This window comes from Triticum urartu, chromosome 3A (genome assembly GCF_056163025.1).
Source record: "Triticum urartu cultivar PI428250 chromosome 3A, HENAU_Tu73, whole genome shotgun sequence".
NCBI lineage: Eukaryota > Viridiplantae > Streptophyta > Magnoliopsida > Poales > Poaceae > Triticum > Triticum urartu.
Window position 1 is genome coordinate 81837789 of NC_141875.1, and position 72089 is coordinate 81909877.

Here is a 72089-nt window from a genome sequence, read left to right on the forward strand (position 1 = left end):
AAAATACCGAAAAAATTAGGTGTACCTACTAAACCAATGGTTGAAGAACCACTCAAAATCTATCACACTCCTGAAGCTTTTTACTTGGATCATCTTTGATTCCTATGTGCTTGGGCTGAAACCCCAACTAGCTTAGTTGAGGGAAAATCTTTAGATGAGCATGCTTGTTATGTGCGACACCGCATATCTAAAAAAGGGAAACTTTTACTAGATCAAATTCATCGTTTGTAGTGCTATGCTTGGAATTTATGTGAAATGTATGATTGTACTTGTTGTTCTAAATACCCTAAGAAACACCTTCCTTACCAATGTGGGTTTAGTGATAATGGAATCGTATCTTTGTATACTAAGGGTGTTTATAATTACTATGTTGTTCAATAAATTGAAGAACTTGTTGATTTTAGGGGTACTTGTGAAATTGCATCTTTTATTGAAGAGTGTGATACTACTCTCTACAAATCTAAAAATTTGGCCATACTTCAATATTGCTATGATAATTATGCTTCTAGTCCTTATATTAAACCATATATTGAGGACTCCTCCGTTGTCCAAGAAGAGACTAATATTTTGCAGGAGTCTATGGAAGAAGAAATTAATTACATTGTGAGCTCTTTGGATGAAAAAGATGAGGAGGAGAGCGAAGAACAAAAGGAGGAAGAGCGGATTGATCACCCATTCCCACCTTCTAATTAGAGTAACTCTCCAACTCATACATTGTTTAATTTCCCTTCATTCTTACCGAAGGATGATTGCTATGATGATTGTTACGATCCCGTTGATTCTTTTGAAATATCCCTTTTTGATGATGCTTGCTATGCTTGTGGCCAAGATCCCAATATGAATTATGCTTATGGAGATGAACTTGCTATAGTTACTTATGTTAAACATGAAATTGTTGCTATTGCACCCACGCATGATAGTCCTATTATCTTTTTTGAATTCTCCCGACTACACTATATCGGAGAAGTTTGCACTTAGTAAGGATTATATTGATGGGTTCCGTTTCACTACTACACATGATGATTTTGATAGATATAATATGCATGTGCTTGCTGCTCCTACTTGCAATTATTATGAGAGAGGAACTACATCTTCGCCTCTCCATGTTTCCAACACAATAAAATTGCAAGAAACTGTTTATACTATGCATTGGCCTTTACTATGTGTGCATGAATTGTTCTTTTATGACATGCGGATGCATAGGAATAGAGTTAGACTTCATCATTGCTTGATATATGTTGCTTTGTGCTCACTACTAAATCACAAATCATTGTTAATTAAAATTGGCTTTGATATACCTTGGGATCCGGGTGGATCCATTACTTGAGCACTATATGCCTAGCTTAATGGCCTTAAAGAAAGCGCTGCCAGGGAGACAACCCGGAAGTTTTAGAGAGTCATTTATTTCTGTTGTGTGCTTTTATAAAGTTTAAAAATAAAAATAATGTGCCAAGATTCGCCTTTAGGATGTTTACATTGCTTGTTTGTTTGTGCGGTGCAAGACAGAAACTTTGGCTGTAGTGCACGATTTTACATTTTTTACTGGAACGTCAAACGGATCTGAAACTTTCTGCACTGTATTTCTATCCAAATTGTTTATTTTTCTTATATGTTTCAGAATTTTTGGAGTACCAGAAGTATGGTGAATGTTCATATTAGTACAGAATGTCCTGTTTAAGACAGATTCTGTTTTTGATGGATAGTTTGCTTGTTTTGATGAAACTATCAATTTCTATCAGTGGATTAAGCCATGGAAAAGTTATATTACAGTATCTACAATGCAAAAACAAAATATGAATTGGTTTTCAACAGTACTTAGAGTAGTGATTTGCTTTATTATACTAACGGATCTTACCGAGTTTTCTGTTGAGTTTTGTGTGGATGAAGTGTTCGAAGATCGAGGAGGTCTCGATGTGAGTAGAAGGAGGAGAGGCAAGAGCTTAAGCTTGGGGATGCACAAGGCACCCCAAGTAAATATGCAAGGAGACTCAAACGTCTAAGCTTGGGGATGCCCCGGAAGGCATCCCGTCTTTCTTCAACAAGTATCGGTATGTTTTCGGATTCGTTTCGTTTATGCGATATGTGTAAATCTTGGAGCGTCTTTTGCATTTAGTTTTCACTTTTCTTTTATGCACCATGCTTGTATGACATAGTCCATGGTTGATTTATATAATTCTCTTTGCACTTCACTTATATCTTTTGAGTATGGCTTTATAGAATTCTTCATGTGCTTCACTTATATCATTTGAAGTTTGGATTGCGTGTTTCTCTTCACATAGAAAATCGCCATTTGTAGAATGCGCTTTTGCTTCACTTATATTTGTTAGAGCGTGGGCATATCTTTTGTAGAAAAAATTAAACTCTCTTGCTTCACTTATATCTATTTAGAGAGTTGACAGGAATTGGTCATTCACATGGTTAGTCATAAAATCCTACATAAAACTTGTAGATCACTGAATATGACATGTTTGATTCCTTGCAATAGTTTTGCGATATAAAGATGGTGATATTAGAGTCATGCTAGTGGGTAGTTGTGGATTGTATAAATACTTGTGTTTAAGTTTGTGATTCCCGTAGCATCCACGTATGGTGAACCGTTATGTGATGAAGTCGGAGCATGATTTATTTATTGATTCTCTTCTTTATGAGTGGCGGTCGAGGACGAGCGATGGTCTTTTCCTACCAATCTACCCCTAGGATCATGCGCGTAGTACTTTGTTTCGATAGGTAATAGACTTTTGCAATAAGTATGTGAGTTCTTTATGACTAAAGTTGATTCCATGGATTATACGCACTCTCACCCTTCCATCATTGCTAGCCTCTTTGGTACCGTGCATTGCCCTTTCTCACCTCGAGAGTTGGTGCAAACTTTGCCGGTGCATCCAAACCCTGTGATATGATACACTCTATCAAACATAAGCCTCCTTATATCTTCCTCAAAACAACCACCATACCTACCTATCATGGCATTTCCATATCCATTCCGAGATATATTGCCATGCAGCTTCCATCATCATCATATACATGACTTGAGCATTCATTGTCATATTGCTTTGCATGATCGTAAGATAGCTAGCATGATATTTTCATGGCTTGTCCGTTTTTCGATATCTTTGCTATACTAGATCATTGCACATCCTGGTACACCGTCGGAGGCATTCGTATAGAGTCATATCTTTGTTCTGTTATCGAGTTGCAATATTGAGTTGTAAGTATGTAAAAGTGTGATGATCATCATTATTAGAACATTGTCCCATGTGAGGTTATCAAAATAAAAGAGGCCAAAGAAGCCCAAATAAAAAAGAGAGGCCAAAGAAGCCCACCAAAAACAAAAAAAGAGAAAAATAAAAATAAAAAAATGAGAGAAAAGAGAGAAGGGACAATGTTACTATCCTTTTACCACACTTGTGCTTCAGAGTAGCACCATGTTCTTCATATAGAGAGTCTCTTGAGTTATCACTTTCATATACTAGTGGGAATTTTCATTATAGAACTTGGCTTGTATATTCCGATGATGGGCTTCCTCAAATGCCCGAGGTCTTCATTAGAAAGCAAGTTGGATGCACACACACTTAGTTTTCAGTTTGTGCTTTCATACACTTATAGCTCTAGTGCATCCGTTGCATGGCAATCCCTACTCCTCGCATTGACATTAATTGATGGGCATCTCCATAGCCCGTTGATTAGCGGCGTCGATGTGAGACTTTCTTCCTTTTTGTCTTCTCCACACAACCTCCATCATCATATTCTATTCCACCTATAGTGCTATATCCATGGCTCATGCTCATGTATTGTGTGAAAGTTGAAAAGGTTTGAGAACATCAAAAGTATGAAACAATTGCTTGGCTTGTCATCGGGGTTGTGCATGATTTGAATATTTTGTGTGGTGAAGATGGAGCATAACCAGACCATATGATTTTGTAGGGATAACTTTCTTTGGCCATGTTATTTTGGAAAGACATGATTACTTTATTAGTATGCTTGGAGTATTGTTGTCTTAATGTCAAATGATATACTATTGCTTTGAATCACTTGTGTCTTAATATTCATGCCATGATTAGATTACATGATCAAGATTATGCTAGGTAGCATCCCACATCAAAAATTATCTTTTTATCATTTACCTACTCGAGGACGAGCAGGAATTAAGCTTGGGGATGCTGATACGTCTCCTTCGTATCTATAATTTTTGATTGTTCCATGCCAATATTTTACAACTTTCATATACTTTTGGCAACTTTTTATACTATTTTGGGACTAACATATTGATCAAGTGCCCAATGCCAGTTCCTGTTTGTTGCATGTTTTTTGTTTCACAAAAAATCCATATCAAACGGAGTCCAAAAGGGATAAAAACTGACGGAGCTTTTTCGGGAATGTGATTTTTGGGAAGAAGAATCAACGCGAGACGATGCCTGAGGGGGCCACGAGGCAGGGGGGCGCGCCCCAGGGGGTCAAGTGCACCCTGGGCCCTCATGGACACCCTGTAAGGCGGTTAGTGCCCTTCTTTCGCCGCAATAAAGCTAATATCCGGATAAAAATCGTGTCCAAATTTCAGCCCAATCGGAGTTACGGATCTCCGGGAATATAAGAAACAGTGAAAGGGCAGAATCTAGGAACGCAGAAACAGAGAGAGATAGAGAGGCAGATCCAATCTCGGAGGGGCTCTCGCCCCTTTGCCGCCATGGAGGCCATGGACCAGAGGGGAAACCCTTCTCCCATCTAGGGGAAGGTCAAGGAATAAGAATGAGAAGAAGAAGAGGAAGTGGGGATCTCTCCCCCTCTCTCCCGGTGGCGCCGGAACACCGCCGGGGCCATCATGGCGACAACGATCTACACCAACAACTTCACCACCGTCATCACCAACTCTTCCCCCCCTCTATGCAGCGGTGTAACCCCTCTTTTACCCGATGTAATATCTACTTAAACATGGTGCTCAACGCTATATATTATTTCCCAATGATGTACGGCTATCCTATGATGTTTGAGTAGACCCGTTTTGTCCTATGGGTTAATTGATGATCGTGATTGGTTTGAGTTGCACGTTCTATTATTGGTGCTGTCCTATGGTGCTCTCCGTGTCAGGCAAGCGTGTGGGATCCCCACTATAGAGTTTGCGATGTGTTCATGATTTGCTTATGGTGGGTGGCGTGAGTGACAGAAGCACAGACCCGAGTAAGTAGGTTGTTTGCGTATGGGAGTAAACATGACTTGATGCCTTATAATGCTATGGTTGGGTTTTACCTTAATGATCTTTAGTAGTTGCGAATGCTTGCTAGAGTTCCAATCATAAGTGCATATGATCCAAGAAGAGAAAGTATGTTAGCTTATGCCTCTCCCTCAAATAAAATTGCAATAATGATTACCGGTCTAGTTATCGATTGCCTAGGGCAAATAACTTTCTCGTGATAAAAAGCTCTCTACTGAAACTAATTTAGTCGTGTCTTTATCTAAACAGCCCCTAGCTTTTATTTAAATGCTCTTTATTATCTTGAAAACCTAGCCTACAACACCTACAAAGTACTTCTAATTTTATACTTGTTCTAGGTAAAGCAAACATTAAGCGTGCGTAGAGTTGTATCGGTGGTCGATAGAACTTGAGGGAATGTTTGTTCTACCTTTAGCTCCTCGTTGGGTTCGACACTCTTACTTATCGAAAGAGGCTACAATTGATCCCCTATACTTATGGGTTATCACGGCCTCCACGCATCTGGAGGCAGAGGCGTCCAAAAAGGGGAAGGCCTCCACCGCGGACAACCCCGCGTGGGGACAACAGCTCCGAGTGGCGCCCCAGGGATAAGCCCCTGGCCGAATCGTAAGTACTCAAAGACGCACACAAATATCCAGCTTCTTTTACTTCATAATTTTAACATGTTGAATCATGCACTTGTAGTCCGGCTTGTTCCGACCTCGAGCGATCCTCATCTTCGGGAAAATTGCTAGATCCGAAGGTGATGGACAGCGGGTCCCTTCCGGCGGCCTCCTCTCCCAAGACTATGGAGGGCACTGAAGTGCTATCCCGAAGGACCCTCCTGGCTCAGGGGGTGGCACAGGAGGCCGTCACGGTGGCGCCAGAGGATGATACCTCGGCCACCGGACACATGGGGGAGCAGATCGCCATGGAGACTGGTGATGGGGGCCATATCCAATTCGGCCCCAGGACGAATATGATCCCGGAGACTTATACGACTCCGGAATCCGGCAAGCAGCCTCCTTCGAAAGAAGGAGGTGCACCAATTCCACCGGTGACCTCTGTCCATCCAGAGGCACTGTTTAATCTACTGGAAGCACTGCAAAGCGCTTCCATTGTTGAGGAACACCGTATCCTTATGGGTACGGTGATTGAGACGGTTCAATCCATTAATAGCGGACTGAAGGAAGCCTGCACCAGCCTCCTAACAGGCTTTGAGGTAAGCGACGCAATTGTATAAAAAGAATGTCATAGTATAGACAGTAGCCTCTGAGACTCTGTCTGGTGTTCGGAAAGAGAAGCCGGACAAAGGTTCAAGTAATTTTCGCAGGAGACTAACCAAATATGTCTTATGTGAATAAGCAAACATTGTTGCTGGCTGCAACCTCTCATGCTGCTGAGGTCTCCAGAGTAAAGCAGAGTCTGGAGCGGGCCGAGGAAGAACTCGATCGTGTAAAAAAGTAGCTAGAAGACAAGCAAGGTATGCCTTTTGTATATCTGGAAAGGATGAATGATTTTTGCTGACCGTAATGCCATGATATTTGCTAGGAGAGATGACCGAGGTGGAGGTCCTCAAGAAGGCACTGGCCAAGGCCAAAAAGAAAGTGACAGAGGAGCAATCCGCCCGTGAAAGACACGAGGCCAGAGTTGGTGAGGTCCAGCAGGAGCTCCAGGACGCCGTGAAGAAATGCGAATCCTTGGAGCGCAATATTGTGGGTCAAGAGATCGAACTCTCAAAGGCTCGCCAAAGAGCACACGATGCCCGGATTGAAGCCCGGGGCACCCTCCAGGAAATCCAGGAGGCCAGAAAAATCGCAGCGGGTAAGGCCTTTATTATGCAGAGCAAGTATGTGAAGAAAAGGTTTCTCTTACTTTCCCGGATTTAGAGTTCTCCAAGGGAGTTTGTGGATTTACCGCGTAGTGCTGTCGACGTTACGGAGTTCTTCCGAGCCGAAGAGGGGAGCTCGACGGAGAAACTGTTCTGGTCGCAATACCTTGCGCCGGAATAAAACTGCTGGTCAAACTGCATAGGGTGGCTGACCTAGCCATGAAGGATTTAATAATCCGGCTATGGCCTGCCGAAGTCATACCCAACAGCTACTTCGGGCTCGTGAAGCGGCTGGTCAATGCCTGCCCCCGGCTTGATGTCATCAAGTGGCCAGTCTGCATCGAGGGTGCGCGGATGGCCTTCGACCATGTCAAGGTACAGTGGGCGAAGATGGACACCGTCAAGCTCGCGACCGGGGGACCGTCCGTTGGCAAGGAGCACCGCATGCCGGAGCGATATTTTGATGATGTACTCAAGGGGTCCCGCATTGTAGAGGGCCAGTGTTCAAAAGACATTATCTTCGAATGAATACATTCATGTTATCTTGTCTTGTATGATGAAACAAAGCCGTTATGTAATAAAATGCTTATTTATTATTTATTTTCTTCCTCCTGTGCGGCCGTTTTTATTGAATCTGAGAGTTGGCCAGTCGCCGGCTTCAGCCCCCACATAGGTAGTACGGGGGTGTTCGGGATGGAATCTAAACACTCTTGATCAAAGAATTTGGTCCTTAAAGGAGGTCTTTAGCGCGATGAACCAGGCAATCGGACTATGTGGCTTTATCACCCTCACTTAGCCATAGGAGTTTGACAATAAAAATGTAGGCGCAGCCCCTAGTTGGCATTTAATCTGGACTAGGGTGCTGTAAACACCTGATCGGATGAAGACCGATTCATCGCATAATGCGGAAAAAATCGCAAAAGATTTTTAACCTCCAAATTGCTGACCGGCTCACGCCGCATCATGAAAGTCAGTTTTCGGCTTTCTCTGCTGAGGTGCTAATCCGATAAACCAATCGCAATAGTTCTCCCTTTACTACCCTAGCCGATAGAGCGGAACGTAAGGTAGTAAGCACAGGAGCCGGGCAACCCAACTATTGACCAAGGACATGTTTCAGAGCCAATGCATATTTGCTACATTCGGGGGCCAAACTATACTATGAAAGTGTTCGGACTTGTTGCCGTAGTATGGAGCGCAATAAAGCCCCTGGCGAATTACGGCGTACCAAAGTGTACGGATGCATTCGATAAGAATAGCGAAATAAAATGAAGTAAAAAGCCAGTGCCACATGAGTTAGGCCACAAACTATTGTCATTACAATTTTAATTAATACGTCAAAGCGTATTTGTACAAATAGTGCGATAAGCAACATGGCTATTTAACATGCCAAGACCAAGGGGGAGATGTGTACGCATCCTGAGAATAGGTAGAATGATCGTTAAGAAGAACATCTAGAGATTCCCCCACACGTCTGTGCTACTTGCCACCTTGGTATATCCGTCCTTCGAGAGGACTGATTATCAGGCCGTCGAAAGGGGCCTGTGGAAAAGAAACTTGAAAAGGATAAAAAGAAATGTAAAATTATGTGTGTCCAGGGAAAGTCGAGCCGTATTGTGGACCACAGTCTGGTTATGCCTCCGTGTCTGCCCATGGTATTTTTAGTGCGTCGTTATGTACGCGCAGTACGTATGCCGCCACTTGGTCGGGACTGAGACGGAGGTCGAATTGCTAGTCTAACTCCTGACGAGCTGGACTGTCATGCTGCGGAGTAGTCCGGACTCGTTTGGCAGTGTCCAGGAGCTTGTCCGCTGAATTAAAGTTCTGCCTTGAAAGGCCGCTCTGTACTTCTACTGCCAGGGCCGCGGTGTGTTCCTCGGTACAGAGGGAGCGCTCTGTGTTTCCATTGACTATTATGACACCGCGTGGTCCGGGCATCTTGAGCTTGAGATAAGCATAGTGCGGCACCACATTGAATCGAGCAAACGTGGTTCATCCGAGCAGTGTGTGATAGCCAATGCGGAAAGGGATGATATCGAAGATTAACTCTTCGCTTCGGAAGTTTTCCGGAGATCCGAAGACGACCTCCAATGTGATTGAGCCCGTGTAACGGGCCTCTACACCTCGTAGTTTTGGTGGGCTTGATCCTTGATGGATCAATGCCCATTTTCCGCATTGTATCCTGATAGAGCTGGTTGAGGCTGCTGCCACCGTCCATGAGGACTTAGGTGAGGTGGGATCCATCAATTATTGGGTCGAGAACTAGTGCGGCTGAACCGCCATGACGGGTACTGGTCGGATGGTCCCTGCAATCAAAGGTGATCGGGCAGGACGACCATGGGTTGAATTTTGGGGCGACTGGCTCTATCGCAAAGACGTCCCTGAGCGCACGTTTGCGCTCCCTCTTGGGGATACGGGTAACGTATATCATGTTCACCGTTTTGACCTGAGGGGTAAACTTCTTCTGTCCCCCTGTGTTCGATGGACGGGGCTCCTCGTCGTCATTCTTGCTTGGCGTTCCCTTCTCCTTGTGTTCGGCATTTAACTTGCCGGCCTGTTTAAAGACCCAATAGCTCCGGTGGGTATGATTGACTTGTTTATCAGGGGTGCCATGGATCTGACATGGACGATCGAGTATGCGGTCCAAGCTGGAGGAGCCCTGATTAGTCCTTTTATATGGCTTCTTCCGCTGACCGGACTTGGAGCCACTGAATCCGGCGTTAACCACCGTGTCATCAGTATTGTCACCATTGTTTCGACGCTTATGTCTGTTGTGTTGGGTCTTGTCGTTGCTATTCTTGGTTTCGGCGGTGCCAGGTTCGCCTGCATTATTGTTGCTACGGGCTAGCCAACTATCTTCACCCGCACAAAAGCGGGTCATAAGTGCCGTGAGGGCCGCCATGGACTTCGACTTTTCTTGGTCGAGGTGTCGGGCGAGCCATTCATCATGGATGCTATGCTTAAAGGCCGCTAGGGCTTCGGCATCTGGGCAGTCGACGATCTGGTTCTCTTTAGTTAAGAACCTGGTCCAGAATTTCCTGGCAGACTCTCCGGGCTGTTGAACTATATGACTTAAGTCATCGGCATCCGGAGGTCTGACGTATGTGCCTTGGAAGTTGTCGCGGAAGGCGTCTTCTAGTTCTTCGCAGCTGCCAATAGAGTTTCCAGGCAGGCTGTTTTGCCAGTGGCTGGCCGGTCCCTTGAGTTTTAGTGGGAGGTATTTGATGGCATGAAGATCATCACCGCTGGCCATACGAATATGGAGAATAAAGTATTCAATCCACACCGCGGGATCTGTTGTTCCATCATATGATTTGATATTCATGGGTTTGAACCCTTCCGGGAATTTATGTTCCATTACTTCATCAGTGAAGTAGAGGGGGTGTGCCGCACCTCTATATCGGGCTAGATCACGACGTAGTTCGGATGGAGTCCGTCTGCGGTTTTCGGCCTGGATGTGATTGTGCTTATCATGTTCGGCTTGATAGCTGTCGTCGTGCGTCGGGGCACGCCCCCGTGATCCATAGATCGATCTGGCCGGACCTGCTTTATTCTTCAGGTCCTGCTGCAGGTCATATGTATATTGTCGAGCTGTTTTATCTCTGCCTTTACGGCGAAGTGGGACGGGCTGGTGTTCGGCTTGAGTTGCCGCTTTGTCCCGGCCACGTGGCGGTCGGTCAGCCGCATTACGTGCTGCTGGTACGGGCTCGCGTGCCTCGTCGTCGACTTGAGGTAGTAGTTTACGCTTCGGGTAGCTTTTGGTTGGGTGCACGAGGCCGTATTCCTCGGCTGCCAGGACATTAGTCCATCTATCGTTGAGTAGATCTTGATCAGCTTGAAGCTGCTGCTGTTTCTTTTTCAGGCTCCTTGTAGTGGCTATTAGCCATTGCTTAAAGCGCTCCTGCTCGAGAGGTTCCTCAGGCACGATAAAGTCTTCGTCGCCGAGGCTCACCTCATCCTCGGAGGGTGGAAGGTAATTACTGTCCTCCGAGTCTTCGTTTGCAGCCTGTTCATCAGGGCTAACTTGCCCGTCCTCCTGATCGTCTTGTTTAGAGTTTTTCTCGACGGGGTTTTCTTGGTCTTCGGCATCATCCGAAGTATTGTTGTCTCTCGTGCCGGTATTGCTGTCTTTGTGGCAGCGTGATTTAGAGCGGCGCCGTCGGCTCTTTGGTTGTATCTCAGGGGGTCTATCCTCAACTGGGTCTTCTTTTTCATCGCCGTTAGGTTGTTTGGGTATATCCACCATGTACACGTCATACGAAGAGGTGGCCGTCCAGCATCCGGCAAACGGCGGGTTTTGGGCCTCCTCTTCTCCGGCATCGTTGTCCATTCCATTGATGTTTTCGGAGTCGTGATCGAGCATGTCTGTTAGGTCCTCGACAGTGGCTATAAAGTGGGTGGTGGGTGGGACGTAAAATCCCCCACTCTCAGCCCGTAGTTCGGGTTGGGCGTAGTTCGGAGTTGCTCCTCTGTAAAGGCGAGGTTTGTCGAGGGGGAAAAGAATCCATGGAGTATGGCGGGGAGGGAATTCCTCAGCCGAGCTCGCACGATGTTGACTCCGAGAGTTCGGAGCCAGTGTCCAGGGAAGAGTCCGGCTTTGTGATGGTTTCTGGTGACACTGCTTCCTCCGGCCCTCTAGTACTGGGCCCAATGGCCACAGATAGTCTGGCAGGTTTAGAAATCCCGTCTTCGGTCCTGGCGAGAAGCTCCGGCTCTAAGGCCAGAGCGGAGGTTGGGGTCGTGAATCCTTGGAAGATCAAGTCTCTTCGGATATCGGCGACATTATCCAAGTTTCCAAAACTAATCTGGTGACCTGGGCCGTAGCTGTTGATCTGCTCTAGATGGCCAAGCGAGTTGGCCCACAGTGCGAAGCTGCCGAATATGAAGTTCCGGCTGGAGAGAAAAACCTCCCCAAGGGAAGCATCATTGCAGATGATGGATGGAGCCAACGAACCTTCTGATGGCAACACAGTGGAACTCCCAATGAAAGCACCAATGTCGGTGTCAAAACAGGCGGATCTCGGGTAGGGGGTCCCGAACTTTGGGTCTAAGGTTGATGGTAGCAGGAGACAGGGGACACGAAGTTTTACCCAGGTTCAGGCCCTCTTGATGGAGGTAATACCCTACGTCCTTCTTGATTGATATTGATAAGTATGAGGATTACAAGAGTTGATCTACCACGAGATCATAATGGCTAAAACCCAAGAAGTCTAGCCTGTACGATTATGATTGCCTCTACAGACTAAACCCTCCGGCTTATATAGACAACGGAGGATGCTAGGGTTGTACAAAGTGGGTTATAGAGAAAGGAATCTTCATATCCGAATGCCATGCTTGCCATCCATGCCAAGGAGAGTCCCATCCGGACACATGAGAGAGTCTTCTGTCTTGTATCTTCATGGCCCATCAGTCCGGCCCATGTCCAACAGGTCGGACGCCCGAGGACCCCTTAATCCAGGACTCCCTCAATAGCCCCTGAACCGAGGCTTCAATGACGATGTGTCCGGCGCGCAGATTGTCTTCGGCATTGGAAGACAGGTTCCTCCTCCGAATACTCCAAAACAACCTTCAAACACAGAAAACGTGTCCGGCTCTGCAAAACGAGTTCCACACACACGCAGAGAGTATAATATTTTATGAGTCCAATCCACTGACAACTTTTGTAGCGTGACATAACGTCACAACCCGGTCATTATTTTGAACCTTTTTTTCAGCTTCCCGCTCCATGTTTCAAGATGTGGTTTCATTGGCACGTCTTGTCAAAATAGAGATTGTGTCCCCTTATTGTGGGATTCTCATCAATACGGGAATGGGTAATCCAACCACGCCGTCTGCACGACCCTTGGGGAATAGGCGAGTTTTAAGGCGAGCGGGGAGGCGCTTGATATTCACAGCCTTCATAAAGGGATAAGGATTCACCTCTTTCACCCATGCCTTCCTTCTCTCTGCCCATCCATTCTCGAGCTCCAGCGCCCAAGCTTCCATCCTTTCCACCTCAAAAAAGAACTCCAGCCATGTCCAGATCCGGAGCGTAGGGCAAGTGGATGGTTTCCTCCGTCAAGGAGAAGGACATCAAAAAGCACTAGGAGGCTGGGTACTTAGCCAAGGAAATCGCCCACCAGCTTCCAACCAAGGGACAGATTGTCCCCACCCCGGAGCCCCATGAGAGGGTTGTATTCATCCCCCACTTTTTCCACGGGTTGGGATTTCCTCTCCACCCATTCGTCCGCGGACTCATGTTCTACTACGGGCTCGATTTCCACGGCCTGGCCCCCAACTCCTTCCTCAATATCTCGGCATTTGTTGTCGTGTGCGAGGCCTTCCTCCGTATCCCAACCCACTTGGGACTGTGGTTGAAGATCTTCAACGTGAAGCCGAAGGTGGTGGATGGCCAACATGCAGAGTGCGGAGGTGCCATGGTGAGCACGATGCACAACGTCACATGGCCCAAGGGTACCTTCGTGGAAACCGTCAAAGGGTGGAAACAACAGTGGTTCTACGTCATAGAACCTCGTGAGGCCACCTGGGCCACGGCTCCTGAATTCCAGTCTGGCGCCCCGATGCTCCTGAATTCCAGTCCAGTCCTTGGCGGACGCTGCGTCGACCAGTGCCGCGTCACGAGCCACTGTGGCTTCACCGGCCTCCTTCTTTCCCTTCGGGATGACAACCTCAGCCTCGCCCCAGGCCGTCCTGATGGACAAGTTGGCCTGGAGCAACCCCGAGATCAGCCCGAGACGCCCCGTCACCATGCACCGGTAGGCACCTTGAAGATTAGTCCAGAGCTGGTCCAGCGCGGCATAGGCCTCCTCCATAGCGCCGGGCATGGAAGAGGAGCCATGGTCCACCAGCGCGAGGGCTTGGGGAGGAGGTGGCACCAGCGCCTGGACTGGCGCCGCTACAACTGCAAGGGCGGCAGGGGGCTCCGGAGCCCTCAAACCCCCCGCGGGTGCGTCAGGGATGGGCGCCCCTAGATTCTGCTTGGCCGCGAAAGCGGCCTCCTCCTAGGCTTTGCCACCGAGCTTCGAGGGGCGCATTATGTCACGAGTGAACGCGAGGCAACCTCTTCCACCTGCGCCGGGGTCACCGCGGTCATGGAAGGCCGCGGGTCGTCAAAGGCCCTGGCCTCCTCCTTCCTCCTCTTCACCACCGACTTTAGCCTGGCCACCGGGAGGAAATTATCATGAGCACGACATCAGGGATGTAAAGAAAAAAAACAAGGTAAGATACTCGTCATCGGTGACATATGCCCTCTTTTTGGCCAGGAGCGCGGCGCCCCCGGGCTTCTTGGGCACGGGCTTTGTCACGCCCTCAAGATCAACTGGGCCCATGATGGCTAGCTCTAGAACAGCGGTGGTGGGCGACAAGGCTGGGGCGTCGCCCCGGGGAAGCGACACTGCATCGCCCTTCCTCGGGGTCGCTCGTCTCAACCTCCGCAAGGGGATTCCCCCAGACCTCGTGGCGGGCCCGAGGGAGCGCGGGGAACCCTCGACCAAGTACTCCCCGACGTCGTCATCGTCAGAGAGATCACGGAGGAGCTCGCTCTGCAATGGAGGAGAAGTCTCCACCACTTCTTCCACGGTAGCCTCCAAATCCTCCTCCCCATCCTCCTCGTAGCCCTTGCCGGAGGACATCGGCACTGGTGAGTTGGGGGCCTTGGGCAGCATGAGCCCCAGCTCGTTGAAGATAGGCATGGCGGCAGCCACCTCCGCCCCGTTGTCGCGGCGGTACAATGGAAGGTAGGCTGCCGGGAGGCCGTCTGGATCATTCTCAAGCAAGGTACGGACGGCTTTGCCTAGCCCCTCGCTCGTCAGGCTCCCCCGGTGCATCCGGAGGTTGTCCTCTGTGCCCTTGAGATCCCATATGGGGCGCGAATGTGTTTGGAGGGGGGGCCAAGCGTTGCGTCAGGAACTCCTTGACGATCATGGCCCCCGTCAGTGCCCCGAAGTCCACGTCCGCCTGCATCAGCCTCAGGATGGGCACCGCCCGAGGATCTGTGAGCTTCTGTTGGGCCCATTGGTCCAGCTTCTCCGGCATCCTAGTCGGCAGCTCCAGCCGAGCGTGGAGGCCCCTGGCGTCCATGTAAATCCATTTGCACCGGAAGTCCTCCACCTTCTTCCCAGCCCTCATGAGCCTGTTGCCGCCATGGGGCGCGACAAAGGAGATGCATCCGGAGCGCTGGGTTAGGTCATGCATCCAGAGGGAGAAGAAGTGGCGGAGTAGCGCAACGGAGGGCGTCATGCCCACAAACGCCTCGCAGTAGAAGGCGAAGATTGATAGAAGGAGGATGAAGTTGGGCTAGAGGTGTAGAGCATGGATATGATAATGGTCGAGGACGGTGAGGAAGAACCTGGAGAAGGGCGGGACGAGCCCCATCAAGACACTGTGGAGAAAGAAGGGATAGAAGGTCCCCACCAGGGTCTCCCGCTTGGTGGAACTGGCCCGAAGCTCCATCTCCCTCCCCGCGTTGTCATTGCTCGCCATCAGTGGGAGCACGACGACAAGGTGCCCCACCTTGGTGATGGAGGACGTACTGAGGGTCGGCGCGTGCGAGGAGGCAGAGTGCACAACCGGAGTGGTAGGCTTCACCTTCTCGGTCGCGATCAACGAAGAGCTCGGGGGAAGATTCGACGGATCTGGAGGCGCTCTTGGTGGGAAGAAAAGGAGATCTGGAGCAAGATGAAGAGAAGGCAATGAAGGCTCAGCGGTAAGCACAAACCTTTTTGTCAACCCGGGGCGGTTGCCGAGGCAGCATGGGGAAGCGCAGGCGCCCACGTCCCATTAAGCGCCATGCGTCAACCCGGTCCACAGGCGATTGGGGCCCATGACGCTTCGCCCTTGACCTTTGGCTTCACCTCGAAGCCATGTCCGACCGTGCCTTGGGCCCGAGGGCTACTGTCGGCATCCTGGGAACCAGGGTACCCAGACTAGCCTGCCTACGACCCACGGCGCGGCACCACCAACGGCCTGGTATGGCCTATCTTCAGCATCGACAAAACAAGACCCTCGCAAGGGGCCAAGCCTCGCGAGGCAGATGACGCCAAGACCTCCGGAGGGAGCAGCCTTGCCAGACTGGCTCTTGAGGAGCGGAGATTCCTATGCAGGCGCTCACCTCATGAGGGTGAGGTGACGTAAGCCATGCCGACCAAGGCCAGGCGGGCGCCAGCGGGCACAGAGCAACAAGTTTCCTCTTTGGTTCTAAGGAGGAAAGCACAGGCGTGGAGTCCCGAGGAATTAGCCAAAGGTTTCCATTCTCGTGCTACAAGACCAAGACCGCCAGGGCGGGAGGACGGAGGTCATTGCCGAGCCCACCATGGCGTCACGAGCAGAAGCTTTGCAGGCGAAGACCACCTTTCGTCAGGATATGATGTACTTCTTGTCCCCCTTCAAACTTGCCCATTGTGGGATCCCTTCCTGCTTACATTTTGGGGGAAGAGGAACGAGGCCTCTATATATAGGTTAGCCACCACCATAGAAAGGGGATCCAATCCGAACCTTCACTAGCTCAGACCAACACCATAACTGACCTCCTGAGGCTGTTCTTCCTCTGTACTAGTTCATGCTTAGCCCCTCGCGAGGCCAATCCACTCCAAAGAAGGAGTAGAGTCTTACACCGCAAGGTGGCCCTAACCTGGGTAAACTGCCGTGTCTCTTTCCTTTCCCGTTCATCAAGCTAGGCCGTGAGAGCGATGATTTGGTAGGCTGGGGAGATCGAGTGCTTCCCACGCACCCCAGAGTTCAAACTTTTCTTAGGTCTGCGGAGCCCCGAATCCGACAAGTTTAATGACCATAAACACGTATTTTGCATGTTTGTGCACCAAACTGACTCTCGCGTGCAAGTTCTATGACTCCCGGTGTATTTATCTCTTGAATAAACTTGCCTGCTAATTTGACTACTCGACCAGTCGGTTGGACTCCATCTCGCCCCAGCGTCCCCTCTCTGGCGACACGAGGGAAACCCCAGATTGAGCACGCTTCCACCTCTCTTCCCTCTCCTCATCTCGTTGCCTTGTTTTTTCATTTTATTTTAGGGTCTTAATACGTAAATAAAAAAGCCGAGGGCTTTTATGCAAATCTATCATGCGAAAGTGGTTGACAGCGAGCCTTGGCCATGTTGGCATGCCACGCATACTGCAGATACGCCCGTATATGCAAAATGTGATTGTATTTGCACGTCCGCGCAAGTTTAATGACCAGAAACATGTATTTTGCAAGTTTGTACACCAAACTGACTGTCGTGTGCAAGTTCTATGACTCCCGGTGTATTTATCTCTTGAATAAACTTGCATGTTAATTTGACTACTCAACCAGTCAGTTTGACCCCATCTCGCCCCTGTGTCGCCCTCCATGGCGATACGGGGGAAACCCCAGATCGAGCTGATAACCCACAAGTATAGGGGATCGTTTGTAACCTTTTTTGATAAATAAGTGTGTCAAACCCAACGAGGAGCTAAAGATGAAACAAATATTGCCTCAAGTTCTGTCGACCACAGATACAACTCTACGCACACTTAAGGTTTGCTTTACCTAGAAGATGAATAAAATTAGAAGTACTTTGCGAGAATAAAGCTACAAATAAATTACAAGATAATAAAAGTAGATAGCTTTTGTCACACAAGAAAGTCATTTGTCCCTGAATGATCGATAACTAGTCTGGTATTCATTATTGCAATTTTATATGAGGGAGAGGCATGACCTAACATCCTTTCTCTACTTGGATCATATGCACTTATGATTGGAACCCTAGCAAGAATCCGCAACTACTAAAGATCTTTAAGGTAAAGCCCAACCATTGCATTAAGTATCAAGTCCTCTTTACTCCGATACGTAACAACCCACTTACTCGGGTCTGTGCTTCTGTCACTCACGCCACCCCAGCAAATCATGAACGCATTGCAACACCCTACAATGGGGATCCCTCATGTTTTCCCAACAGGGAGAGCACCATAGGACAACACCAAAATAAAACACACAACTCACACCAATCACGATCATCTATCAACCCATAGGACAAAACGGATCTACTCAAACATCATAGGATAACCACATATCATTGGGTACTAATATATAGCGTTTATCACCATGTTTAAGTAGACATTACAGCGGGTACAAGAGAGGTTACGCCGCTGCATAGAGGAGGAGAGAGTTGGTGTTGATGGCGGTGAAGTTGTTGGTGTAGATCGCCGACACGATGATTGCCCCGACGGCGCTCCGGCGCCATCGGGAGAGAGGGGGAGAGAGCCCCTTCCTTCTTCTTCTTCTTCCTTGGCCTCCCCCTAGATGGGAGGAGAGTTCCTCCTCTAGTCCATGGCCTCCATGCTAGATTGGATCTATCTTTGTGTTCTCTTTTGTTTTGCGTTCCTGTTTTCTGGACGAAAATCGTTTCTCATATTCCCGATGATCCATAACTTTTATTATGCTGAGATTTTAACATGATTTTTTTCCGGATATAAGCTTCCTTGCGCCCGAAGAAGAGCTCCAACCGACTTATGGGAGGCCACGATACACCTGGGCGCGCCCTGGTGGGTTTGTGTTGATTCCACCTCCCATAAATCACAAATATTCCAAAATAATTCTCCATAAATTTTTATTGCTTTTGGGCATCATTTGATATGTATATTCTATGAAATAGAAAAACATGCAACAAACAGGAACTGGACTGGGCACTGGATCAATATGTTAGTCCAATAAATTATATAAAATGTTGCCAGAAGTATGTGAAAGTTGTATAATATTGGCATGAAAAAATCAAATATTATAGATACGACGAAGACATATCAGCATCCCAAGCTTAATTCCCGCTCGTCCTCGAGTAGGTAAATGATAAAAAAGATAATTTTTGATGTGGAATGATACCTAGCATAATCTTGATCATAAATGTAATCATGGCATTAATATTAATACACGAGTGATTCAAAGCAGTAGTCTATAATTTGACATAAAGACATCAATACTCAGGCATCCCGACAAACAATCATGTCTTTCAAAATATCAATGCTAAAGAACGCTATTCCTACAAAATCATATAGTCTTGTCATGCTCCATCTTCTTAACACAAAGTATTTATAATGCACAACCACGATGACAAGCTGAGCAATTCGTTCATACTTTTTAATGCGCTTCAGCTTTTTCAACCCACACGCAATACATGAGCGCAAGCCATGGACATAGCACTATGGATGGAATAGAGTATGTTGATAGAGGTAAACATAGAGAAGACAAAAAAGTAAGAAAGTTTCGCATCAACGCGACTAATCAACGGGCTATGGAGATCCCCATCAATTGATACCAATGCGAGGAGTAGGCATTGCCATGCAACGGATGCACTAAGAGCTATAAGTGTATGAAAGCTCAAACTGAAACTAAGTGGGTGTGCATCTAACTCTATAATGAATTTTTTTCACTAGTATATGAAAGTGACAACATAGGAGACTCTCTATATGAAAAACATGGTGCTACTCTGAAGCACAAGTGTGGAATTTGCATGCCCCTTCTCTCTTTTCCCTCATTTTTTCTTTTCCCCTTTTTCTTTTTTCTTGGGCTCTTTTTGGCCTCACTTTTTCTTTTTATATATATATTTGTCCGGAGCCTCATCCCGACTTATTGGGGAATCATAGTTTCCATCATACTTTCCTCACTGGGACATGCTCTAATAATAAATAATGATGATCATCACACTTCTATTTACTTACAACTCAATATCACAACTCGATACCTAGAACAAAGTATGACTCTATATGAATGCCTCTGACAGTGTACCAGGACGTGCAATGATCTAGCGTAGCAGAGATATCAAAAAAAGGACAAACCATGGAAATATCATGCTAGATATCTTACGAGGTTAATGGTACGTACTGCTGCTGAAGATGTTGAATGGCCAGTATCGCGCAGACGACAGGCAATGCCAGTGCGCCGCCGGGTTCCGGCGTTGAGTCGTGCCTTATCCCTAGCAATATGTGCCATCCCCTCAAGAAATTCCTGAGTTCATCTACCGTGATCTGAGCGCGAGGTGAAAGGCGGCGCTTGTAGGTACGTGATGCCCGGCTCAAAACCCGTGTTGTTATGTCGATGCATCGGCCTCTATAACCTACTATTTGGGCCAAGTCCAATTCCAGTCCTACACATTGGGGCTAAAAAAACCTTACGTGCGTCTATGTCGTGGCGAATCCTATACGGCACCCTCAAGGTGCCCGTTATAGCCTTAGCGGTACAGGACACACACCCCTTTTCCGCGCTAGGCCGGCCCATGTTCCATTTTTTCTATTTTAAATAAACAAAAAACAAGACATGTACATGTCGTGGTTGGAACAGGGGATCTCCTAGTTAAACGCTCGCTACCACAACCAACTAACTAGGGTGTTCATGTGTGCGTTCATTCATAGGGGTGAGTGTATGCGCGTGTACATGAGCGCTTGCGTCTGTACTGTGTTAAAAACAGTCTTTGACGTGTTTAGTTATAGTTTTTTTACTTCTTTTCTTCTCTTTTTATGCTGGAACGGTTTTTTCTATTTCATTCATTTCCATTTTACTTTATTCTGCTAAATATTTTTTATTCATTTCAAATTCATGAACTTTTTTCAAATTTGATGAACTTTTTTCAAATTCAATGCACTTTTTTCAAATTTGATGAACTTTTTCAAATTTCACGAACTCTTTATCAAATGCGATGAACTTTTTTCAAATGCGATGAACTTTTTTTCAAATCCGATGAACTTTTTTCAAATGCGATGAACTTATTTTCAAATGCAATGAACTTTTTTCAAATGCTATGAACTCTTTTCAAATGCAAGAACATTTTTTTTTTCATATTTGTGAACTTTTATGAAATTCATGTCCTATTTATAATTCATGATTTTTTTCTTCAAATTTTCGTGGTTTTTACTATTTTCTGAAAGTCAATGTTTGACCAGTCAACTAGTCAACCGCGACCAGTCACCGTGATCGACCGAACCAGGAAACACGATCGATGGAATCAAGGAAATAAGTGGTCAGCGATTTTTGTCGAGTTGTTGGGCTCGCCCACAAGCTGAGGCGCACGTGCGCCAAGATGCAGAACCGGCGCTTAAAGCGCCCGTTAGGAGCTCCCCTATGTTGTTGGCTACTCCGCTTGCGTGCGTGTACCTGGGAGGCCCCCTGTATTTCTAGGGCCCGGGGCGGGCGCCCCTCCTGCACCGGACGCGGCTCCTCTACCGCGCCTCTTAGCATGGCACAGGTGTCATGCCGCCTTCGTACGCCCGCAGACGTACTCACATGGGTCAGAATATGAGAATTACCAAAAGCTAATCTGCCCAGCCCATCCATTAGTTGGGTCACACGTCTGAACTGATTAACTATATCCCGCTTGAAAAAGAACTCATCAACTATAAACCCCTAAAACACTAATTAACTTTAAAAAATAATTAACTAGTATAATTAATACATGACCAACACTGTAAAATGAAAATGAACTTATGTAAGAAAATATGTTTTGCTAAATAGTATAGGTCATATTTTACACAGAGATGGTTTTAATCAATTTGATTGGCACCTTTTTTTGTCTTTATTCCATAGTACATGTAACTAGCACATTCGTCGATCACACACAACTATAGTTAGGGCATCTACAACGCCGACCCATAAACCAACCGTCCGGACCGTGCTGTTCAGACCGCGAAAGCCATCTCTGGCCGACCTGTATCAGTCTGCGAGGCGGTTCAGACGCGATTTCTCCTACAAACCGGAGACAAAAGTGGGGAGGTTTGCGGGAGTCTGGACCGATCCCAAGCCCGCTTCTAACTGCCCTGGTCCACGAAAAACCCGTCACCCGCCCCTCCCGCACTTTTCTTCTAATGCACCCATTGCTTACCGCGCCACATTCATGCTGACCCAAAGCACGCGGAGGCCGGCATTTGATGCCGCGATGTGACCGGAGGGATGGAGGGCGACGCTGACCGACACGACCTCTCGGCAGTCGCCGCTTCAATGTGGACGCATGTTCCCAAGGAACCAACTCCTTTAGCTGCACCGTATTGAAGCAGTTGACCAACCGTTCACACGGCCTGACTGCGGCTATTTAAGTCGCGCTCCAGTGCCGTTCACATCACATCCTCGCCCAGCTCTCTCTACATCTTTGATGATGGGCAAGTCCTGGATGTCGGCGCTGCCATGAGATTTTGGGGCGGGATCCAAGCATCGTCTCCGCCGCCTCGATGGGGAGATGGCTAGGTATGGTGAGGAATGGTCCCTCACCGAGATCGCCGCCACCGCCAACGACCGCCCTCCTCTCCCCTAGCCCATGTCCTCGGTGGCCACGGCCGCACTGCACACGGTGCAAGAGGAGGCGGAGAATATCATCTGCAAGCGTCAGGCGGCCGCCGAGAAGCCCTGTCTGGACGCCACCACCTTCCACTGTCCCAAGCCTGACTCCGGAAACTCCGATGGCGGGTCGGGCAACGATGACGAAGGACGAAGGGATCTAGGGTAGCGGTGCCTAACGACGACATTGGTGAAGCGAGCGTTGATCAAAGGGATCCAGGGTGGCCATCCTCAATGATAGCCCGGTGCACGCTTGGATCCAGTGTGGCGGTCTTTAACTGTAGTTAAGTACTCCCTTTGTAAAGAAATATAAGAACGTTTAGTGATTTAACCGCTCCTATATTTCTTTATAGAGGGAGTACGACCTATGGACATGCAACAGTGGTTGCAAGCTGTTGGGGAACACATTATTTGAATTTTTTTTCCTATGATCACGCAAAATCTATCTAGGGATGCATAGCAACGAGAGGGGAGAGTGTGTCCACGTACCCTCGTAGACCGAAAGCGGAAGCGTTGAGCAACGCGGTTGATGTAGTCAAACATCTTCGCGATCCAACCGATCAAGTACTGAACGCATGGCACCTCCGCGATCTGCACACGTTCATCTTGGTGACGTCCCTTAAACTCTAGATCCAGCTGAGGCCGAGGGAGAGTTTCGTTAGCACGATGGCGTGTTAACGGTGATGATGAAGTTATCGACGCAGGGCTTCGCCTAAGCACTAAGCCAATATGACCGAGGTGTGTTTCTGTGGAGGGGGGCAATGCACACGTCTAAAAAAATTGTCAACTTGTGTGTTCTAGGGTGCCCCTCTGCCCCCGTATATAAAGGAGCAAGGGGGAGGCCGGCTGGCCCTCATAGAGCGCGCCCAAGGGGGGCAATCCTACTCCAAGTAGGAGTTGGATCCCCCTTTCCTAGTACTACTAGGAGAAGAAGGAAGGAGAGGGGAAAGAGAAGGAAGGAGGGGGCGCCGCCCCTCCCCCTAGTCCAACTCGGACTAGGCCCATGGGGGGCGTGCGGCCAGCCCTTGGCTGCTCCTCTCTCTCTCCCCTAGGCCCAATAAAAGCCCATTACTTCTCCAGTGGTTTCAATAACCCTTCCGGCACTCTAATATATATCCGGTGACCCTCGGAACTATTCCAGTATCTGAATATAGTCATCCAATATATCAATCTTTATGTCTCGACCATTTCGAGACTCCACGTCATGTCTGTGATCATATCCGGGACTCCGAACAACCTTCGGTAGATCAAATCACACAAACTCATAATACCGATCGTCATCAAACGTTAAACGTGCGGACCCTACGGGTTCAACGACTACACAAACTCATCTCCGGTCAATAACCAACAACGGAAGCTGGATGCTCATATTGGTTCCTACATATTCTACGGAGATCTTTATCGGTCAAACCACACAACAACATACTTGTTACCTTTGTCATCGGTATGTTACTTTCCCGAGGTTCGATGGTCGGTATCATCATATCTAGTTCAATCTAGTTACCGACAAGTCTCTTTACTCATTCCGTAATGCAACATCCGGCAACTAACTTACTATTCACATTGTTTGCACGACTTATAGTGATGTGCATTACTGAGAGGGCCTAGAGATACCTCTCCGACAATCGAAGTGACAAATCCTAAACTCGATCTATGCCAACTCAACAAACACCATTGGAGACACCTGTAGAGCATCTTTATAATGACCTAGTTACATTGTGACGTTTGATGGCACACTAAGTGTTCCTCCGGTATTCGGGAGTTGCATAATCTCATAGCCACAGGAACATGTATAAGTTATGAAGAAAGCAATAGCAATAAACTAAACGATCATAGTGCTAAGCTAATGGATGGGTCAAGTCAATCACATCATTCTCTAATGATGTGATCCCGTTCATCAAATGAGAACTCATGTCTATGGCTAGGAAACTTAACCATCTTTGATTAACGAGCTAGTCAAGTAGAGTCATACTAGTGACACTCTGTTTGTCTATGTATTCACACATGTACTAAGTTTCCGGTTAATACAATTCTAGCATGAATAATAAACATTTATCATGATATAAGGAAATATAAATAACAACTTTATTATTGCCTCCAGGGCATATTTCCTTCAGTCTACCACTTGCACTAGAGTCAATAATCTAGATTACATTGTAATGATTCTAACACCCAGGGAGTCTTGGTGTTGATCATGTTTTGCTCGTGAGAGAGGCTTAGTCAACGGGTCTGCAACATTCAGATCTGTATGTATCTTGCAAATCTCTATGTGTCCCTCCTGGACTTGATCACGGATGGAATTGAAGCGTCTCTTGATGTGCTTGGTTCTCTTGTGAAATCTGGATTCCTTTGCCAAGGCAATTGCACCAGTATTGTCACAAAATATTTTGATTGGACCCGATTCACTAGGTATGACACCTAGATCGGATATGAACTCCTTCATCTAGAATCCTTCATATGCTGCTTCCGAAGCAGCTATGTATTCCGCTTCGCACGTAGATCCCGCCACGAAGCTTTGCTTAGAACTGCACCAACTGACAGCTCCACCATTCAATAAAAATACGTATCCGGTTTGTAACTTAGAGTCATCCGGATCAGTGTCAAAGCTTGCATCGACGTAATCGTTTATGACGAGCTCTTTGTCACCTCCATAAACGAGAAACATATCCTTAGTCCTTTTCAGGTATTTCAGAATATTCTTGACCGCTGTCCATTGATCCACTCATGGATTACTTTGGTACCTCCCTGCTAAACTAATAGCTACACACACATCAGGTCTGGTACACAGCATTGCATACATGATAGAACCTATGGCTGAAGCATAGGGAATGACTTTCATTTTCTCTCTATCTTCTATAGTGGTCGGGCATTGAGTCTGACTCAACTTCACACCTTGTAACACAGGCAAGAACCCTTTCTTTGCTTGATCCATTTTGAACTTCTTCAAAACTTTATCATGGTATGTGCTTTGTGAAATTCCAATTAAGCGTCTTGATCTACCTCTATAGATCTTGATACCCAATATATATCAGCTTCACCGAGGTCTTTCATTGAAAAATTCTTATTCAAGTATCCTTTTATGCTATTCAGAAATCCAGTATCATTTCCGATCAACAATATGTCATCCACATATAATATTAGAAATGCTACAGAGCTCCCACTCACTTTCTTGTAAATACAGGCTTCTCCAAAAGTCTGTATAAAACCATATGCTTTGATCACACTATCAAAGCGTATATTCCAACTCCGACAAATCCTTTGTTAGCACACTTTGTTAGCACCTTTTGGATCGACGAAACCTTCTAGTTGCATCATATACAACTCTTCCTTAAGATATCCATTAAGGAATGCAGTTTTGACATCCAGTTGCCAAATTTCATAATCATAAAATGCGGCAATTGGTAACATGATTCGGACGGACTTAAGCATCGCTATGGGTGAGAAGGTCTCATTGTAGTCAACTCCTTGAACTGGTCGAAAACCTTTCGCAACAAGTCGATCTTTGTAGATAGTAACATTACCGTTAGGGTCAGTCTTCTTCTTGAAGATCCATTTATTCTCATCGGGCAAGTCAACCAAAGTCCACACTTTGTTCTCATACATGGATCCCATCTCAGATTTCATGGCCTCAAGCCATTTTGCAGAATGTGGGCTCATCATTGCTTCCTCATAGTTTGTAGGTTCGTCATGGTCAAGTAACGTGACCTCCAGAACAAGATTACCGTACCACTCTGGTGCAGATCTTACTCTGGTTGACCTATGAGGTTCGGTAGTAACTTGATCAGAAGTTTCATGATCATCATCATTAGCTTCCTCACTAATTGGTGTAGGAATCACTGGAACTGATTTATGTGATGAACTACTTTCCAATAAGGGAGCAGGTACAATTACCTCATTAAGTTCTACTTTCCCCCTACTCACTTCTTTCGAGAGAAACTCCTTCTCTAGAAAGGATCCATTCTTAGCAACGAATATCTTGCCTTTGGATCTGTGATAGAAGGTGTACCCAACAGTCCGCTTTGGGTATCCTATGAAGACACATTTCTCTGATTTGGGTTCGCGCTGATTAGGTTGAAGCTTTTTCACATAAGTATCGCAGCCCCAAACTTTAAGAAACGACAACTTGGGTTTCTTGCCAAACCATAGTTCATAAGGTGTCGTCTCAACGGATTTCGATGGTGCCCTATTTAACGTGAATGTAACCGTCTCTAAAGCATAACCCCAAAATGATAGCGGTAAATCAGTAAGAGACATCATAGATCACACCATATCAAATAAAGTGCGGTTACAACGTTCGGACACACCATTACGTTGTGGTGTTCCAGGTGGTGTGAGTTGCGAAACTATTCCGCATTGTTTCAAATGAAGACCAAACTCATAACTCAAATATTCACCTCCATGATCCAATCGTAGAAGCTCTGTTGCTCCCTCCATTGTTCCGGAGAACGGAGTTTTAGTCATCTTGCCCATGAGGCATGGTTTGCAAGCATCAAGTGATTCATAATCAAGTGATTCCAAAATCCCATCAACATGGAGTTTCTTCATGCGCTTTACACCAATATGACCTAAACGGCAGTGCCACAAATAAGTTGCGCTATCATTATTAAACTTATATCTTTTGGCTTCAATACTATGAATATGTGTATCACTACTATCAAGATTTAGTAAAAAATGACCACTCATCAAGGGTGCATGACCATTAAAGATATTAGTCATATAAATAGAACAACCATTATTCTCCGATTTAAATGAATAACCGTCTCGCATCAAACAAGATCTAGATATAATGTTCATGCTTAACACGGGCACCAAATAACAATTATTCAGGTCTAAAACTAATCCCAAAGTTACATGTAGAGGTAGCGTGTCGACGGCGATCACATCGAATTTGGAACCATTTCCCATGTGCATCATCACCTCGTCCTTAGCTAATCTTCGCTTAATCCTTAGCCCCTGTTTCGAGTTGAAATATTAGCAATAGAACCAGTATCATATACCCATGCGCTAGTACAAGCATTAGTAAGCTACACATCAATAACATGTATATCAAATATACCTTTCAGTTTGCCATCCTTCTTATCCGCCAAATACTTGGGGCAGTTCCGCTTCGAATGACCAGTCCCTTTGCAGTAGAAGCACTCAGTCTCAGGCTTAGGTCCAGTCTTGGGCTTCTTCACTTGAGCAGCAACTTGCTTGCCGTTCTTCTTGAAGTTCCCCTCCTTCCCGTTGCCCTTCTTCTTGAAACTGGTGGTCTTGTTGACCATCAACACTTGATGCTCCTTCTTGATATCTACCTCCACAGCATTTAGCATCGCGAAGAGCTCGGGAACTGTCTTATCCATCCCTTGCATATTATAGTTCATCACGAAGCTTTTGTAGCTTGGTGGCAGTGCTTGAAGAACTCTGTCAATGACACTATCAACTGGAAGATTAACTCCTAGCTAAATCAAGTGATTGTAGTACCCAGATATTCTAAGTATGTGCTCACTGACAGAACTATTCTCCTCCATTTTGCAGCTGTCGGAGTAATTGGACACGGGTACCCCGAAGACGGCGAGACAAGAATTCAAGACATCGGGGCTAGCAAAGCCCCTCAGTACAACTACCTAGCCGACGGCTGACTGCTGGCTGCTGACTGCTCCACCAGGCCGACTGCTGGCTGCTGACTGCTGGCTGCCGACTGCTGGCTGCTGACTGCTCCACCAGGCCGACTGCTGGCTGCGGACTGCTCCACCAGGCCGACTGTTGGCTGCCGACTGCTCCACCAGGCCGACTGTTGGCTGCCGACTCCTCTGCCAGGCCCACTGCCCGAAGTCAACTACAGCCTGACGAGACACCGATGGGACGACCATACCGCGACGTCATCTATAGTGTACCGTGTCCCCTGGGTACTGATTTATAAATTACCCCAGGGGACAAGCATGACATGCACCATGCCACTAGCCATGCCTACATAGCTTGGCTTGTAAGCTACCCAAGGTAGCTTACAACCAAAGCCACTACCACCCATGCCAACTCCTATATATATAGCTAGCTCCATCCATCCATCAGAGGATGGACTCACAGACTCACGCACACACACAAGCTAGCTAGCTAGCAAGAGAGCTAGCTAGCAATCCATCCATCCACTCCTACGGGCAAGCATGCCCAAGCACACCCATTCGGCCAAGAGCAACGGCCACCATGCCACATGCATATACGAGGCCAGATTCCTATGGGACTGACCTCAGATACAGCTCCAGGAGCACTCTGTACCAGATATACCACATATACTCAGACTTGCAGGAGTAGGGGTGTTATCTCTCCGGAGAGCCCTGAACCTGGGTAAACTAGCGCGTGATACTCGCATACCTGTCCCTCAATATTCTGGCAGCAGTCTTGCCCTCACACAAAGCCACCTTGTGGCATATGTCGTCTTGCATCCCCCGTGAGAATACCACGACATTTGGCACCCACCGTGGGGTGGTACTATGCTACCGCGCTGCTGCTGGTTTCGCAGTTCGGGCGGGACCACCTTTGTCATCTCCACCGCGGCGTCGCACCGTCTCTCCGGTAGCGCTCGGGGGCTCGACTTCAACCCGTCCCCGGAGCGGCCGCGCGGGACGGCGCGTCCTCATCACCGGCCTCGCCACCTTCGTCATCACCACCGTTGCGACGCTGGCCGCCCGTCCGCGCACGCGCCACGCGCGCGTTGCCTCGCTTCGGTCGGCCGCGTCCGTGCGTGCCGTGCCGCGTCGCTCACGTCTATTCCCCTCCGCATTATGCCTTGCTCCGGCCGAAGCACGCGTTTGCTTCTTCATATATCGTCTATACAAGCTAGCTAGCTGCTAAGTCAGATATCGGTCAAACCATAGCCATACACTATCCATTCGCCAGCCAGATGCAAGTTGGATATTGCCTGTGTATTGGTCAGGTAGTAACCATACATCAGTCAGACAGTTGCCAGACAATGGGCTCGGCCCGATGCCCAGCCCTCCACCGCTCGCGGCCGTCGTCGCGCTCCCCGCGCTGGCGCTGCTCCTCGCCGCCGCGCTCGCGCCGGTGCCAGACCGCACCTCAGCAGCAGCTGCCGCCGCCGCACCTGCCTGCTGCTTCGCCCGTCTCCGCACCTTCCGTCCCTGTGCGTGCACGCACCTGTTCCCAGCTAGCTAGCTAGCAGGGCTGATGGATTCAGCTGCCTGTGTGCTAGCTTAGCTAGCTAGCTGGGCTCGTACGCGCGCACGATGCCGGCAGGCCGTGCGAGCTTCGCCGTCGCTCCGGCCGGCGACTCTGTCGGGCCTCCACCTACTCCTACCAACCCCGATGGCGCTCTACTCCAACCCAGGTCCGTTGCGCCGTTGACCACCTCCACGGCCGCGCAGCCGCATGTCCGCGGGCCCCTTTGCCATCACCGGGCCGCCCTAGCCTCCCTCCGCGTGAGCTCCCCGTCGGGGCCCATCCATCCGCGCCCCGTCGGTCCGCCCCTGGCTCTGCTCCACCCCGGCTCCGCTCGCCCTGTAGTGCCCCGCCGCCTCCCCGCGCCGGTTCGGCCGCACGCATTTGCCTCCGACCGACCACGCTGCCGCGTCGCCCGCTGCGGCTTCCCGCCCCCGGCCTCCGCCAGCTCCGCGCCCGTGCCGCCTGCTCATCACTGCCTCGCGCCTCCCGGCTCCACCGGCCCCGCTCCTCCCGCCGGCTCCCGCGTCGTCAACCGGCCTCTAGCAGAGCCGAGGCGCCGGCCCGGTCGCCCGTCTCCCCGTGCCTGCCGGCCCCCACGAAGGCCGACTACTCATCCGGCCGGCTTGGCCGGCAACTAGCCCCCGCCTGCCCCGTAGCCGGCTCGCCGGGTCCGGCCACTCCCGCAGCGGCACGCGCCCCGGCCCGGCCGGGTTCGAGCCTCTCCGCCTCTTCCGCGGGACCCGGTCGCCGGCTCCCGCGGCCGCCCAGTGTTGACGCCGACTACGCCCTCGCGCGGGGACCCCGCCTGCCGCCACGGCCGAGTCACCCGATGCTGACTCGCCGCCAGTCAGCCCCCGCACGCCCGCCTGGTCTCCCCCGCGCGCGGGACCTGCCGCCATTTCCACATCGAGCAGGAGGTCCGCCTCTCCTCCGCGTGACAGCCCGCGTCCGGCGTCTCGCTCCTCGGAGCCGACTGCTGCGCCCTCACCAGCTAGCTCCCGCGCTGGTTGGCTCCCCCGCAACCCGGATGCCGGCTGCTGCCGTCCCGCTCCTGCCGACTGCTCGGGCAGAGAAAAGATGAAGAAAGAAAGGGAAGAGGCCGATTTCCTAGTAGCCGGCTGGGAAAAGTGGGCTGACTGCCCAAGAAAAGTTAAGGGCCGACTGCCCAAAGCCAGAAAAAAGAAGATATGAAGTGCTGTGTCCGACTGCTCAAGGCCGGCTGGGAGAAAAAGAGAGGGCTGGCTGCCCGTGATCCGGCTAAAAAAGCCAAGGGCCGACTACCCACAGCCGGCTGGCGGACAGAAAGAGAAAAAAGTAAGAGAGTTGTGCGTTCGACTCCACGCAACCGGCTGGAATATACGTTCGACTGCCAGATGTGCATCCGACCGCTGACTGCCTGGCCGGATGCAAAGAGTCCGACTGCTGTGTCGGAGTCCGCCTGCCCAGCCGGCTGAAGAAGAAAAAGAAGAAGACAAAGTAGTTGCCGGGAGATCCGGCCCGACTGCTCAGCAGTCGGCCCAGATCTCGAGGGCTACACCCAGCGGGTGCGCTGACGCGCCCCCGCAAAGAAGAAGACGGAATAGTCACCGGGAGATCCGGCCCGACTGCTCAGCAGTCGGCCCGAATCTCGTGGGCTACACCCAGTGGGTGTGCTGGCGCGCCCCCACGGAAGATTGCAAATAAGAGAAGAGTTTTGTCCGGCTCTGAGAAGCCGGCAGAAGAGAGAAAGAAAAAAAGGTGCTGCAAGACGCCTCGCCGCCTGGCCGGTCGAGCCTGACCGGCCGGGACCCCTTCGAGCACCCGGAGGCTCGAAAGCTGCACCCAGCGGGTGCACCAGCGCGCTCAGCAAGCATTGAGCCACGCCGGCTATCTTCGGCAAACTCCGCCTCCGCTACACGAAAAACGAATGTGAGCTCCTCACCCACATATTTTTTGCACCACGGATAACCCCGAGCGATGCTCGAGGGCTGTCTCCGCATTTTATTACAGTTGCATCACTGTTCGCCCCGGCGCCAGCCAGAGTTGGCTTGGGGGCTGGCCGCTTGGCCTAAGACGTTAGTTCCCGCAGACGGCTTAGTACCGTGCGCGGTACAAAAGGCCCACTCTTAGTCACAAACCGCAGAGCGGCTATCCGGCTAGCAAGAGTGAACGTTGGAGGCCACCCACACGAAAAACGTCCGGGAAGAAAAATGGTTCGGGCAACCCGGTCGTTTCCTTTACAAGTATCTACTCGGTTGAATCTGCTCCCAGACTCTGAGTACTATACACTCCACTTCGCGGCCCACTCTCAGCAACAGACCGCAGAGCGGCTGTCCGGCAAGCAAGAGCACAAGCCAAGAAGTGGAGGGAACACAAAAACGATTAAGGGGGCTCGGATGAAACCGAGTCGGCACCCTCCGCATAAAACTTGCAATGCTAAAAGCAAACATTTGATATATCTGCGTGGACTAACTTTGTCTTTTTCATGATCATTTCCATGAACACTCGCCAAAAAACCTCCGCCCAACTTTGCCAAGTTGCCCGGAGGCTTGGGGGCTACTGTCGGAGTAATTGGACACGGATACCCCGAAGACGGCGAGACAAGAATTCAAGACATCGGGGCTAGCAAAGCCCCTCAATCCAACTACCTGGCCGGCGGCTGACTACTGGCTGCTGACTGCTCCACCAGGCCGACTGCTGGTTGCCGACTGCTGGCTGCTGACTGCTCCACCAGGCCGACTGCTGGCCGCCGACTGCTCCACCAGGCCGACTGCTGGCTGCCGACTGCTCCACCAGGCCGACTGCTGGCTGCCGACTCCTCCGCCAGGCCGACTTCCCGAAGTCAACTACAGCCTGACGAGACACCGACGGGACGACCATACCGCGACGTCATCTACAGTGTACCGTGTCCCCTGGGTACTGATTTATAAAGTACCCTAGGGGATAAGCATGACATGCACCATGCCACTATCCATGCCTACATAGCTTGGCTTGTAAGCTACCCAAGGTAGCTTACAACCAAAGCCACTACCACCCATGCCAACTCCTATATATATAGCTATCTCCATCCATCGATCAGAGGATGGACTCACACAGTCACGCACACACACAAGCTAGCTATCTAGCAAGAGAGCTAGCTATCTAGCAAGAGAGCTAGCTAGCAATCCATCCATCCACTCTACTGGCAAGCATGCCCAAGCACACCCATTCGGCCAAGAGCAACGGCCACCATGCCACATGAATATACGAGGCCAAATGCCTATGGCACTGACCTCAGATACAGCTCCAGGAGCACTCTGTACCAGATATACCACATATATTCAGACATGCAGGAGTAGGGGTGTTATCTCTCCGGAGAGCCCCGAACCTGGGTAAACTAGCGCGTGATACTCGCATACCCGTCCCTGGATATTCCGGCAGCAGTCTTGCCCTCACACGAAGCCACCTTGTGGCATATGTCGTCTTGCACCCCCCATGAGAATACCACGTCAGCAGCTGTAGAACTTATTGGAGTCTTCATATCTCTCAATCTGAGCATTTGCTTGAAATATTAACTTCAACTCGTGGAACATCTCATATGCTCCATGACGTTCAAAACATTGTTGAAGTCCCGGTTCTAAGCCATAAAGCATGGCACACTGAACTATCGAGTAGTCATCAGCTTTGCTCTGCCAGGTGTTCATAACATTTGGAGTTGCTCCTGCAGCGGATTTGGCACCGAGCGGTGCTTCCAGGACGTAATTCTTCTGTGCAGCAATGAGGATGATCCTCAAGTTACGGACCCAGTCCTTGCAGTTGCTACCATCATCTTTCAACTTAGCTTTCTCTAGGAACGCATTAAAATTCAATGGAACAACAACACGGGCCATTAATCTACAACAACATAGACATGTAAAATAATATCAGGTACTAAGTTCATGACAAATTAAAGTTCAATTAATCATATTACTTAAGAACTCTCACTTAGATAGACATCCCTCTAATCATCTAAGTGATCATGTGATCCATGCCAATTAAACCATGTCCGATCATCACGTGAGATGGAGTAGTTTTCAATGGTGAACATCACTATGTTGATCATATCTACTATATGCACTACAAAAAAATACACTTCCGTGATGATACGTGTTTGTCACAGTAGGTCACATTTTTCTTTCATGCATGTACATCCATGACAAATTTATAACAGAATCAAGATAGGCATACTTGTGCTGTCGTAGAAGTGTTCCATGACATTACCAAAATTATCATCATGGAAGTGTCCACTTCCATGACGATAAATCGCGCGTCATGGAAATGCTTTCTTCAAGGGTGACCGACACGTGGCATCCACCGTAATGGGTCGCCGTCAAGCTATCAGGTCTGGTTTTGGATCCGATAACCCATTAACAGCCCAGACCAATGAGGATTTTCCACGTGTAAAATTGTCATTGGCCGGAGGAAACACGTGTTGGCTTACCGTTGGGACAGATGTCATCCATTCATTGGCCAGGAGGCGCCTATGATAGGTCGACACGTGGCACGGCCCAACAGAGGCCCATTCCGGTGAAAAGGCCGGTTTGTTTGACTTGGTCAAAAGGTAACGGGCTGGCCCACAGAAAGCCTGTTCCTATATAGCCCATTTACGGCCCGCTAACTCACGGCCCGTTACGGCCTATTAGAATTAAGCCCAATAGCTTCATCCGGGCCATCCAATATGATTCCAGCCCGTTGTAACTTCCGGCCCATGTATGGCCCATGATGTCTTTTGGCCCGTACGAGGCCGTTTGTAACTCTCGCCCCATTAACGAACCGTAGTGAATCTGGCCCGCAATGAACAATGTATCGCTTCATACCCACCAACGGCCCATTATTCCATTGGCCCGTTTCCAACCCATGTTATCTTTCGGCCTTCTCAGGGCCCATTTATTCTTGGGCTTATTTCTAGCATTCGGTTACTTACAGCCTGTTACTGGCCTTTTCTACTTGTGGGCCAAATTCAGCCCGTGGTTACAATCGGCCCGTTTGCGGCCCGTTAATCCGTTGGGCCGTTTTCATAGTGTCATCAAATACGTCCAATTAACAATAGCCCGTTATTGTCGGCCCATGAACGAAAGATTCCAAATCTAGCCCTTTTACAGCCCATAATGCGGTATGTTATTGGCCCATGTTTGGCCGATCGATCATACGGCCCGTATAAGGCACATTGATGCTACGGCCCATATAAGGCCCATTGTTTCTACGACCCTTACAAGGCCCATTGTTTCTACGGCCCATAGGAGGCCCATGGTAACTACAGTAAGTATGTAGCCCATGGTTATTGTGGCCTAGTTTTAAAAAATAGGTTATTGCGGCCAAACCGCGGAAAAAGAACTACACTGACTACAAGCAAACAAATAAACAAGACAAAAAGTAAATAAATAAGCAAGAAAGTTATGCTAGGCTATCACGGCTATTACACATATTACATCCACTGGGCATCAAAGTTCGCCACCAGTGCAAATATAGGGAACAAAGCAGCATATCATATACACTGGTTGTCAAAGTTGGCGACCAGTGCAAATAAACACCGCAACAAAACAAGTCCAAAACTGAAACCACTTGAGAAGATCTCAAGAAATAATATCCTGGGTACCCATAATGCTGGCAAGATGCTTAGCAAGCTTATTAACTTTCTCTTGTTTGGCGCTTAAATCCTTCAGCGCTTGTTGTTGCACCAGAAAGTATGCATCTGAATTCTGCAGGGACTTCCTCAGTCCTTCAGCTTTCTGTCATAGCACATCTGATCGATGTCTTTCAAATTTAAGTTGAGACTCAAGAAGACGAACTAATTCAGGCAGCGAGTTCGAAGAGCTTGTGCCAGTAGTAGTGGCCAGTAACTCGAACACTACATCAAGACAGGACTTTTGGGTTCTTTCACTGTTGTCAAGATAGTTTTTATCAGCTTTCTTGGAGACCAACAGGGACGTCTCACTATCTTGAACCTTATCTGCATTACCTCCTTTACCATTGCATAACAGGATACTGTTCTCCAATATTTTGTCCGTATTATAAAAGAGAAACAAGCACACACATCACAATTTTACCATGTTGTATATGGTAACAACATGAAACAAACATATATCTATGTACCATGGTAACTTTATGGTCTATATCATTCTAGTTTTTGTTGCCAAATCAAGATAGAGACACAGTTCAAATAATATTTGTTCAAGACAAAGCAGAATAGACAAAATATAAGTGTGGGAAACTATAGAGCAATAACAACACTTGTAATGTGCATGACATGAGAACATAACTGTTTATTCAATTGAAACTAAAATCAATATAGAGCAATTTACAACAACAAACCAGCTAAAGAAACAGGTTTAAAACATACCTGTTGCGCTATTGGAGTTTCAATTCCATCCTTCAAATTTGAAAATAGTTGGTATGAGTAAATACAGTGATGCAAGAGCAAAGGAGTATGAACCATAGCTACATAACCTGACATGAGAACAATTCTTCTCCTTTAAGCGTTGAGTTAGGATTCGGAGTGGTGGTCCTTGTGCTTTGGGCACTGCAGTTCCCTTACTAACTGATCATGTTTGGGTGCTCTGTGGTGGAGACGGTGCTGTGTCAACTGGAACTGGGTTACTATCTGCTGGGTTGGGGTTAGAAGGGGAGTAGCTGGTTCTCTATCCATCTAGGTAAGGGTACAATCTGCGAGAGTCTGGGTTATGTGTGGTGGGGCTGGTTCTTGGGCAAGAACAACCATGGTCTATCTTCATCAACTGGTAGCACTATCTTTTCTGAAGACCGTGTTGTTACTCCCATAGATACTGCCATCACCCTCTCCAATTCAAATGGCTGATAAACAAGAAAAGTAATTGAATGTACAGACATTGTACGATAAGATAGGTGCAATGGATAGTGGGGAATAAAAGAGGGCATGAAATAATTCACATTTATGTTGTCTACCCAAACAGGATAGCATGAGACAATTTCACATATATGATGGCTAACTAAATAGGATAGCATGACACAATTTCACATTATGATGGCTAACTAAAAAAGATGGAAAGACATAGTTCAAAATATGATGACTATGTAAACAAGATGACATGATATAACTATATAATGTGTTTATTAAATAGGCTGGCATGCCATAATTCACATACATGCCGCCTATGGAAACATGATAGCATGATATAATTCAGGATAGAATGACATAATTCAAAATATGATGACTGTAAACACTAAACAGGATGAGATGATATAACTATATGATGTCTTTATTAAATGGGTTGCCATGCCATAATTCAGATACATGTTGTGTATGTAAACATGATGGCATGATATAATTCAAATATACGATTTATATAGTAAGCAAGTAAGCAGATGGCAATCCATATATGATGTAAAAACTAAGCAATGCAAGACAACATGCATGACATGGGTAATATAACCCTACCAAGTTTGAGCATAGACCTCAGGGGGGAAATAGGACTGGTCATCAGTCTCTGAATCCTCCTCTGAGGAGATCTCTGTAACCAGCAAGATTTTTGCTTCAGCAGGTAGCATTGTCTGCTCTGAATACCTTGTTTTCACTCCAGATACTTCCATCACCGCTTCAAATGGCTGATGCACAGGAAGAGTAGTTGAATATACAAATGTTGTCGACAAATGGAACATGTAATACAAAAAAATGATAGCATGATATAATTCACATACATGAAGATTGGCTAAATAGCATGGCATTGGATAATTCACATATATAATGCCTTTGCAACAAGATAGCATTGCATAATTCACATATATAATGTCTTCCAACAAGATGGCAATGCATAATTCACATATATGGTATTTAGACACTAAACAGGTGGCATTCACACAAAGCATGTCTAAACTAATCAAATGACATAGCAATGAAAGACATCATACGCACGATATGAGCAACATAACCCTGCCACACCTTGGGGGGGGGGAATAGGACTGGTCATTTGTCTCTAAATCCTCCTCTGAGGAGCTATCCGTAACCAGCTAGATATGCGCTTCGTCAGATAGCATAGTCTGCTCTGAAGACCTTGTTTTCACTCCAGAATTTTCCATCACCGTGTCAAATGGCTGATGCACACGAAGAGCAGTTGAATGTACTAACATTGTAGACAAATGTAATACGTAATGAAAAAAGGATGCCTGATATAATTCACATATAAGATGACTGGATAAGAAGGATGGCATTGCAAAATTCACATATATGATGCCTGGCTAAACAAGATGGTGTTGCATAATTCACATAAACGATGGATAAACTAAACATATGGCATTCACACAAAGCACGTCTAAACTAAGCAAATGACATATTTGATGTATAAAGTAAGCAATGCAAGGCACCATATGCATGATATAACCAACATCAGCATGCCAAGTTAGAGCGAAGACCTCAGGGGGTAAATAGGAGTGGTCTTCTCCTTCTGAATCCCCCTCGGAACCACTGGTGCACGTCGGTCCTAGACAAACGGTTTTTAACCCCTTTCCACGACGGCATTTGGAACCGCCGTGAAGTGAGTGTGGGTGATAGTCCTTCCCACACGACCCAGAAACCGTCGGGGATAGGGCCCCTATAGTACTCCTACTCGTTTCAACTCGCATTTCCATCACAGTTGGTATTCTGTGGTGCTACGTTTACGATGCGTGGCCCATCACAAACGGTTCACTATTATAGAATGTTTATGATGCGCGGCCCATCACAAACGATTCACCTTTAAGAAGATTAGCTAATCATCGTACGAGTGTCAGACAGGATTACGAAACATCAGACCGTCGTAACATCATCGTACACGACAACTATCGCACACGCTATCCTGTGGTGCAACGTTTATGATGCATACTTCATTAGAAACAGTTTGTGGTTGTGAATCATGTACGATAAGGCAACTAACACAAACGTTTAGTTTGCCTGCACCGTTTGTGATATTGTTTGACATCGCACACGGTTTGCAAAGGGCAACTGTGTGCATGCTTGCACACGTTTCCTCTATGTGAACCATCTCGGATTATGGTGCATATCGCAAATGTTTGTTTTTTACCAACCATGTGTGCCGTAACAACCTGGAGAGCATAATTTCACCTTAATTTAATTGCTTCTTTTCCAAATTGTACCGGATATGCATCCGAATTTGAATGTATGCTACACCTTTATTCATATCCATCAGGTTCAAACAACCAATGCATTATTCGATTCATAGGTACATATGTTCAAGAATTACATAAGAACCAAATAAAGAATGATGAACCATAGTTGTATACTTGTAATATTAAAGACGGTAAAGAAAGAGGCAAAATATATTCTAGTTGCTGAACAAGGTGAAGCGGAATGCCCATATTGTGCCCTCCTCCATGCAGAAGGCACGCACGACTCTAGTCCAACCCCTTGTGATGGCTGACCACCCATCCTTCACGGTCTTCATGAAAACATCTAGTTAATCATCATGTTATGGTAGAAATACTTTAACCTTTGCATGCCCACCAATCATGTAGTTTGAGAGGTAATCTTGTGTAAACTGCTTTGGCAACCACTGCAAAGGAAAAAGATTCAGACATTGTCATCTAACACAACTCATTATGGGCAGTAAAAAGAAGGCTGCAGAGTTCTTACTTACCATCCTGCAGTTCGCTGTTGTCTTGGATAAAGTGTAAACAAATAGTTTAATTGCCATCTTTGGACCCATTTTACTAACAATCTTTATCAGCTTCCTCACTCGATGCTAGTTCATAGATATCTCATTGCCCCATTGATGACCCACAAGTATAGGAGATCTATCGTAGTCCTTTCGATAAGTAAGAGTGTCGAACCCAACGAGGAGCAGTAGGAAATGATAAGCGGTTTCCAGCAAGGTTTTCTCTGCAAGTACTGAAACAAGTGGTAATAGATAGTTTTGTGATAGGATAATTTGTAACGAGCAAAAAGTAACAAATGTAAATAAAGTGCAGCAAGGTGGCCCAATCCTTTTTGTAGAAAAGGACAAGCCTGGACAAACTCTTATATAGAGAAAAGCGCTCCCGAGGACGCATGGGAATATCGTCAAGCTAGTTTTCATCACGTTCATAACATTCGTGTTCGGTACTTTGATAATCTGATATGTGGGTAGACCGGTGCTTGGGTACTGTCCTTACTTGGACAAGCATCCCACTTATGATTAACCTCTATTGCAAGCACCCTCAACTACAACAAAATTATTAAGGTAAACCTAACCATAGCATGAAAAATATGGATCCAAATCAGCCCCTTACGAAGCAACGCATAAACTAGGGTTTAAGCTTCTGTCACTCTAGCAACCCATCATCTACTAATTACTCCCCAATGCCTTCCTCTAGGCCCAAACAATGGTGAAGTGTCATGTAGTCGACGTTCACATGACACCACTAGAGGGGTGACAACATACATCTCATCAAAATATTGAACGAAGACCGAATTCACATGACTACTAATATCAAGACTTCTCCCATGTCCTTAGGAACAAACGTAACTACTCACAAAGCATATTCACGTTCATAATCAGAGGGGTATTAATATGCATATAGGATCTGAACATATGATTTTTCACCAAATAAACCAACTAGCATCAACTACAAGGAGTAATTAACACTACTAGCAACCCACAGGTACCAATCTCATACTTGGAGACAAGAATTGGATACAAGAGATGAACTAGGGTTTTGAGAGGAGATGGTGCTGATGATGATGTTGATGGAGATTGCCCTCTCCCGATGAGAGGAGCGTTGGTGATGACGATGGCGATGATTTTCCCCTCCCGGAGGGAAGTTTCCCCGGCAGAATAGATCCACCAGAGCCCTAGATTGGTTCCGCCAAGGTTCCGCCTCGTGGCGGCGGAGTTTCGTCTGAGATGATGGCTTATGATTTTTTCTCATCAAAAGACCTCATATAGCAGAAGATGGCCATCAGAGGGCCACCAGGGATCCACGAGGTAGGGGGGCGCGCCCAAGGGGGTAGGGCACGCCCCCACCCTCGTGGGCAAGGTGTGGCCCCCCTGGTGAACTTCTTCCGCTGAGTATTTTTTATATATTCTGAAAACGTCTTCCGTGAAGTTTCAGGACTTTTGGAGCTGTGCAGAATAGGTCTCTAATATTTGCTCCTTTTCCAGCCCAGAATCCCAGCTGCTGGCATTCTCCCTCTTTATGTAAACCATGTAAAATAAGAGAGAATAGGCATAAGTATTGTGACATAATGTGTAATAACAGCCCACAATGCAATAAATATCGACATAAAAGCATGATACAAAATGGACGTATCAACTCCCCAAGCTTAGACCTCGCTTGTCCTCAAGCGAAAGCCAAAATCGAAAAATATTTCCACATGTTTAGAGATAGAGGTGTCGATAAAAATAAAATACGGACATGAGGGTATCATGATCATTCTTAGAACAACAACTTATATAATTCTTGTCATATAATTTCTTATGCTAGTGTAATAATTCAATCACAATTTCAAGTATGAATCGTAAACTTCATTGACAACTAACAAATTATAATCTCAGTCATTGGAGCAATTGCAATTTATCATAACATAGCAAATACTAAACTTTCGACGCCGCAGCAGCACAAGGCCTTTGGTCCCGGTTGGTGGCACCAACCGGGACTAAAGGGGGCATTGGTCACGGTTGGTGCCACGAACTGTGACCAATGCCCCCCTTTAGTCCCGGTTGGTGCTACCAACCGGGACCAAAGGCCGCCGCTTCCCGCCCTTTGGGCTGCTGAAAAGAGGCCTTTGGTCCCGGTTGGTGGCACCAACCGGGACTAATGCCCACCTTTAGTCCTGGTTGCTGCCACGAACCGGGACTAAAGGCTCTGCTATATAAGTCCACACTTAGGAAATTTTCACTCTCATCTTGCAGTTGCCGCCCCCGACGACGCCGACGCCGCCCGCCCCGGCCGCCCCCGTCGTCGTCGTCACCCACGCCCCTGCCCCGACGCGCACCGCCCCGGCCCACCCCCGTCGCCGTCGCCCGCGTCCCTGCCCCGACGCATGCCGCCCCAGCCCACCCTCGCCGTCGCCCGCGCCGGCCCCTTCCCCGACGCGCGCCGCCCCAGCCCGCCGTCGCCGTTGCCCGCGCCCCCTACCCCGAGTGCGCGCCCACTGCCCCGTCACCATCCTCGCCGCCGACCCCGCGGTCCTCCTGGTCCGGCCGGCGCCCTCCCTAGCTAGCATTTTTTTTCATATATATGCTTTTTTTTCTTATATATGCTTTTTTTATATATATGTATATATGTTCTCTGTGTATATATATGTTCATGTATATATGCAAAAGATAGTTTTTTAGAAAAATTAGGATTTTTTTCTGTTCATAGATTTTTTGGTGATATTAATTATTTTAAATATGCAAATGTTTGTATATTCATATGAACAATGAATTAGGCAATACTACTTCATGTATTTTTAAGAAGGAAGAAGAAGAAAAAGAATGAGAGGAAAAAGGAAATAAGAAGAGGAAGAAAGGAGAAGAAGAGGGGAGAGGAAGACGACGAGAAATAAATAAGAAGAAGAAAAAAGAAGAAAAAGAAGAGGGACGGGTCGATATACCCCCTCCCGATAACTTCAACACGAGGGGGGTCGATATACCCCCTCCCCGATAATATTATTTTCCCATGTACGTATGTCGTGTCGATATAAACTCCCGATAACTTCAACACGAGGGGGGGTCAATAATATTATTTCCCCGCATGTACGTATGTCGTGTCGATATAAACTCCTGATAACTTCAACACGTGGGGTGGGGTCGATATACCCCCTCCCGATAACTTCAGCACGTGGGGGGGTCGATATACCCCCTCCCGATAACTTCAACACGAGGGGGGGGGTCGAACATGAGAGGAAGAAGACGATAAAAAAACAAGAGGAAGAAGAAAAAAAGAGGAGAAGAAATAATAGAAGAGTTCTTCTCCTCTATTCTTTCTTCTCCTCTATTTTTTTTCTTCTTCCTCTTTTTTTTATCAGGAACGAGGGTCGTCGAGGGTCGCCGAGCGGTAGAGGAAACCCTAAATAGAAAGTATCGTCGGTGTGAGATACATGTGGCCGTCGGTGTCGGACAGTACATCCATGTCCCACAAGTGACGCGGGCTTCGATGCCCACGTCACTTGTGGGACGTGGATGTAGTGTCTGACACCGATGGCCACATGTATCTCACACCCACGATACTTGGTATTTAGGGTTTCCTCTACCATTCGGCGACCCTCGACGACCCTCGTTTCTGATAAAAAAAAGAGGAAGAAGAAGAAAAAAAAGAGGAGAAGAAAGATTTCTTCTCCTCCTTTTCTTCTTCTTCTTCCTCTTTATTTTATCGGGAACGAGGGTCGTCGAGGGTCAGGGTCGCCGAGCGGTAGAGGAAACCCTAAATAGCATGTATCGTCGATGTGAGATACATGTGGTCGTCGGTGTCGGACAGTACATCCATGTCCCACAAGTGACGCAGGCTTCGACGCCCACGTCACTTGTGGGACGTGGATGTAGTGTCCGACACCGACGGCCACATGTATCTCACACCCACGATACTTGCTATTTAGGGTTTCCTCTACCGCTCCGTGACCCTTGACGACCCTCGTTCCCGATAAAAAAAAGAGGAAGAAGAAGAAAAAAAGAGGAGAAGAAAGAATAGAGGAGTTCTTACTCCTCTATTCTTTCTTCTCCTCTTTTTTTTCTTCTTCCTCTTCTTTTTTTATCCTTGAAGCATTGTCGAGGCCACCCCAAACCCTAGAGAAGAAGCATCGAGGCCACCCCAAACCCTAGAGAAGCAGCGTCGAGGCCACTAATTAATATTAGTTCTACGTTTGCCACTAATATATCCATCTGTCATTTTTGAATAATAATTGCCATGTTGTAAATATTTGTAGAAACTATGGACACCGCCCGAGACGAAGTACAAGAAGAGTTGTTGGGGGACGAGGAAGTGATGCCGTCTGCTCGTTGTTTCTCAACGACACCGATGGTCTGGAAGCAGCTAGCTATGATTATGATGGCTCCGGTGACCTAATGTCGGTGCAAGAAGGAGACTGTGAGGACGGCTCCGGTGACCCAATGCCGGTGCAAGAAGGAGACCGTGATGACGTCTCCGGTGACCGAACCAAGTCCGGCCAGGTATATATATATTAGTTAAGCTTCTACTGACTAGCTAATTGATGCATTCATTGTTTTGGTATGTACACATATTAATTAAGTCTTTGTTCTTTTTTTTAGCCCTCTGGATCGAGCACATCTTCGGTAAAGAGACGAGGCCCGAAGAAAAAGTTGAGCTCAGATGAAAAGTTTGAGATCATAGCAATCGCGCCCGACAGCCAACCGATTGAACCCCTCCGTACAAAGAGCACATTTGTTGCTCAGTGCGGGGTTTTGGTTAGGGACAAGATCTCGATCAGCATCTAGCAATGGTTAAAGCCGTCTACAGAAGACCCTGAGGTGTCTTATGTGAATGATATGTAGAAAAATGATCTTTGGACTGAGCTGAAGTCAAATTTCACCCTACCGCCAGAGGATGATCGGGAGAAGCCAGTTAAAGAGCAATTCATCAAGTCTTTTGCTCTTAAGAGGATGGCAGAACTATTCAGGAGGTGGAAGAAAGAGCTGAATAAGTTTGTCGAAAATAAAGAGACACCAGAATTAAAGGGCAGATATGAGAAGATCAGAGATCACTGGCCCCCATTTGTGGCCCACAAGACATCGAAAAAGAGTAAGAAGATGTCGGCGACAAACAAGCAAAATGCTGCGAAGAAGAAGCATCACCATCGCATGGGGTCAGGTGCCTACCTCGTAGCCCGGCCTAAGTGGGCCAAGACTGAGAATGATCTGGTTGATAAAGGGATCGAACCAGAGACAATTAACTGGCCAGACCATTGCCGGACTTGGTTCTTCGCAGCTGGCGGAACCTTGGACCCTGTATCAGGGAAGTGCATTTGGATGAACGATCAAATGGACATACCAGTCAAGAAGCTTCAGCAGTATATCGAAGCAGCGCAGCAAGGGACGTTCTTTCCAGACAGAGAGAACGACGGGCTCACAATGGCCCTCGGGAATCCTGAGCACCCTGGATGGACACGAGGCACGCCAGGCTCCATTCCGTGGAAGGTTGGATTTCTGGACGCAGGCGGTTACAAATGCCAGGAGAGGAGGAAAAAAGTGCAGCAGACCCAAATGCACGCGCTGCAAGCAAGGGTACAAGCAATAGAGGAACAAGAAGCAAATCGCAGCAAACGAACTGCCGAAGCTTCCCCCGAAACTACCCCGCCATCTCAGCGGAGAAGAAGCGTGGCTTCCACCGAGCTGCTTCAGCCGGAGCATGTCTTGACGGCTCCTGCCAGCTATCCTGTGGATGCTATCACGGAGTCTCAAAATTGCCACCTTATGACGCAATGGATGAATTTGAAGGTCAAGGCAGCTGTTGGCTCTGTTTATCCTACTGAACCCGGCGCAACTTTTCACTGCTGGACGATTCCAGAAGGATATGCTAGGGTGATGGTGGATGAAATAACAGAGAGATTTGAGGACCTCCAGCTTGACCACCCTACCGGTGAAGGGGAGACTATGCTGGGTTCTGCTCTGAAGACTCCATGCCTATGGTGGAAGGAGCTCATCAACCTTCCGAACTGGACGCCTCCGCCTCCTCCTCCTCCTCCGGCGAGTCAGGGCACTCCGCCTCCTCCTCCGGTGAGTCAGGGCACTCCGCCTCCTCCACCGCCTCCTCCTCCGGCGAGTGACGATCAGGGCACTCGGCCGGCTCCTTCTCCGGCGCGTGGCGGCACTCCGCCTCCTTCTCCGCCTGCCCCGGCACGCCCGAGCAGCCAGCCTCCTCCTTCTCCGCCTCGTCAGCAAGGGCGGAAGAGACCTACCGCTGTTCCGGGTGTCCGGCGCGTCGTAGTCCTTCTCCTCCGCCTCGTAAGCAAGTAAAGAAGACAACCGCTCTGTCTGCTCTGCCGGCGTCTAGCAGTACAGCCAGAGGCGGGAGAACATACAGATTCGGTCCTTCTCTGAAGACTCCGGAGAAGTTACCATATGAGAGGACCCCGGAGGAGAATGCCGAGATCGCGCGAGAAGAAGTGAGGAACTTCTTTGAAGGGGTGAAAGAAAATAAACATCCACCTCCAGAGGAGAAGGTAGATCCGATGAAAGCGAAGCGCACTCTGGCTTCCCTGACAAAACCACCCAAGTCTCCGCCGAAAGGAAACTATGAACGCATTATTGGAAAGGAATTTGTCGAAGCGGAGCGGTCGGGAAGTACTGTCAGTGATCAAAGGCTGAAAGAACGACGAGCTGGGAAAAAAATTGCACAGCTCAATGAACAAGCAAAGCAATCGTGCCCACCGCTCAAGGTGCCTAGCAACATCGTCGCTAATGATCCGAGGATGGTGCCCGGTTATAGCAATCTTGGAGATTACCTGCCCGACGATGTACATTATGATTTCATGGAGGTGCAGATACAAAGATACGAGTACGGGAAGCCTCTCGTCAAAGATGAAAGATCTCTATCAACGATGATGCGAAGATTGCATGATTGGTACTTGAAAATCTGCAGAGAGTCTAGGGGGAGGAATACTTTGTATGTGAGAGTTAAAAAGGAGCATGACCTCGTTGGAATTGATCTGTTACCTGTTCCATTTGAGGAGTTCTTTCAGTTTTTCAATCAATTGGCCCTCGATAAAGCAACGGTCGCCTGCTACTGTCATTAAGTCTCTCTATATAGCTCAACTCTTTCATTGCATGTATTTATAATTATCCTCACTATATTATGCAGATTGAAGATCGCCGAATTGAAGAAAAGACAAGTCGGTGATATTGGGTTCATTAACACATATCTCATAGATGAAACTGAGGTTAAATTTCATCCCGCAGATACCGAGGCCAACTTGCTACGATTGTTGGTAATAAATGAAAACAAAGATATAATACTCTTTCCTTACAACTTCAAGTGAGTGTTACTGTCTTGTGCGTATTTGGTTTCCCTTATATATTAGTCAAGGTTATAGTAATGTAATTGATGAGTTATGCATGTGTGTGCAGTTTCCACTATATTCTCCTAGAGATTAAGCTTGAGAAGGGACTAGTAACCGTCTTAGACTCAAAACGAAAAGATCCCTAGGACTATGCGGACATGACTCAAATGCTCAAGTAGTAAGTTAAATCGATCATTATCCACCACATCAGCAACTTTGTTCATTTCCTGATATATCAAGTAATTGTTTTCTTTGTCTGGCAGGGATTGGCAAAAAATCACCAAAAAAGCTCCGGGACTCCCGAAGAAGCTGGAATTTAGACACCCAAAAGTAAGTACTATAATAGCATGTTTCGTGCATCTCCTATTGATTCAAGCGCTAGTTTCATCAATACCATTTGGCATTCTTGCTTATCAGTTTGATTGACCTCTATTTCTTGTAAAGTGGTTGTGGCAGGAACAAGGGAATAATTTCTGTGGATACTACATTTGCGATTCCATCCGCCACACGACCTGTGAGCGGGGCTACTCTGACGAAAAATATGAAGTGCGTAAATAACAACATTCACAATTTTATTTTATTACCATCATTTGTGTTGAGTTTCATTCATTCATATATATATATATTGACCCCCTTCTTTCAAATTAGATGTTTTGGAAGCGGGATGAACTCCTAGCACCAGCTCGCATGCGAGCAATTCAAGAGGAATTGGCGGCATTCTTTCTTGACCACGTGATCGCTGAAGACGGAGAATACTATGTGGACCATGAGTCCGTATGTTAGGAGATTATATTTGTAAGAGATAATTATTGTATATATGTAGCCGGTAGTGTCGGATAGATATACGAGAACTTGTTGTTCGACCAATCTCTCGGATAAGGAGAGATGGTCGATATCACTTCTCTCTGTATGCATATATGTTCATGACGATCTTCGGTTTCCTTCGTTTGCTTACTAGCTAGCTAGCGTGTCTAGTCCTCTCTATACGTATGTATAGTACGTAGCGTCGACCAAGCACGGACATAAGAGAGGACACTTCTCTCTATTAATTATAGCTAGCTAACACAATATATGAAACACCTAAATTAACCCCCCAGAACCCCCAACCCCCCCCCCCCCCTTCAAAAAAAAACAAAAACCCCAACCACAGAAATGCTGACGCGTGGATGCCTATTGGTCCCGGTTGGTGCCACCAACCGGGACCAAATGGTCTCCTGCCTGGGCTCCGCGCACAGGCCACGTGGAGGCCCATCTGTCCCGGTTTTGGATTGAATCAGGACTAAAGGGACAGGGCATTAGTACCGACCCTTCAGTCCCGGTTCAGGAATCGGGACAAAAGGCCCTTACGAACCGGGACAACAGGCCCTTTTTCTACTAGTGATAAGAGCTTTTCAGCAAGTCCACATACTCAACTATCATATAGTCTTTCACCATTATTGACACTCACGCAATACTTAGGGGTATGGAGTTTTAAATCGGACACAGAGAAAGATAGGGGCTTATAGTTTTGCCTCCCAACGTTTTACCTCAAGGGTAATGTCAACAATAATAGTTCATGAAAACTCACATCTAACTAGCCATATATACCAGGATCCTTCCAACATACTGTGCTTGCCAAAGGATAAAATGCAAAAAGGAAGGGCGAAGATCACCATGACTCTTACGCAGGGTATGAGATAAAAGTAAAAGATAGGCCCTTCGCAGAGGGAAGCAGAGGTTGTCATGCGCTTTTATAGTTGGATGCACAAAATCTTAATGCGAAAGAGCGTCACTTTATATTGCCACTTGTAATATGGACCTTTATTATACAGTCTGTCGCTTTTATTTCTTCCATATCACACGATCGTATAAAGCTTATTTCTCCCCCACTAATAAGTCATACATATTTAGAGAGAAACTTTTATTGCTTTGCACCGATGACAACTTACTTGGGGGACTTATTCAATCCAAAGGTAGGTATGTTGGACTCTTATGGCAAAACTGGTTTAAGGGTATTTGGAAGCACAAGTAGTATCTCTACTTGGTGCGATGAATTTGGCTAGCATGAGAGGGAAAGGCAAGCTCAACCATGTTGGATGATCCATGACAATATAATTTATCTCAGATGTAAGAAAACATAACCCATTATGTTGTCTTCCTTGTCCAACGTAACTCTTTAGCATGTCATATTTTAATGAGTGCTCACAATCATAAAAGATGTCCAAGATAGTATATCTATATGTGAAGACCTTTCTTTCTTTATTACTTCCTATTAATTGCAACGATGACCAAAACTATGTTTGTCAACTCTCAACAACTTTTATTCATCATACTTTTTCTATGTGAGCTCATTACTTTCCATTAGATCCATATGCTCTCTTTGTTTCTATTTATTTCTTTTATTCGCTTAGGATCATGGCAAAAGAATCAAGCCATTGACTCAACACTAATCTTTATTATATATAGATCACGGACTCGATTACATAGAGGAATTATAAATCAAAACTCACAACTAGATCATACTAAGAAATTTAATTCTACTAGATCAAGATATTACCAAAAGGATTGAACTAAGAAAAATGGTAAAGATAAAAGTGATGGTGATACAATACCAGTGCACTCCCCCAAGCTTGGCAGTTGCCAAGGGGAGTGCCCATACCCATGTGGTTATGTCTCCTTTGTTGGTGAAGAAGGTGGAGTTGTTGATGATGGATAGTCGCACATTGAGTGTAGGAGGTCTTCTAACTTGCGGATAATACCCTTGAGTGCGATGATATGCTCCTTCAACAAAATATTTTCATGTGTGAGATACTTATTTTGTATACGAGCTAACTCAATCATCTTGAAAGCTTCAATCTCTGTTGGGGTAAGAAGATTGTGATCAAGTTGAAGGGTGTCTTCTATTGCCAGAACTTGGCCCTCCATAGCCTTCTTGATCCCTTCATCCTTGTTGATCTCCATCGGTTCTTCTCTCTTCAGATCTATCTTCATTAGCCAAGCATTGTTGCCCTCATGGTTGGAGGAGGAGGGAGACGACATAGTGCCTGGCCTTGAAAACCCTGACAGAAAACAGCTCGAAACAAAGAGATGAGATTTTTGCGTGATACGGGAGTCAAAACCTCCGAGAGATTATATAATGGATTTTTACTGACCGAAATACGTGTCGTGTAAGAAAACGGAGTCCAGAAAGCGCACGAGGTGCCCACGAGTTAGGGGGGCGCGCCCTCCACCCTCGTGTCCTTCCCGGACTGCTTCTTATTTTTCTATTTTTCTAAATATTCCAAAACGAAGAAATATTGCCTTAAAAACTGTTTTGGAGTCGGTTTACTTACTGTACCACATACCTATTCCTTTTCGGAGTCTAAGACGTTCCGGAAAGTGTCCCTTATGTATTCCTCCGGGGTTATGGTTTCAATAACATTGGTTTCAACATTTATGGGATTACCTGAGATATAATGTTTGATTCTTTGACCGTTCACCACCTTCAGATTTGTGCCTTCGAAGTTGTTGATTTTTATGGCACCGGAACAATATACCTCCTCGATAACGTAAGGACCTTCCCATTTAGAGAGAAGTTTTCCTTCAAAAAATCTTAAACGAGAGTTGTATAGCAATACATAATCACCTACATTAAACTCACGCTTTTGTATCCTTATATCATGCCATCTTTTAACTTTTTATTTAAACAACTTGGCATTTTCGTAGGCTTGAGTTATCCATTCATTGAGTGAGCTAATATCAAATAACCTCTTCTCACCAGCAAGTTTAAAATCATAATTTAGCTCTTTAATAGCCCAATATTCCTTGTGTTCTAGTTCGAGAGGTAAGTGACATGCTTTTCCATAAACCATTTTATACGGAGACATACCCATATGATTTTTATATGCAGTTCTATAGGCCCATAATGCATCATCAAGTTTCTTGGACCAATTCTTTTGAGATCTATTAATAGTCTTTTGCAAAATTAATTTGGGTTCTCTATTACTCAATTCTACTTGACCACTAGACTGAGGGTGATAAGGAGATGCAATTCTATGATTAACATCATAGTTAGCAAGCATTTTACGGAAAGCACCATGAATAAAATGTGAACCACCATCAGTCATTAAATATCTAGGGACTCCAAATCTTGGAAAAATAACTTCTTTAAGCATTTTAATAGAAGTGTTATGATCAACACTACTAGTTGGAATAGCTTCTACCCACTTAGTAACATAATCAACAGCAACTAAAATATGTGTATATCCATTAGAGGAAGGAAATTGTCCCATATAATCAAAGCCCCAAACATCAAATGGTTCAATAACAAGTGAATAATTCACAGGCATTTCTTGACGTCTACTAATATTACCAATTCTTTGACATTCATCACAAGATAAAACAAACTTACGGGCATCCTTGAAGAGAGTAGGCCAATAAAAACCAGATTGCAATACCTTAGGTGCAGTTCTATCTCCAGCATGGTGTCCTCCATAAGCTTCGGAGTGACACTTGCGTAGGATCTGTTCCTATTCATGCTCAGGCACACAACATTTAATAACACCATCTACTCCTTTATAAAGATGTGGGTCATCCCAAAAGTAATGCCTCAAATCATAGAAGAACTTTTTCTTTTGTTGGTATGTGAAACTAGGTGGTATGAATTTAGCAACAATATAATTAGCATAATCAGTATACCATGGAGTAGTATGAGAAGTATTTATGACATTTAATTGCTCATCAGGAAAGCTATCATCAATAGGTAGTGGGTCATCAAGCACATTTTCTAACCTAGACAAGTTGTCTGCAATGGGGTTCTCAGCTCCCTTTCTATCAACAATATGTAAGTCAAATTCTTGTCGCAACAGAACCCATCTAATAAGTCTAGGTTTAGCATCTTTCTTTTCCATACGATATTTAATAGTAGCATGATCAGTGTGAATAGTTACTTTAGAATCAACAATATAAGGTCTGAACTTATCACAAGCAAATACAACTGCTAAGAATTCTTTTTCAGTAGTAGCATAATTTCTTTGAGCATTGTCTAGGGTTTTACTAGCATATCGAATAAAGTTTAATTTCTTATCAACTCTTTGTCCTAGAACTGCACCTACAGCATAATCACTAGCATCACACATAATTTCAAAAGGTAAATTCTAATCAGGTGGCTGAACAATAGGTCCAGAGATTAATGCTTTCTTAAGTATTTCAAATACTTCTACACAATCATCATCAAAGACAAATGGTATATCTTTTTGTAATAAATTAGTCAGGGGCCGAGAAATTTTGGAGAAGTCCTTAATAAACCTCCTATAATATCTGGCGTGACCAAGAAAACTTCTTATACCTTTGATATCCTTGGGACATGGCATCTTTTCAATAGCATCAACCTTGGCTTTATCAACCTCAATACCTCTTTCAGAAACTTTATGCCCCAGGACAATACCTTCATTAACCATAAAGTGGCACTTTTCCCAATTCAAGACAAGATTAGTTTCTTCACATCTCTGCAAAACTCGATCAAGGTTGCTTAAGCAGTCATCAAAAGAAGATCCGTAGATGGAGAAGTCATCCATGAAAACCTCACAAATCGTTTCACAAAAGTCAGAGAATATAGCCATCATGCATCTTTGAAAGGTAGCAGGTGCATTGCATAAACCAAAAGGCATACGTCTATAAGCAAAAGTAACAAAAGGGCAAGTAAAAGTAGTCTTTGATTGATCTTTGGCTGACATAGGTATTTGAGAGAAACCAGAATAACCATCTAGAAAGAAAAAATGTGTATGTTTGGATAGTCTTTCTAGCATTTGATCGATAAAAGGTAAGGGGTAATGATCCTTTTTAGTGGCCTTATTTAATTTGCGGAAATCAATTACCATCCTATAACCTGTAATAGTTCTTTGAGGGATCAATTCATATTTATCATTAGGAACAATAGTAATACCTCCCTTCTTGGGGACACAATGGACATGACTTACCCACTTACTATCAGCAACGGGATAAATTATACATGCCTCAAGGAGCTTTAGTATTTCCTTTCTTACCACTTCTTTCATTTTAGGATTCAGCCGTCGTTGATGATCACGAACTAGTTTAGCATCTTCTTCCAAATTTATTTTATGTTGACATAGAGTGGGACTAATACCCTAAAGATCATCAAGAGTATACCCAATAGAAGCACGATGCTTCTTCAGAGTTTTCAATAATCTCTCTTCCTCATGCTCTGAAAGGTTACATGATATTTTTTTTCTCATCAAGATAAGCATATTTAAGAGTATCAGGCAATGGTTTAAGCTCAAACACGGGATCACCCATGGGTGGAGGAGGATCCCCTAAGATTTCAACAGGTAAATTGTTTTTCAGAATAGGTTCCTGTTTAAAGAATACTTCATTTATTTCCCTTCTTTCATTCATAAACATATCATTTTCATGGTCTAGCAAATATTGTTCTAAAGGATCACTAGGAGGTACGGCAATAGAAGCAAGACCAATAATTTCATCCTTACTAGGCAATTCTTCTTCATGGTGTTGTCTACTAAATTTAGAGAAATTAAATTCATGAGACATATCATCTAAACCGACAGTAACAACATCCCTTTTGCAATCTATGGTAGCATTAAAAGTGTTCAAGAAGGGTCTACCAAATATAATGGGACAAAAGCTATCTTGTGGGGAACCAAGAACAAGAAAATCAGCAGGATATTTAGTTTTCCCACACAAGACTTCAACATCTCTAACAATTCCCATTGGTGAAATATCAATATCTTCTAACTCAACAGGTGCAATATCATGCATAATTTCTCTATAAAGGCTAATAGGTATTGCACTAGCACTGGCACCCATATCACATAAGCCATGATAACAATGATCTCCTATTTTAACAGAAATAACAGGCATGCCTACCATGGGTCTAGGTTTATATTTAGCACAAGGTTTAGCAATTCTAGTAGTTTCATCACAGAAATAAATAACATGCCCATCAATATTATCAGACAAGAGATCTTTAACAATAGCAATATTAGGTTCAACTTTAACTTGCTAAGGAGGTGTATATGTTTTAATATTGCATTAACCACAGTTGAAGCTTTAGCATGATCCTTTATCCTAACAGGGAAAGGTGGTTTCTCAACATAAGCAGTAGGAACAATATGATTAGTATAAGTGATAATCTTTTCTTCAACTTTAATAGGTGCAACTACTTTTACTTCTATGGGAGGATGATATTTAAACCACTTCTCCTTGGGGAGATCAACATAAGTAGCAAAAGATTCACAGAAAGAAGCTACTATCTGAGAGTCAAGTCCATATTTAGTGCTAATTACGGAAAACATCGGTATCCATAAAAGATTTAACACAATCAAACTTAGGTGTCATACCTGACTCCTTACCTTTGTCAAGGTCCCAATCTTCAGAGTTGCATTTAATTCTTTCCAATAAATCCCATTTGAATTCAATAGTCTTCATCATAAAATAGCTAGCACAAGAAGTATTGAGCATGGTGCGATTGTTATCAGAAAGCCGAGTGTCGATGTCAAAACCGGTGGATCTCGGGTAGGGGGTCCCGAACTGTGCGTCTAAGGCGGATGGTAATAGGAGGCAGGGGACATGATGTTTTACCCAGGTTCGGACCCTCTTGATGGAGGTAAAACCCTACGTCCTGCTTGACTATTCTTGATAATATGAGTAGTACAAGAGTTGATCTACCATGAGATCAGAGAGGCTAAACCCTAGAAGCTAGCCTATGGTATGATTGTATGTTGTCCTACGAACTAAAACCCTCTGGTTTATATAGACACCGAAGGGGCTAGGGTTACACAGAGTCGGTTACGAGGAAGGAGATCTACATATCCGTATTTCCAAGCTTGCCTCCCACGCTAAGGAGAGTCCCATCTAGACACGGGAGGAAGTCTTCAATCTTGTATCTTCATAGTCCAACAGTGCGGCCAAAGGATATAATCCGGCTGTCCGGATACCCCCTAATCTAGGACTCCCTCAGTAGCCCCTGAACCAGGCTTCAATGACGATTAGTCCGGCGCGCAGATTGTCTTCGGCATTGCAAGGCGGGTTCCTCCTCCAAATACTTCATAGAAGATTTTGAACACAAGGATCATGTCCGGCTCTGAAAAATAAGTTCCACATACCACCGTAGAGGGAATAATATTTACACAAATCTAATCTGCTGACGTACCCCGTAGTGTGACATCACACCACAGCCAGGTCTTTATTCGAATCGTTTTTCCTAACCTATCTCAGCGTGTTTCGCGAGGCGGTTTCCTTGGCACGTCTTGTCGAAGCAGAGATCGTGTCCCCTTATTACGGGATTCCCATTAATACGGACGTGGGTAACCCAACCGTGCCTATTAGTAGGACTCCTAAATCTTAGGCAAGTCCCAAACGGCCATGAGGAGGATGCTTGATATTCACCCTCTTTATAAAGGGGACAAGGCCTTTTCCTCTCGATCTTAATCGAATCCGCCTCTCGCATCGAGTTCCAACACCCAAAGCTCAGGTTTAGGCACTTCGAACCTTCAACTATGTCCAGATCCAACCTTCAAGGTCGATGGATGCCTTCCTCCGTCACAGAGGAGGACACCCGAGGGCAGGTCGTCCCTACTCCCGAACCCAACGAGAGCGTCGTGTTCGTCTCCCACTTCCTCCGAGGACTTGGCCTCGCTCTGGATCCCTTTGTTAGGGGTCTTATGTTCCATTACGGGCTAGATACTCACGATCTGGCCCCGGATTCCCTTCTTCACATCTCGACATTTATTGTCGTATGTGAGGCCTTCCTCCGCATTACCCCTCACTTTGGCCTGTGGCTCAAGACCTTCGACGTGAAGCCAAAGATGATCGAGGGGCAGCACGCGGCGTGCGGAGGCGCTGCAATAAGCAAAATTGCTGACGCTCCATGGCCTGAGGGTTACTTCCCAGAGGTTTCTGGATTGTGGCAACGGGAGTGGTTCTAAATGACAGCTCCCCGAAGTGCCAAGTGGGTAGCTGCCCCCGCCTTCCGCTCAGGCCCCCTACCACAACTGATGTCGTGGATCAGCAGGGGGCTGAGCTGGGGTCTAGCCAAGGACGTGCCAGTGCTGCAAAGCCGTATCCAAGATCTCTTTGAGAGAGATATCAGTCTGGTTATGGTGGTGCAAGTTATGCTCTTCCGTCAAGTCTAGCCCTGCAAACGCCAGCCCCTCCGCATGTGGTAATTCAACCCGGAAGGACCGCGAGCTACCCAACATTTCCTCGGCATGACGCACGAAGAGATGTACAAATTGTTCTTCGGACCACAAATAATGTGTCCGGACATCACCGAGGATGCAGGTCTGAGCTGCAATCACCCAGATACCCAAGCAAGTAGCCCCGCATCCGAACACACTGTCCGTTTTATTTATAGAAACGTTGCCCTAAAAAAGAAAAACCGCTCTTGGTCCAGGATTGGATAGTGAAGGCAAAGTTGATCAGGTGTCCGCCCCCCCTCCCTAAGACCTCACCAAATCCCGTGTTAACCAGGATGCTGGAGATCGCGCCTTATCAAGCGCCCTTGGGAGAAGATAAAGGTGGGAACAAGGAGGTTAGCGCCTCCGCAAAGGAGGTTAGCCGGGGAGGAGGGACTGAAACTTCCTCTCCCTAGGGAAGGAAGAGGACCGCCTCCGAGGACCTGGAGACAATGGTCTCCAAATGGGGGAAGAAATCTTCGCCGGAGGGTCCTGCATCGGGGGCTGCCCCTGCTGCACTATGCCCTCAAGGGGATTAGCCCTCCACCGAGCTGTAAGTAAAATGGTACTTAATAATAAAAATATCTCGCTTTACTTTTGAGGAAAATAACCGAAGCATTTATCTTGTAGTTCAGATCTTAGCCCTTCTCAGCAGAGCTCGTCTTCAGGGGATCTTCTTCCAGAGATGATGGAGAGCGAAACGCCTCCCCCTGCCACACCGCCTCACGAGACGGGCGACCCCGAGGTGTCGTCGCGGAGGGTTTCCCCTGATCCGGCAAGGCCAGAAGGTAATCCTATGACCACCCGAAGTCCTCAGTATCCGGCTCTTGAAGAGAGCAATCAAAAGATTCCGACACCGTTTAGTGTGCGGTCGGACGTACTGAGGGATCTGCTAGAGCAAGCGGCTATCTCATAAGAGCACCGCACGTTGATGGGTATGGTAATTGAAAGGATCTCGTCCGCCGAAAGCGGGTTGCATGAAGCCTTTATGAGTCTACTGACGGGTTTTGAGGTACGTGAAATGATGTACAGTTTTGACAGTACCGCACATTTTTAGATGTGCCCTGTGTAGATAGTAGCCCCTGAGCCTCTAGTTGTCGTCGAAAACGGCGGCAAACAGAGGATCATAGTCCCAGGTAATAACTAGACCGCCTTTATGTGCAGGTGGTTGAAGCTCCGGTGGTTAGCCGGACTGATGGGTTTGCCGAACTAAGGCGGCAGCTGGATGCGGCAGATGCCGACATCGTGCTTGTCAACAAGCGTCTTGACGAGGCAAAGGGTCAGTGATTTTTCTGGTGATCGTCACATAGTAAGAGCAGCATGATGCCAGTATCTTTAATATGTTGTGACTTCAGTTGGAGCTGCCACCGTGGAGACCCTTCGGGCAGAACTTGCCCAAGCCAAGGAGCAAGCAAGGAGCAGCAATGCAGCCTCTTTAAAGGCGGCCGAGGGTTTAAAGGCTGAACAGGCCGCACATTGCGAGAGCAAAGAAAAAATTGCCAAGATGGCCGTAGAGTCAAAACATGCTGCTGACCGTTACCAGCTTCTTCAAGAGGAAAATCGGGCGAAGGCTACGGACCTGGAGAAGGCCTGGGTGGCTGCCGAGGAAGCGCGCTCCAAAATTGGAGCGACGAAGGAGGATCTGAATCAAGCTGCGGATATCATTTCTAGGAAGCCCTTCTTGTTACGGACTAAGTTCGGAGATCCAAAATATGCTCCTCTAGGACGGCTATGGAGTTCTGCGGACGAGTACATGGATTTGGCTGCAAGTGCTGCTGATGCGGCCGAGTACTTCAAGGATCAGAAGGGTCCTGAAGTGGAGAAGCTGTTCTGGTCACAGTTTCACGCTCAAGTCCGTCCGCTGTTGCTGAATGAGCGATTGACCGTTGGGCCGAGCTCCATAGATTATCCGGATTTGCCATGAGGTCCGTAGTGGATCATCTATGGCCAGGAGGGCCAAGGCCGAATAGCTACTTTAGCTTGGTGCAACAATTCCTTGGTGCTGTGCCACGCATCGATGCTGTAAAGAGGTCGGCGTGCATAGAGGGCTCGCGGATGGCCCTTGCCCGTGTCAAAACATACTGGGTGGAGATGGATGCCAGCACTGTTGCGGCACAGGGTTCGGCCATAGGCCGAGTGGCTGCCGAGCACTACTTTGAAGAAGTTATTGAAGGCGCTTGTTTGATAGAGGCTCAGTGCTCGAAGAATATTATGTTTAAGTGACATGTATTCCCATTGTAAGAACAATGTTTTATTGAATTTATCAAGGCTATATTTATACTTTTGCCCAAATGTGCTATGATGCCTCCTGTGCGGCTGTTTATGTATATATGTATATAACCTGAAAGATGGCAGTCATCGGCTTCAGCCCCCACGCATATAATGCGGGGGTGTTCGCAGAAGACGCATGTTCACACTTGATCCAACGTCTTGGTCCATTAAGGAGGTGATAGTGCAGCGAACTTGGCAAACGGACTATAATGCTTTAACACTTTCACTTAGCCAGAGGAGTTTGACAGTGGGGCTACTATATAGCCCCTGGTGGCTCTGCGCTCAACCGTATTTGGGGCGCGTACATGCCTGGCCGGGAAATGGCCCTTCGTTAAGGCAGAGGAATCCCGAAGATTCCCCTAGGTCATCGAGTGGTTGACCAGTCTCACGCTATATCATCACTGTCAGTTTTCGACTTTCTCTACTGAGGTGCTCGTCCGGATGAACCAGGGCACAATCGCAGTAGTTTTCCTGGTGCCGCCTTAGCTGATAGAGCGGAACGTAAGGCAGCAAAACATAGGAGCCGGGCAAACCCAACATTTGACCAAAGACATGATTTGGAGCTGATGCATATAAGGCCAAACTCACGACGCCGAACACTCCCTAGGGTATTCGGTCTTTATGATGTAAACCGGGTCGAAACACTGCCCTTTGTAACGAGCCCCTGGTGTCCAGGTACGTGCAATATTCTGACGTGGCCACATGCCAATACGTCAGCATCCTTCTCGATTGTACTGAGAATCTGAGGGATGTGTATCAACAAGAGGCAGTAAAGAAGGCTTACGCAGGGTCTTAATCTAAAAAGAATCCTTGGAACGGGTCCCTGCTGCATGTCTGCGCCCGTGTCTCCGTTGTGCCGTATTCTGGACGGGTGTAGCATGATGGTCATCTGAAAATGAAAGGAAATTAATTGAAAAGTTGTCGTGCAAAAGGTAGGTTATACTAAATAAGCCATGTACAGTTCAAAATGAGTAAAGTTGAGCCTAATTGCCACTTGTTTGCGCGTGTTGAGCCCCTTGTATTGTAATAGGGGTATAGCCATCAAACCTATATCGATTACATATAGCTACACCAGGCTCGTCCAACCGCGTCCGTGGTCTTAACGACCCGTCAGATGCTTTAGTTGGTGAGGCCGTTTAGTGTGCGGCTGCCAAGGCAGCCGCACGGTCTTCCGTGCGCAAGGAGCACTCAATATTTCCATTTACTGTAATGATTCCACGTGGACCGGGCATCTTAAGCATGAGAGAAGCGTAATGCGGTATTGCGTTAAAGTGAGCGAAAGCTTCGCGTCCGAGTAGTGCTTGATAACCACTTTGGAACGGAGCGATGTGGAATGTTAAATTTTCGCTGCGGAAGTTATCGGGAAAGCCGAATATAACCTCTAGTAGCAGGGAGCTCGTGCAATGGGCCTCTGGGCCTAGCGTTATTCCTTTAAAGGTAGTATTGCTGCGGCTAATTTTTGTTGGGTCTATCCCCATTTTGCGGACTGTGTCCTGATATATCAGGTTTAAACTGCTGTCGCCGTCCATCAGGACTCGTGTGAAGTGGTATCTGTCAATTATTGGGTCTAATGCCAAGGCAGCCCATCCTACATGCCGGATACTTGCCGAGTAATCCCGATGGTCAATGGTGATCGGTTGGGACGACCAGTGGCAGAACTCCGCGGTGAGAGGCCCTGGGGCATGTGTCTCTAGGAGTGCCGCTTTGTTTCTCCCCTTTGTCACGTGTAAGACGTTTACTGTTTTGACTTCTGGTGGGAATTTCTTCTGTTCCGCAGTGCTTTGCTTGCGAGGCTCGTCCTCGTCTTCGCTTGTTGTATCCTGACCCTTATGTTCGGCGTTGAGCTTGCCGGACTGCTTGAAGACCCAACATTCTCTATGGGTATGATTTGCAGGTTTATCAGGGGTGCTGTGGATCTGACATATTTTATCTAGAATCTTGTTTAGGCTGGACAGTTCGTCTCGGTTGCCTTTGGAGGGCAGCTTTTGTTAACCTGGCCGAGAGCTCCTAACTCCGGCATTTACCGACGTACACTTTGGGCTGTATTCTTTATTCCGGTGCTTGTTTTTGCTGCTTCATGGTCTCCTGTTTCCGTCCCTGACTTCGGATGTACTTGGGTCGCTGGTGCTGCATCGGGCTAACCAGCTGTCCTCGCCCGCGCAAAAGCGGGTCATGAGGCTTGTTAATGCTGCCATTGTTCTCGGCTTTTCTTGGCCGAGGTGTGTGGCAAGCCATTCGTCTCGAACGCTGTGCTTAAAAGCTACTAAGGCTTCGGCGTCCGAGCAGTCGACTATTTGGTTCTTTTTAGTGAGAAACCTGTTCCAAAGCTTTCGGGCTGACTCTCCGGGCTGTTGAGTTACATGACTCAAATCGTCTGCATCCGGTGGTCGGACATAGGTCCCTTGAAAATTTGCCCGAAAAGCGTCTTCGAGCTCTTCCCAGCTTCCAATGGAGTTTTCGTGGAGGCTTTTAAGCCAGTGCCGAGCTGGCCCTTTGAGCTTGAGGGGTAAGTACTTGATGGCGTGGAGATCGTCTCCTCGAGCCATATGGAGATGGAGGATGTAGTCCTCAATCCAGACCCCAGGGTCTGTCGTTCCGTCGTACGCCTCTATGCTTACGGGTTTGAATCCCTCTGGAAATTCATGGTCTAGCACCTCATCGGTGAAACATAGGGGGTGTGCGGCACCCCTGTATTTGGGTGTACCGTGGTGTTGGGATGTTTGTTGTGTTGCATTGCATGCTGGAGCGCGCTTGCATGGCCCATAGATGGATCTGGTTGCGCCGTCCTTTTGATGCGAGCCCTCATGTGGGTCGCATACTGGCTTATGTGCGGCGTCGTTTGCCGCTTTATGTTGGCCACAAGGTCGTCTATCCGACCGGATGGCCGTTTTGTTTTTTGATTGCGGGGGATCTAAGGCCTCCTCATCGAATTCAGGTAGCAACTTTCGCTTCTGGTAGCTCTTGGTGTGGCGATTACCGCCGTACTTTGCTGCAGTGTTGAGTACTTCACTCCATCTGATTCTGAGTGTGTCTTGTGCAGCCCTGAGCCTTTGCTTCTACTTTTTCAGACTCCTTGCAGTGGCAACAAGCCTTTGATGGGTATTCTGTTGCTTCGGGTGCCTGTCCGGTGTGATGTCATCCGGACCATTATCTTCGACGGAGTCGGGTTGTTCGGTTTGATTCTCCATGTTGCCGTGGTCGGACGATGGTTCAATGCCATGTTTATCGTCCGCTGGCTCCCCTTGCTTTATCGCATGGTTTATATGATCGCTGCTTCTGCCAAGGCGGGATTTGGAGTGACGCTTACGCCGCCCCTTTGACTGCTTCTCAGGGGAACAACCCTTCGCTGCGTCCTTCCATTCTTCGTCGTCGTTTTCTTTGGGTGTGTCCACCATGTATAGATCATATGATGAAGCGGGCATCCAATGCCCTGTGGGTAGTGGTTCCTGTTCATTTCCTACATCGTCGTGCATACCATCGATGCCTTCGGAGTCGAAGTCGAGCATGTCGGTCAAATCATCGACAGTGGCTACTAAGTGTGTGGTGGGTGGGCGGCGAATTTCTTCGTCATCCGCATCCCAATTCTACCGGACGTAGTTCGGCCAGGGCTCTCCTGACAGAGAGAGAGAGACCTTAATGAGTTCAATATGTCGCCGAAAGGCGAGTGCTGAAAGATATCCGCGGAGGTGAACTCCATGATCGGCGCCCAGTCGGATTCGATGGGCACGGGCGCAGGCGGTTCGGAGTCCGTGGCCGTGGAAGAATCCGACAGTTTGGCGTCATGGCTCTTATGAAGGGTAAGGTCGATACTTGGCTCGATCGCTGATGAGAGTGCAGCCTCCGCGGTGGGGTCTATCCACCCGTCACTAGATGGTGCAACTGGCTCCGATTTGAGGGTCGGAGCGGTCGCCGGTGCGATCTCCTGAACACTGTCCGATGGTGGAGCTAAGTCATGCTCATCGTGACCGTGTGGCGCACTCAGCAAGGGCTCGAATCCGTCGAAGATCAAGTCTCCGTGGATGTCGGCTGTGTAGTTCAAGTTTCCAAATCTGACCTGATAGCCAGGGGCGTAGCTCTCGATCTACTCCAGATGGCCAAGCGAGTTGGCCCATAGTGCGGAGCCGCCGAATACAAAGATCTGTCCGGGGAGAAAAGTCTCACCCTGGACTGCATCGCTATCGATGATCGAAGGAGCCATCAAGCCTAATGATGACAACATAGAGGAACTCTCGATGAAAGCACCAATGTCGGTGTCAAACCCGGCGGATCTCGGGTAGGGGGTCCTGAACTATGCGTCTAAGGCGGATGGTAACAGGAGGCAGGGGACACGATGTTTTACCCAGTTTTGGGCCCTCTTGATGGAGGTAAAACCCTACGTCCTGCTTGACTATTCTTGATAATATGGGTAGTACAAGAGTTGATCTACCACGAGATCAGAGAGACTAAACCCTAGAAGCTAGCCTATGGTATGATTGTATGTTGTCCTACGGACTAAAACCCTCCGGTTTATATAGACACCGGAGGGGGCTAGGGTTACACAGAGTCGGTTACAAGGAAGGAGATCCACATATCCGTATTGCCAAGCTTGCCTCCCACGCCAAGGAGAGTCCCATCCGGACACGGGACGAAGTCTTCAATCTTGTATCTTCATAGTCCAACAGTCCGGCCAAAGGATTTAATCCGGCTGTCCGGATACCCCCTAATCCAGGACTCCCTCACGGAGCATATAAATTTTGAATAATCATTTCTCTTGAGAGCTCATGATTGGGGCATGAATATAACATTGATTTAAGCCTCCCCCAAGCTTGAGCGATGCTTTCTCCTTCGCGAGGCCAAAAATTATATATATAATTGTGATCACGATGAACAAGATGCATAGGATAAAACTTCTGACGAAATTCCAATTTCAATTGTTTGTAATTCCAAGACTCCATATCATCACATAGCCTATACCATGTCGATGCATCTCCCTTCAAAGATAAAGGGAAGACCTTCTACTTAACAACATCTCCGGGTACACTTGCAAGCTTAAATAAGCCACAAACTTCATCTAAATATATTAAGTGCTCATCAGGATGCTTTGTTCCATCTCCTACAAAAGGATTAGCTAGCAGTTTTTCTATCATACCCGAAGGAATTTCAAAGTAGACATTTTCATTTTCAGAAGGTTCAGTAGGTTGAGGAGCAACTCTTTGCTCTACAGGTCGGGGTGAAGATACCCCAAACAAGCCCCTCAGAGGATTACTTTCCATAGTAACAAGTGACAGTAAATCTCAGCACACTATATAAATTTTCCTTACCAAATTCCACCTTCCAAAGGGGCTTCACTCACCGGCAACGGCGCCAGAAAAGAGTCTTGATGACCCACAAGTATAGGGGATCTATCGTAGTCCTTTCGATAAGTAAGAGTGTCAAACCCAACGAGGAGCAGAAGGAAATGATAAGCGGTTTCCAGCAAGGTTTTCTCTGCAAGTACTGAAACAAGTGGTAACAGATAGTTTTGTGATAGGATAATTTGTAACGAGCAACAAGTAACAAATGTAAATAAAGTGCAGCAAGGTGTCCCAATCCTTTTTGTAGCAAAGGACAAGCCTGTACAAACTCTTATATAGAGAAAAGTGCTCCCGAGGATGCATGGGAATATCGTCAAGCTAGTTTTCATCATGTTCATAAGATTCGCGTTCAGTACTTTGATAATCTGATATGTGGGTGGACCGGTGCTTGGGTACTTTCCTTACTTGGACACGCATCCCACTTATGATTAACCTCTATTGCAAGCATCCACAACTACAACAAAAGTATTAAGGTAAACCTAACCACGGCATGAAACATATGGATGCAAATCAGCCCCTTACGAAGCAACGCATAAACTAGGGTTTAAGCTTCTGTCACTCTAGCAACCCATCATCTACTTATTACTCCACAATGCCTTCCTCTAGGCCTAAACAATGGTGAAGTGTCATGTAGTCAACGTTCACATGACACCACTAGAGGTGTGACAACATACATCTCATCAAAATATCGAACGAAGACCAAATTCACTTGACTACTAATAGCAAGACTTCTCCCATGTCCTCAGGAACAAACGTAACTACTCACAAAGCATATTCATGTTCATAATCAGAGGGGTATTAATATGGATATAGGATCTGAACATATGATCTTCCACCAGATAAACCAAATAGCATCAACTACGAGGAGTAATTAACACGTCTAGCAACCCACAGGTACCAATCCCGGACTTGGAGACAAGAATTGGATACAAGAGATGAACTAGGGTTTTGATAGGAGATGGTGCTGATGAAGATGTTGATGGAGATTGCCATCTCCCGATTGTAGCGGCCCGACCTCAGATGGTCAAGTCTCTGTGCTTCAGTGTCATCCCTGGATCGGTAATGCTGACACACACAATACTCGAAGGATTTATAACAGAGTAGCAATCACACACTTATTACATCGAATGTCTCAAGAGAGAACTTATTACAATAATATGGCTTAAGGCCATCTAATACGATAATAGTGGAAGGCTTGGAAGATAAGGTGAGTCCATCAACTCCAACGGCATAACTAAGCTGCACGACAACGACCTAACGAACCTTACTCCTCATCTGAAAAGTCTGCAACATAATACGTTGCAGCCCGAAACGGGTCATCACATGGAATATGCTGGCAAAGTAACACAGTAGAGCAAGAACAAAATAATTCTATCACTACATGCATATTTGGCTGGTGGAAAGCTCTATGGTTACAGTTTTGCGAAAAGCCAATTTTCCCCTACAACAAAGGAATAGATTTTAATTTTACTATCATGGTAGTTGAAACATCATTGAGAAGGTTCCTCCAACTCAATCCCAATTAAAGTGATTAACAACCCAACAATATTAATTATACATAATGAGATACATGTGATAACCCAAGTACTAGATACTCAAGAATTGTCCATAACCGGGGACACGGCTAACCATGATTAGATTGTACACTCTGCAGAGGTTTGCGCACTTCTCCCCACAAGACTCGATCTCCTCCGTTGGATTTCTTGCACTACAGGGTGTTTGAGAAACGGATGACCGAGACACAGTCTTTTAGAAACATTAACTCTCTACTCCGAACAGACCATACCAAACGTACATCCCACTACCTACTGATCTGCCTCTTCAAGAGCTTCACGTAACTTACTCAACTATGCTAGAGCCCATAATAGCTTGTGGCTGCACACGGAAGTTTCTAGCATGAATCATCTCAGTTCCCTTTGAGCCTGGGTGGCGGTCCATAGGAAGATCACACTGGTACTCCGGGATTTCCAAAAAAATACAGGCAACACTAGGTACTCCAGGTGCCTCAATCCACCCAGTTGTTTGATTAAGTTGCCACCTTAAGTTGAACCATTAATTTAACAATCTCACATCTGTCATGGATTTCATTCAAACCCAAACCACGTCTACGAGCATAGCATAGCATAGTAATATAAGCAACACGTAGAGTAACTCCCAAAGGTTTGAATATAACAGGGCAATAGGTTCTACCTAATCAACTACTTCCCAACCCACAAGTTAATGACATCGTAATCATGCAATGTTTGAGGATTGGAACTAATGCATAAAAACTGGGTGATAAAGGGGTATGATCAAAGTTTTACTTGCCTTGCTGACGATCTGCGAAACCTAGGGACTCGTAGTAGCACGCTTCGCACTCCGAGTGTTCTATCGCAAGAAAAAAATAGCATACATAAGTAACAAGCAACGATGCACAAGCAAAACTCAAATAAAAGAGGTTGACTAGAAAATTCAAATTAAGAACTCTAGTTTGCAAAAAGAATCAAATCAAATGGAGCAACGAAACTCAAATGGTGAAAGAAAGAAGCTTCGTTTACTAATCTGAAACTAGGTCAAATTTTACAGTAGAGAAAACTTTTTTGAGTTGGTTAAATGGAAAGAGGGTTTCGAGATGAAACTATAGGCGCTTGAATCGCCTAATTCTGACTAACGAGCGAAAAGATAAACAAAAACTAAGATCGGATGAAAAATCGCGATCAGATAAAATCGCGGATTAAATCCGATAAAAGAAAACTGACGAACAGACTAACGAACGAGCGTTTGTTAGTTGTGTCTAATGGGCGAAGAACCGTTCGTTAACACGAACGTTCGGACGAAAGTCCGCTAACTAGAAGAACCGAGAAAAACCGGTGAATCCGAAAAAACGGATCTAGGGTTTAAAAAATCCGAAAAAACGGATCTAGGGTTTAAAAACGGATCCGGTGAATCCGAAAGAACGTTGCGGCTCGCGAGGGCGGCGGCAGCGGCGCTCGGCTGCGGCGGGGGCGGCTAGGCACGGCGCGGGCGGCGGTGCAAGGCGCACGACAGTGGCTGCGGCGGCGGTGGCAGTGGCGTTTGGGGCGGGGTGGCGGCGTATATAAAGGGACGGGGCGGGGCGGCTTAGAGGAGGGGTCAAGGCGGCGGCGGTGGAGTGGAGTCCGGCTCGGACTCCTTGTCCGAGTCGGCGGCGGCGGCGGCCTGGCTCGGTTGGGCCTTAGGCCCAGTCGGGCGCAGGAACTTCTAAAAAAAATATCGCCGACCGAAATAAAATCCTAAAAAAATAAATAAATAAACTAAAAATGCCAAAATAAATTTTCACCGTCTAAATAAAATATTTAGAACGAGATGAACATTTTCTTGGCCCTAAAATGCAATTTTGAAAACGTGCAATTTTTCTAATGCAAACAAAATTGCAATAAAATCCAAATGGAGCAAATATTTGATTTCAGTATTTTTCCTCCAATATTTCATTTATTTTGGAGAAGTCATATTGTCTCCTCTCTTGTATTTTAGTATGAAATATTTTCAGAGAGAAAAATAATTAAAACCATAATCCTCGTTTCAAAATTTGATAAAAGAATCAAATATGAAAACTGGGAAAATCCCCAACTCTCTCTGAGGGTCCTTGAGTTGCTTAGAATTTCGAGGATTATGGAACGGAAAAGCAATAAAACATGATATGCAATGATGATCTAATGTATAACATTCCAAATTGAAAATTTGGGACGTTACAAACCTACCCCCCTTAAGATGAATCTCGCCCTCGAGATTCGAGCTAGCTAGAAAATAGGTGCGGGTGGTCTTTGCGGAGATCAACCTCTCGTTCCCAGGTGGCTTCGTCCTCAGTATGGTGGCTCCACTGAACTTTACACAACTTGATAACCTTACTTCGGGTGATTCTGGTGGCAAACTCAAGAATCTGAACTGGTTTCTCCTCATAAGTCAAATCACTGTCCAACTGAATCGCCTCCAGGGGTACTGTATCTCTAAGCGGTATATTTGCCATCTCAGCATGACACTTCTTTAGCTATGAAACGTGAAACACGTCATGAACTCCTGACAGTCCCTCGGGTAACTCCAACTTGTAGGCAACTTCTCCCATCCGTTCCAAAATACGATACAGTCCTACAAATCTCGGGGCTAACTTTCCCTTAACTCCAAAACGTTTCACTCCTCGCAAGGGTGACACTCGCAGATATGCTCGATCTCCAATTTCATAGGTTACCTCCTTGCGTTTTGAGTTAGCATAACTCTTCTGCCTAGAGTGAGCAATCTTCAATCTGTCTCGAATCAATTTAACCTTCTGCTCAGACTCCTTGGTCAAGTCTGGTCCAAACAACTATCGGTCTCCTACCTCGTCCCACATCAACGGTGTTCTGCACCTTCGTCCATACATGGCTTCAAACGGTGCCATCTTCAAACTGGCTTGATAGCTATTGATGTAGGAAAACTCTGTGTATGGCAAATTGTCATCCCAACTAGATCCATAATCTAGCGCACAGGCTCTCAACATGTCCTCCAAAATTTGGTTGACTCTCTCTGTTTGTCCATCCGTATGCGGATGAAATGCTGTACTAAACTCCAATCTCATTCCCAGGGTCTGGTGCAACTGGTGCCAAAACTTTGAGGTAAACTATGTTCCTCGATCTGATACGATGGTCCTTGGAACTCCATGCAGACATACTATCCTGGACATATATATCTTGGCCAGCTTTGCACTCGTATAGGTGGTTTTCACTGGGATGAAGTGAGCTACTTTGGTCAAGCGATCAACTACTACCCATATGGAATCATATCCTTCTTTGGTCCTGGGCAATCCGGTGATAAAGTCCATGCCCAGTTTATCCCACTTCCATTCGGGTATCGGCATAGGCTGTAACAGTCCTGCTGGCTTTTGATGCTCTGCCTTCACGCGTTGACATACATCACATACGGCGACATACTCGGCAATATCCTCCTTCATACCGGTCCACCAGAAACGTTCCTTCAAATCCAAATACATCTTGGTGTTTCCGGGGTGTATCGAGTATGGTGAGTCATGGGCCTCTTGAAGTATTAACTTCCTGATCTCTTGGTTATTGGGCACATAAACTCGGTCCTCAAACCATAGGGTATCGTGCTCATCTTCACGAAATCTTTGGCATTTCCTTTGCTCATCTTCTCCTTTATCTCAACAATCTCCTTGTCCTCTTTCTGGGCTTCCCGAATCTTGTCCAGCAATGTCGACTGGAACTCCATTGTTGCAAGAAATCCTCTAGGAACAATCTCCAATCGAAGTTCCATGATGTCCTCTACTAATTCCTTCGGCAGTCCCTTACTTTCAAGGATATTAGCATAACTGTTCCCGCTCAAAGTGTCTGCTACGACATTGGCCTTTCCTGGATGATAGTGTAGCTTCATGTCATAATCCTTTATAAGTTCCAACCATCTCCTCTGTCTAAGGTTCAGTTCCTTCTGGGTGAAAATGTACTTCAAACTCTTATGGTCCGTGTACACATCACAAGGTTTCCAATAAGGTAATGTCTCCAGGTCTTCAATGCATGTACTATGGCTGCTAACTCCAAATCATGCGTGGCATAGTTCAACTCATGAGGTTTCAATTGTCGTGAAGCATACGAAACAACTCTCCCGTCCTGCATAAGCACACATCCAAGTCCTAAGAGTGAGGCATCGCAGTACACTTGGAACTCCTTATGCATATCTGGCAGTGTTAGCACTGGCACTGTAGTCAAACGTTTCATCAATTCCTGGAAACTTGCCTCGCAATCTTCTGTCCATTTAAACTTAGTATCCTTCTTCAACAGTTCAGTCATTGGCTTTGCAATCTTGGAAAAATTCTTGATGAATCTTCGGTAGTATCCTCCGAGTCCAAGAAAACTGCGGATCTCGCTAACTGAAGTGGGTGCCAACCATTCAGTGACTGACTGAGTTTTGCTGGGGTCTACTGCTATACCTTCTCCCGATATAACATGTCCAAGGAACCCGACTTCCTTCAACCAAAATTCGCATTTGCTAAACTTAGCATACAACTGGTGTTCCCTGAGTTTCTCGAGTACTAAGTGCAAATGCTCCTTGTGCTCCTCCTCGTTCCTCGAGTATACCATAATATCATCAATAAACACCACAACAAACTTGTCCAAATACTCCATGAACAACTTGTTCATCATGCTCATGAAATAGGTAGGGGCGTTAGTCAGTCCAAATGACATGACCGTGTACTCGTATAATCCATATCGTGCTGTGAACGCTGTCTTTGGTATGTCCTTCTCTCGTATCTTCAACTGATGATACCCCGATCGCAAATCGATCTTCGAAAACACTTTAGCTCCTTGCAACTGATCAAACAGATCGTTGATCATCGACAGTGGGTACTTGTTCTTAATCGTCACTTCATTTAATGCTCGATAATCAACAACCATCCTCAGGGATTTATCCTTCTTCTCAACCAAAAGTACTGGGGCTCCCCAAGGTGATGAACTTCTTCGGATGTATCCTTTCTCCAATAATTCCTTGATCTGTTTCTTAATTTCTTCCAGATCATTTGCGGGCATCCGATAGGGTCTCTTGGATATTGGTCCTGTACCTGGCAACAGCTCTATCAAAAACTCAATGTCTCTATCTGGTGGCATGCCTGGTAACTCCTTTGGAAAAACATCCGGGTAATCCTTCACTACATGCACTTCCTCCTGAACAACTCCCGTAAGGGCATTCACTTGACTCCTCCTAGGCACATGCCTAGATACATACTTAATCCTTTTCCCTTCCGGGGTGGTGAGATAAATCGACTTACTACCACAGTCAATGCTTCCTCCAAATTTTGACATCCAGTCCATACCCAATATCACATCCAATCCTTTTGACTCCCAGATAATTAGGTCGGACGAAAAAACATGTGTACCAATGGTTAAGGGTATCTGGTCACACCATCGGCTGGCCATATACTCTACTCCGGGTGAACTTACTAAAAGAGGGGTCCTAAGGGTTTGGGTTGGTAGTTTAAACTTATCCACGAATCCCCTTGATATGTATGAATGCGATGCACCAGTATCGAAAAGAACAAGAGTGGTAAATGACTTAACCAAAAACTTACCTATTACCGCGTCCGGCTGCTCTTCAACCTCCTCCACGTTAACGTGGTTCACTTGTCCTTTGTTGAATGGATTTGGCTTCTTCCCAGCGCTCCCATTTCCATTTCCATTCTTTCCTTCAGGGCACTCCGTGGCGTAGTGTCCAGTCTTCCCGCACTTGAAACAAGTAACATGACTTAAGTCCCTTTTGGCGAGTGTGGTTGGGTTGGGGCGGTTATGATTATTGTTGGTTCCGTTCCCATTCCCAGTCTTAGAACCATTGTGGTTATGCGATCCTCCTCTAGTGTGGTTGTGACCTCCATGGTTATGAACAAGTCCTCCCGAGTTCGGGGTTAGGCGAGGTTTCTGCTGAGCTCTTGAGCTATACTTCCCTTGTCCATACTTCCTCTTGCGGCTCTCAATCTGCTGTTGCTTCCCTTCAATCATAAGAGCCTTATCTACCAACTCCTGGTAGTTGTTGAAGGTTGCTACCATCAAATGCATACTCATCTCATCATTCAGCCCTTCCATAAACTTCTCCTGGTTCGCTGCATCTGTGCCCACATCATCAGGGGCGTAGCGAGATAACTTGCTAAAATCATCCACGTACTGAGCCACAGTACGGTTCCCTTGGCGTAGGTTGCAGAACACCCACTTCTTCATTTGCATAGCTCCAGTGGAGACATGGGCTGTGCGGAAAGCTTGCTGAAACTGGTCCCAAGTGACATTGGCTATAGGAAAAGTGGTTGTGTAATTCTCCCACCATGAGGCTGCTGGTCCATCCAATTGATGTGCGGCAAAGCGCACTCTCTCAGGATCTATGCAACCTGCGGTGGTCAACTCCCTTCCAATACGGCGTAGCCAATCGTCCGCAACTATGGGCTCGGTGCTACTGGAAAACACCGGCGGTTGTAACCTTAGAAAACGGGCTAGGTTGTCCACGGGCGGCGGGTTGTTGTTGGTGTTGTTGTTGTTGTTGCCCTGATTCTGAACTAGCAATTGCATCAACGTATTCTGCTGTTGGATCAACTGGGTGAGCTCCGGTGGGAAGGCAAAATTGGTGTCACGTCTCGGAGGCATCTGAGGGGTTTAGATGGAAGAGATTTAGAATATGAAAGAGGTCTAATCAAAAAACACTACCCATATGCACATGAGACAAACACAATCCTTTCACTCAATCAATCAAGCAAGGGCATACAAACGATCTCGAACTATCGCACAAGTGTTCAACTACTACTAAATACATGGGGGAATACTAGTGATATATGGCAGTCATCTAGAAATTTTGATCGGTGGAAGACTCCATGATGTCTGCTCCAGCTTCGTCTTTATAGTCATCATCACTAGGATCGGAATCGGTGTTGTCGATGATGATGTAGTTGTCCGGGCAAGTGGGATCTTCGTCTTCGTCTCCCGGTGCTGGTCCTCCCATGATTACTCTGATCTTCTTGACTAGGTCGTCATTCTTCTCCATTAGTGTCTTGATTTCCTCCTCATACCCATCGCGTGTAAACTTGAGTTCTTCCTCCAGCTCGATGATCCTAGTCTTCGCCTTATTTAAGTCCATCATGTCCACGCACATCTGGTTCTCCTGGCATCGAATGTGCTGGTTTAACTCCTGAATGAAGGCTGCAATGGATATATCCTTCCTGGTGCTGATTACTTCCCATTGCTTGTCTCGGCGCCCACATATTTGGTAAAGAGTGCCCTTAAGCTCCCTGTTGTAAACTTCTCCAATGCGTCCAATGGTAATGTGGGCTGCCATGCTCTTGCCTAGACTCCAGGTGGGTGCTTTGAAAGAAAACTCTATGGGTTTAGAAGTTGGCGAGAACGTCCTTCCTGGAACTTGTACTTGAATCATCCAG